The 61,901-nt window shown below is 48.9% G+C and overlaps 2 non-coding genes and 1 pseudogene across 2 annotated transcripts; all 3 read right to left on the reverse strand.

The window, feature by feature from the left end:
- Positions 1-1,644: 1,644 nt before the first annotated feature.
- LOC117870067 lies at positions 1,645-49,979 on the reverse strand (annotated as a pseudogene).
- Positions 49,980-55,356: 5,377 nt separating this feature from the next.
- TRNAM-CAU lies at positions 55,357-55,428 on the reverse strand. The gene has a single exon. It is a non-coding gene; the product is annotated as a tRNA-Met (tRNA).
- Positions 55,429-58,878: 3,450 nt separating this feature from the next.
- On the reverse strand, positions 58,879-58,950 carry TRNAM-CAU. Its single transcript has one exon. It is a non-coding gene; the product is annotated as a tRNA-Met (tRNA).
- Between the last annotated feature and the right edge of the window lie 2,951 nt (positions 58,951-61,901).

Here is a 61,901-nt window from a genome sequence, read left to right on the forward strand (position 1 = left end):
ACCGGGTCCCCATGGAAGGGAGTGAGTATGCTAATACAGGAAGCTTTTATAAAATGATACCACAGTACCCCCAGAATGGTGGTATTTCCTTATGATGTTGTGGTTTGGAGCTTTGAGACCTTTTCCATTTATTTTAATAAAAGTCCCTAAGGCTCTGTTTTGTCCTCAGCGTGAGTGTTCTTGCCACAGCCCCCGAGGGTCCTTGCAAGATATTGAACTCACCACGTTTGATTCTGTGCAGCCTGATTCTGGGATGAAAACCTTCTGCTCAGATCAATTGGCAAGTCTATAACAATAATATACAGCCCTCTAAAACCCAGGCAACATTGGTAACAATAACTAAGGCTCTGTTTTAGTCACGGGTATTTTTAGTAAAAGTCATGGGCAGGTCACGGACCGTAAACAAAAATTCATGGGCCATGACCTTGTCCATGACTTTTACTAAAAATACCCACCCTGACTAAAACTTGGGTGGGGGTGCAGTGGTCTGGGGCGCCGCAGGTGCTGGGGGAGGGGGTTGAGGTGACCTGTGCTCCCCTCTGGTGCTGGGGGAGAGGGAGGCCAGGCTGCGGCGCATGGCCCGGGACCCCCACCGGTAGTAGGAAGTAGGGGCCTGGCCGCAGCGTGGGGCAGGGACCCAGCTAGTGCTGGGGGAGGGAGGGTTGGCGGGGCCCTGTATCCATCTCCACGTCCCTGCAGCTCCTAGGCAGCAGAGGCAGGGGTCAGGGCAGGAGCGCCTGCCACAAGTGCCAGCTGCTGCAGCTCCCATTGGCTAGGAACCGCAGCCAATGGGAGCAGTGGAGGTGGGGCTTGCAGGCGCATGGTGTGGAGACCTCCCCACCCCTCTCTCGCCCCCCTCAAACCCTTGCCCCTAGCCCCCTCCAACACACCCAAACTGCCCTGGGCCAGCACCAACTGCTGCAGAAGTCACGGAAAGTCACGGAATCCGTGACCTCCATGACAGATTCGCAGCCTTCACAATCACACATGTCATATAAGTCCGTTTTCTTTCAACCCTCATTGCCACCAAGTGAAACCGTCAGCCAAGTTGTGGTTTGTCACAACATAGGAGCCTCCCATGTCTGCGAGTTCAGATTTCTGGATTTTCTGCCATATGCAATGATGGAAGGGGTCTCCTATATGGGAATGTTTGCAAAAAACAAAAAAAACAAAACACCACTCTCTTACATAGGTGCCGACGTCTCCTCTTTTCCCTGGGTGCTCGATCCCTTCGCCTCTGCCCCCAGCCCTGCCCTGATTCCACCCCTCCCACGAGGCCCCGCCCCTGCCCTGCCTCTTCCCCTGAGCGTGCCACGTTCCCACTCCTCCCCTTCCCTCCCAGAGCTTGTGAACGTTGCCAAACAGCTGTTTGGCGGCAGCCGGGTGGGAAGTGCTGGGAGGTAGGTGGAGGAGCAGGGAGGTGGCATGCTCGGGGTGGGAGTAGGCAGTGAGGAGGGGTGCTTGGCTGCCGGTGGGTGCAGAGCACCCACTAATTTTTCCCCGGGGGTGCGTCAGCCCTGGAGCACCCACAGAGTCAGCGCCTATGCTCGCTTGTATTTCCACATTTTTTAATTTTTCAAAGTAGGAGGAGGTAGAGGAGAAGAGATCCAAATGCATAAAACACGAGAAAAAAACTAAGATTTGATCTACCCTACCATCCTACATCGGTATCACAACATTGGTCATGGGTGTGAAAAATCTACGACCTAGTTCTACAGAACTAACCCGCCGCATAGACAATGCCAGGTTGGTAGGAGAGCTCCTGCTGGCAGAGCTGATGCCCCTCAGGGAGGTGGATTAACAAAGCCAACAGGAGAGCTATCTTCCTTCAGCTTAGAGCGTCTTCATTGAAGCCCCACAGTGGTTATTCTTGGGGGAATTCGGCACCAAAACATTAAAAATTCTGTGCACAATATTTGAAAATTCTGCATAGTTTATTTGTCAAAATAGCACAATATAATCGTGCCAGTTACAATTAGTTTGGGAATTTATTTCAAAATATCTGTCAACAAGGATGTGTCTAACAATACAGACCAATAATAATAATAATTCTGGTCGTTATTTTTTTCAAATCGATTCCTTACTAGGCATATTAATGTGGAACTTTGTGCAAGTCATTTACATTACAATACAGAACGGTATTTCCTGCACCTGTCAGAAGCCATGAAAAGGCTTGGGTGAGTCAGGGGTAACAGAGGAGCAGAGGGAGAAGAAAGGAGCCTAGGATTGAACCTGTCCCTGCACCCCCACCATCCCCACGGGTCTCTGCGGCTCCCCTCCTCCATCCCTAGGCTCTACGTTGTCACCCCATTAGCTCCTGAGCTCATACACCAGCCTGTCCTCCCCACTAGCCCTTCTGAACCTGTCTGTGACCCCTTGGCAGCCCTGTGTGCCCCCACTCTGTCCTAACCTGGCTCCGCGAGCAGGGGGCTGTGATGAACTTCTATTCCTCGGGCAATTCTGCAAGACTGGGCATAGAATTTTTGTATTTTCCCGCATAAAATACATTGTCCCTAAGAAGTGCTGCAGTTCCATCTTTTGCCCACCAGAGGCCACGGTGGCACTAAAGCATCTGGCGCCACAGCTGCGTCTGGTGGAGAAAAGGCAGAACTGCAGCATATCTTAGGCAACATGATTTTTAGGCAGGAAAATACAAAATTATGCGAGACAGATGAATTCTGTGTCTCCGTGGAGGCGCAGAATTCCCCCAGGAATAAGCGGTGCCACTCCACCAATGCAGCATTTTAAAGCGTAGACAAGCTTTATGAGTCAAAAACAGAGAATCAGGACTCAATATTAATGCATCCTAGAGCCTGAAACTGGAGCCGGACACATTCAATCCCCTGTTTGGTTGCCATTTCCAGAGCATGAAAGTCCTTTTTACTCACTCAGGCAGCCAGTCTGGGAGCCACAGGGAAGGGATATCCTCCAAAGGACTCTCTCTCTCTTTGCCTCATGAAATTTTGAATCCAAACAGTGAAGGATGATTGTTCTCCATCTAACCATGACATCTTTTGGGCCTGTAACCCGTGATACTGAACGAAGGAGTGGTGTTCTAAAAACAATTTCCCTTGGGCCATTGGTCACCATAGCTACCTTTACAGGGTGAAAACCAAGAATTGGGTGCGTACTATTCCTACGCCAGTTCTTTCCAAATCCTTGGCCTTGGTTAGGGTAAATTTACACTTCTCTGAAGTAGAACCCTTTACCAAACCACTCAAAATCTCAGCAGTGTTAGTGAAGAATCACTTTCCTAAACATGCCCAGTGTTTCTTTCATTTGGTGGCGCAGATCTAGGCTAGGGACAAGATACAGGCCTGGATCGGGATCGCTGTAAGTTACCAGAGGTGGAGTTTGTATTAAAAAATAGCTATTTTTCCTGCTACTATTTCATTTTCAACACTGATCTCATTTTATACACCTTTGCCTCACCTACAAAGAGAAAATTCAACAACAAAAAAACCACTTCTATTTCCTCCACATTTGCATCATAAAGGGCAAATTAGGATTAGCTAGGAGATATCTTCTGTAGGGCCTGGGTTACAAATGCTTTGGGAACCAACTACATGAACATTTTGCCGAGTGCCAAGTAACTTACTGTGGAATTCTCTCCCCAGATCATCCGAACCAATAGTAAATTAAACACTAGAACTGCACTGGGATCATCTGCACTTCCTTCAGTTAGTTGCACAGTTTGGGGTCTGCTGTTGTTCACCATTTTCGAGTGGAGATTGCAAATCACCGCTCTTCCTTTGTTAGCATGTCCAGTAAATTGGAGCGTTCTCTCCTACTGACTGAACTGCGCTTGAATTTTCTCCATGTCGTCATGGAGAGGTGGGGGAAAAGCCAAACTGGAGTGAGAAATGATTTTAGCAAACAGTCATTTGTCTCAAAGTCTCCAAAAAATCTGAGCAATATCCTGTCAACCTAAACTAATCACCACTTGGGTGACCAAACAGCCTTCAGGAAACAGAGCAACCCACATCGCAGAGAAGTAGACAACATGAAAATGAAAGAGTCAAGCGAAATTCCAGAGCAGGTTACATCTGATGACTCTGAATCAGGACAAGAGATTCTCCCATCATGTTATCCACCTATCAATTCAAACCTGCTTCACTCAGAACTGTTATTATTTAGCAAAGTTTTAGCATCCGCATATAGGGGGAAAAAACAGTCAAACTTCCCAGAAGTGGCTTTACCAGTAGATGGAATTTAAACTCCAAATAATCACACGGTATGGGGAGATTTTGATGGGTCAGTACCAATAGTGTAAAATTGATGATCATACTTGTTGCTAACCGCAGTCAAAACTTGTGGTCCTTTTTGAGAAAGTGAAGCTTAGCATAGAATCATAGAATAGCAGGGTTGGAAGGGACCTCAAGTGGTCATCTAGTCCAACCCCCTGCTCAAAGCAGGACCAATCCCCAACTAAATCATCCCAGCCAGGGCTTTGTCAAGCCTGAACTTAAAAACCTCTAAGTAAGGAGATTCCACCATCTCCCTAGGGAACCCATTCCATGCATGACTAAGCCAGGAAGGAAGGGAGCCTCTGGCTCAAACTTTGCCCACACCTAGGTCCCTCCCTGATGAAATCTCTGCTTGACGTGATGGGGCCTGTGTTTTAGGAGAAAAGCAAGAAGCCTGTCTACATTTGCCCTCTCAGATGTGTCTGTCTCCTGAAGTCTTTTCCAACCCTGATCTTCTATGATTCCATAAAGAAGATAACCTCTGCATGGCTGAGACGGAAGGTTAGAGTTCTGGAGTGATGGGGAAGGAGGGGATTCCTCCTACACATCCCATATCCTTTTCTTCCCACCTCTGCTCCTGCTCTTCATTACATTAACATTTATTTGAATGAGAAAAATGGTTGGAAAAACAACTACTGTTCAGCGCAACCCCGGGCATTGTGAGAATGGGAAATGAGACAATCTGTCCTCAAAGGGGTACTTGGTGATTCAAACAACAACTTTGCAGGGATAGGAAGAGTAAAAATGTGATTCTCCAGGTTTGTTTAGACTAGGAAATGTGACAGCGGTTAGGTCAAGAGGAAATGTTCTAGATCACCCCAGCCTGTATACATGGCTTTACAGCAAGAATATTTGTGTTTTTAGATCCGAAAAGCTAAGGCAAACTAGCTAACTCCATGGAGACCATGGTGATAAAGACCGAGTAGATTTTACCTCCATGTAGCTAGCTGAGGTCATACGCATGTCCTCCACCTGAAGTGATGGACATTCCTGGTAGGAAGGACACATACTTCCATGACTCATAGGACAATGGAGTTGATAGAAAGGACCATGGGATTCAGCCCAAAGAAGGTTGAGCTGAAAGGCAGCTCGCCTGGAGGAGCTGAGGGCCTATGGTGATGCAAACGGTGCAAGCTGCATTTAAGATCACCATGTCGGAATTAGCAAAAGCCATTTTTTTTTTAAGTTGACAGTTCTAGACAAGGGTTTCATGGTGTTGTTCCCCTTTACAGTTTCTCTGATGATAGATGAGGCATCCGAGTTCTGAGTGAAGCTTTTTCCGCACTCGTAATTTTCTTGGGGTCTCTCTCATATGTGGATTCTCTAATGTGTAATGAGGGCTGAGCGGTCAGTAAAGCTTTTTCTCACACTCACTGCATTCATAGGTTCTCACCCCTGTGTGGATTCTCTGATGCGTAGTAAGGTCTGAGTGAATCTTTTTCCACACTCACAGCACCAAGAGGATCTCTCTCTGGTGTGGATTTTCTTATGATAAAAAACGGCTGATCCCTGAGTAAAACTATTTCCACACTCACCGCATTCATAAATGCTCTCCTTTGTGGGTTCGTTGATGTCTAATGAGGTATGAGCTCTGAGTGAACCTTTTCCCGCACTCACAGCATTCATAGGGTCTCTCTCCCACATGGATTCTCTGGTGCGTAATAAGGCTTGAGATTTGAGTGAAGCTTTTCCCACACTCACAGCATTCATAAGGTCTCTCCCCCGTGTGGATTCTCTCGTGTCTAATAAGGTCTGAGCTCTGAATAAAGGTTTTCCCGCACTCACAGCATTCATAGGGTCTCTCCCCTGTATGGGTTCTCTGATGTGTGACCAGTTTTGAGCTCTGAGTGAAGGTTTTCCCACACTCACAGCATTCATATGGTCTCTCCCCCGTATGGATTCTCTGATGTTTAAGAAGGGCTGAGCTGTCAATGAAGTTTGTCCCACACTCACAACATTCATAGGGTCTCTCTCCCGTGTGGATTCTCTGATGAGTAATAAGGTTTGAGCTCCGAGTGAAGCTTTTCCCACACTCGCAGCATACGTAGGGTCTCTCTCCCGTGTGGATTCTTTGGTGTTTAAGAAGGGCTGAGCTATCAGTGAAGTTTTTCCCACACTCACAACATTCGTAGGGTCTCTCCCCTGTGTGGATTCTCCGATGAGTAATAAGGTTTGAGCTCCGAGTGAAGCTTTTCCCGCACTCACAGCATACATAGGGCCTCTCCCCTGTATGGATTCTCTGATGTGTATGAAGGCTTGCTTGCTGAGTGAAGCTTTTCCCACATTCACAGCATTCATAGGGTCTCTCTTCCACGTGGATTCTTTGATGTTTAAGAAGGGCCGAGCTGTCAGTGAAGTTTGTCCCACACTCACTGCATTCATAGGGTCTTTCTCCCGTGTGGATTTTCTGATGCGTAAAAAGGTTTGATCTCCGAGTGAAGCGTTTCCCACACTCGCAGCATTCATAGGGTCTCTCTCCCGTGTGGATTCTCTGATGCGTAATAAGTTTTAAGCTCTGAGTGAAACTTTTCCCACAGTCATGGCATTTGTAGGGTCTCTCTTTCATGTGAATTATTTCATGTCTAACAAGGCCTGAGTGGTAGTTGAAATGTTTCCCGCACTCAGTGCATGTATTTTTTCCCTTTCCCCTGAGTATTTTCTGCTGGGTTACTGTTTCTTTGAGGTCCTGGTGAGTTCCCCACCCATTCGTGGGTTTACACACATTCTTCCCTTTCTGGTTTCCCCGTTCGCTCTCCGGCCTCTCCTGACTCTCCCAGGCTTTTCGCTGCTCATGAGTCCTGGACACTTTCCCTTTGGATCTTTGTGATAATCCCCCATTTGGTTCCACTTGCTCCGCATCTTCTTGCTGGGGGTTCTGCTCCTCGTTCTCACTCATCAGCCCATCCCCTGTTGGGAGACAGAGAGAAGTCTCAGGAAAAGGGAAGGGCAAACCAAAATCAGAGCTAGAGAGAGAGAAAATAAAAATCAGGATTTGAATTCATAGAAGATCAGGGTTGGAAGGGACCTCAGGAGGTCATCTAGTCCAACCCCCTGCTTAAAGCAGGGCCAACCTCCAGACAGATTTTTGCTCCAGATCTCTAAATGGCCCCCTTAGGGATTGAACTCACAACCCTGGGTTTAGGAGGCCAATGCTCAAACCACTGAGCTATCCCTCCCCAAATATGGCCCTTCTATGGGAGAGAGGAAAAGATCAATTTTGCCTCAACGTCCCACCCAAACTCTCAGTGAGAAGGGAGGGAGGTGTTGCCAGGTGGCATGAGTGATCTGTACCCTGAAGATACGACACCTGCTGAGGAGACTCCTGAACTTAGAAAGTTCTCATGGTCTTTGTGGGAAATCCCAGCTCTTTCCTCCAGACACTTACAGATTCTGAGTTTGTTTAATGTCTCCTCACCAATGTAGGGGATTGTAAGCATCTGGACTCACCCCTGTGGCGCTTCCTGCGGGTCGCTCAGGGAATTAGCTCAATTTCCAGCCCGGAGCGCCCTCTGCAGGCCAGTGATCCACCTTATTGCTGGCCCCCGTGTCCCTCCCAGGACCCCAGGTGCCCCGTTTGTCTGGGGCGCTGCCCCCTGGCAGTAACCCCTCAGTCTTAGGGTCCCCCCTCTCCGGGGACCCCCCACCCACTATCCCCACCTCACCTCAGTATACGGCTACTGCCAGTCATTGTCTAGCCCCATGCCCTGGGGCAGGCTGCAGTATCAGCCTACTCATCACTGGCAAGGTTGGGTTTGGACCTGCTGCCTTGGCCTACCGCTGGGCTGCCCTCTGCAACCCCCAGTACCCCTTGGCCTTCTGCTAGGCCACAGCCTGGGGCTTTCCAAGCAGGAGCTCCCCAGCTCCTCTGCCTGTCCCCAGCCCTGCTCCACTCAGGTCCCTGCAGCCACGTCCCTCCACCTCTCTCAATGCATTGAGAGACTGTGTCTGCCCCTGGCTTCCCTGCCTTTATAGGGCCAGCAGAGGCCTGATTAGGGCGTGGCCCAGCTGCGGCTGCTTCCCCAATCAGCCTTGTCCCAGCCCTCTCCCAGGGCTGTCTTTAAACCCCTCTGGGCAGGAGCAGGTAACCACCCCACTACAGGAACTCTAAGGATCTCTCTTTCCTTTGACCTCTGGACATCTGGGGCCCATAACTCTTCCCTTTGTTCCAGGATGGAAATCACATCAAGATTGTAAAGTGGAAAGAAAAGGGACAGAAAACAAGTGAGATCAGGTGAATTTATAGGTTTATATATTAGTTGAACCACAGTCCATTGTAGACCAGTAAAATCCCAGGCTCAGCTCCCCAGGTACTCAAAGGTACACAACACTCTGCAGGGATGGAGCTGGTAGGAAGCCCTGCCAACCCCGCCCCCCGAGTAACAGTGGCCCCCACTCCTCCAGCACCCGCAGCACCCCCAGACTGGCCCCCGGCCAAGTTTTCATCACTGCGGGTATTTTTAGTAAAAGTCATGGTCAGGTCACGGGCGCGTGAATTTTTGTTTCAGGCCCGTGACCTGTCCATGACTTTTACTAAAAATACCCATGACTAAAATGGAGCCTTAGTTATTATCAAAGAGGCTCCTAAAACATAAAGAAGATAAATCCATGTGCCAGAAAGTGAAGACTCCAGACAGAGGGCAAGTCTCCCTGGCTCTGCTTCTTGCTGACAGAGGTCCAGAGACAATGAGAGAGTCCTGGGGATGCTGGGAACAGTAAGCATGGGCTGGTGGGGTTCGGTGGAGAAAGGGAACAGGAAGGGCAGGGCTATCACTGAATGCAGGATCTCAGCAGTGTCAGGAAAGAATTAGGGAATCTAGTGAGTCGGATGTGATGGGTGGGAGTATGAAAATCCCTGGGTGTGGAGATGTGATGGGGCATACAGGCCTTTTAGTAAGACAGGCAGATATGACGGCTGTTATTTTAAAATATTTTTTTTCCATATCCCTTTTTTCCTACTCCAAAATAAACACGGCTAGGGGATGAAGATGCCTGGTCCGTCACTGTCCAGCCCTGATCCCAGACGGACAAAGGGATTTGCACTCAGCCTGATTTGCTGGGCAAGTAAAGGTTCAGACGTAAGTTCTTGTTGCCTAGGGCCTGGTGTCGGAACTGCAGAATTCCATGCCAGGAGAGGGAAAACCCTGCGGCCTGACATCTGAGGGGGGCACTCAGAGAGACCAGGAAGGGGACAGGATGCAGCTAGCCCTGTCACTCATGATGACACCCACTCCCCTTCCTCCCACTGCCCCCACCTCCTGGGACCCCAGAAGCAATTGCTCCCCTCCGCTTTCATTGTCTGCAGGCCTCTTTGCTACCTGTTCTCCAAAATCTCCCATTTCGCAACCACTTTCCACCTGATGCTCCCACTGTCCGGAGTGTTCTTTGCTTTGGACTCCCACCGCGCAGAAGTAAGAGTGGCAATACACCATATACCAGACCATTCTACGCTGCTGCTGATGGCGGCGTTGCCTTCAGAGCTGGGCTCCCGGCCAGCAGCCGCCGTTCTCCGGCCGCCCGGATCTGAAGGCAAAAACCGGAGAGAACCGCTAAGTTACAAGAAATTTGTCACATCCTGTGATTTGGGCAAAAAAAATTAACTTGAAAATGCTCTAAAGAACAACAGATCTGTCTGTACATTGTAAAAAATGCCCCTTGATAGAGCAGATAAGTTCTATCGGGCTGGTTTAATACAATGCCATGAGAAACGATCATTTATAGACCAGCTTTCCTTCGGGCTGGTCTGTTATTGCTTTCAAATAACTCTGCAAACGAACAGAATCAAAATGTCGTTCACCCATTTAGCCAATAATAACCCACCTTAATTGATTAGTCTCGTTAGAGTTGGTATGGCAACCTCCATTTTTTCATGTTCTCTGTGTATCATAGAATCATAGACTTTAAGGTCAGAAGGAATCATTATGATCGTCTAGTCTGACCTCCTGCACAACGCAGGCCACAGAATCTCACCCACCCACCCACTCCTGTATCAAACCTGTGTCTGAGGCCATTGAAGTCCTCAAATTGTGATTTAAAGAGTTCAAGGTGCAGAGAATCCTCCAGCAAGTGACCCGTGCCCCATGCTGCAGAGGAAGGTGAAACCCCCCCAGGGCCTCTGCCAATCTGCCCTGGAGGAAAATTCCTTCCCGACCCCAAATATGGCGATCAGCTGAACCCTGAGCATGTGGGCAGGACTCACCAGCCAGACACCCAGGAAAGAATTCTCTGTAGTAACTCAGATCCCACCCATCTAACATCCCATCACAGGCCATTGGGCATATTTACCGCTCATAGTCAAACACCAATTAATTGCCAAAATCAGGCTATCCCATCATACCATCCCCTCCATAAACTTATCAAGCTCAGTCTTGAAGCCGGATGTGTCTTTTGCCCCCACTGCTCCCCTTGGGAGGCTGTTCCAGAACTTCACTCCTCTGATGGTTAGAAACCTTCATCTAATTTCAAGTCTATGAAGTGGGCTGTAGCCCACGAAAGCTTATGCCCAAATACATTTGTTAGTCTCTAAGGTGCCACAAATACTCCTCGTTCTTCTTACTCCAACAGACATTCAATCCCCTGGCCCAGAGGAGGAATTAACGCCTTCACACCCAGTGGGTAACAAAGCAAAATGAGACAGGAAGTTGCGTCATACATATTGTTCATTGAAAAAATAATAGTAATTAAGAATGCCCACGTTCTCCACAGGGAGATACGGTCAAAGTGAAGGGCTAGGATCATAAATCGTAAAATCCAGGTCTGAAAAGGACATCAAGAGGGCATCTTGGCCGACAACCCTGAGGATCGAATATAAGTAGAGTATTATCCCTGACGGGTGTTTGTCTGACCTAGTCTTAAAAACCTCCAGTGACAGGAATTCCACAACCTCTCCTGCTAATCTATTCCCATACGCATCTATTCTTGCAGTTGGAAAGATTTTCCTAATATCCAACATAAACCTGTCCCTTGCTGCAGACGATGCCGAATTCCTTCTTCTCCTACCTTCAGTGGACATGAATCATAGAATATCAGGGTTGGAAGGAACCTCAGGAGGTATCTAGTCCAAACCCCTGCTCAAAACATGACCAATCNATCACACACCTACTAGCCACAGACTGATACAGGAGATGGAGCCCCCAACCCCCAAAGCCCTATGGTAGGAATCCCAACCCCCTCCTCATTGAGAGCAGCTGGATGTGAGGGGCCGGGGCATCTGATTTAGTGGGGATTGGTCCTGCTTTGAGCAGGGGGTGGTACTAGATGACCCCCTGAGGTCCCTTCCAACCCTGATCTTCTATGATCTTCCCGACGCCTCCCTGGTGGGTGCCCCCTTCATATCTCACAGGGGGTTTGTTTCCTGTTTCACAAATTGGGAATTCCCACTAAAACCCCCGGGGTCTGTCCCAGCAGGCTTGTCCCACCCCGTCCCCCTCCCTTTCTCCGCCTTGTAGGTTTCCTCCTCTTCCCGCCTCCAGACACAACTGCCCAAAAGCTCCCACCTCCTGAGTATTTACTGCCCTTCTCCTTCCAGCGGGAACCCGTCCGCATTCCCCCCCGTTGATCCCTTCCTTCGCTGGCTTCGCTGCGGCCATTTCTCTTCCCTATTTCATGGTCGCATGGAGCGAAACATGAACCGTACTCTGCACCACCGAGACATTTCTAACCCCTCCCAGAGACAGAATCAAATAGCTAGAAAAGAGCAGAATCGAAGGAGCCTCTTTGGTGGGATACCCCCGACACTGTCCCCAGGGCAGCACACACCTGCAGCAGGGGGAAACAGAGCGTGTCAGGGGCTGGTTTTTCCTCTCTCTGCTCTGCTCCTCACCTTGTGGGCAGGAACATGACTGTGCCCAGGGATGGTGCAGTAGGTGTGTCAGATGATCTAGCAATCTCCCTCACTAATTTCTCCTTCCACATCCCATTCTTGGGGGCTTGCTCTCTCCTGTGACTGGCCCCACTCCGCCTGTGCTGGGAAGGGGGATCCCAGTCAGGAAGACATAGGTTACCAGAAGCAAGTTATTGGACGCCATATGGGAGAAATTGAAGGGCCTGGGTGAAGCAGGTCAGAAGAGATGACCTAATAATCCCTTCTGGCCTTAATATATGGTCCTACAACCTCCCGACGGGCTTCCCATCGCATTTCAAATAAAGCTCCAGGCTACGGTCCTCATCTTCAAAGCCTGGGCCCATAATATCTAAAAGATCACCTGAACCCCTGGGAAGAAAATTGTCCTCTAGCACAATGGGAATCTCTATAGTTAGGGTAAAGCTCATTAATACTTTAGCCCTGCCATGAGTGCAGGGGACTGGACTAGATGACCTCTTGAGGTTTCTTCCATTCTGTCCTACGATTCTGTAAGAACACAAGAATAGAGACACTGGGTCTCTACGATTCTGTAAGAACACAAGAATAGAGACAGTGGGTCAGACCAATGGTCCATCTAGCCCAGTATCCGGTCTTCTGACAGTGGCTGGCTTCAGAGGGAATGAACAGAACAGGACAATTAATGAGTGATCCATCCCCTATCATCCAGTCCCAGCTTCTGGTAGTCAGATGTTTAGGGAGAGAACATGGCGTTGCTTCCCTGACCATCTTGGCTAATACCCATTGATGGACCTATCCTGCGTGAAAGGTTGTCATTCTTTTCTCGACCCAGTTATACGTTTGGCCTTCAGAACAACCCCCCTGTGAACCAGTTTCAAAGGTTGACCGTGCATTGTGTGAAGAAGTAATTCCTATTTTTTTTCATTTAAACTTGCTGCCTGTTAATGTCATCCAACCCCTGCTTCTTGCATTATGAGAAGGGATAAATAACACTTCCGTATTAACTTTCTCCAACCATTCATGATTTTATAGACCTCTCTCATATCTCCCCTTATAGAATCATAGAAGATTAGGGTTGGAAGAGACCTCGGGAGGTCATCTAGTCCAGTCCCCTGCTCGAAGCAGGACTGTCTCTTTTCCAAGATGAAAAGTCCCAGTCTTGTTAACCTCTCCTCATATGGAAGCCCTTCCAGACGCCTCATCCTTTCTGTGACCCTTCTCTGTTCTTTTTCCAATTCTAACTTTTTTCCAAGACGGGTCATGCAGCGTTCAAGGTATTCAAGCTCATTTCTGAGCAGTAAAATCCCAGAGACAGCTCTCCCGCTGCTTTACGCCGCAGGACACTCTGCTAACAGGGATCTTTAACTATCTCCAGCTGTGCTGGGAACACACAGCCATGCGCTCGTCACCAGAGGGGCTCCTGAAAACACAGAGAAGGCCACTCCGTGTCCCCAAAAGTGAAGAGTAACCAGAGGGGCAACTGGCCTGGATCATCTTATTGAGAGTGAAAATAAGAGGCCTAGGGAAGAGGGGAGCAGAGTATAAAAGGGGATAGCTCAGCTTAGCTCTGGTCTACTGTGACGTTATTGACATAAACTGGGACCGTATAGATCATTGTTGCAACCAAGGTCCTGTAGTGGCACCAAATCTTGTATAAAGGGGGTCAAATGGGGTGTCTAGGATAAGGTTATGGTTTACTGGTTATGATTATGCTGTCTATATGTGTGTACCAGTTTTATGGTCGAAGTTATGAATATTGGCTCTACACTGTCTGTATGGCAAACTTATGCTATGCTTCTGGGTGACATCCCAGACAAGCTGAGATTAGCTCTGCCTAGCCTGCTTGATGGCCCATTAAGGACCATCAGCTATACAATGGACCCATTGAGAGAAGGCAGATACGCCTTGTAACTCAGCAAAGTATGCAGGGACTGGCCCATGTGACTCCAGACTCCATTTTGCTGTAATTTTCCACGGTAAGAACAAAGAGGTGTTCTTACACCTGGAAAAGACTATATAAGGCTGATGCCTCATCTCCATCTTGTCTTCAATCCTGCTTCATACCTCTGGAGAAACTTTGCCACAAGCTGAAGCTTTGAACAGAGGATTGAGGACCCATCCCAGCGGGGGATGTATTCCAGAGACTTGATTTGAACCTGCAGTTTATTCCATTGCTGCTGCAAGCCTGAACCAAGAACTTTGCCATTACTGTATGTAATTGATTCCATTTAACCAATTCCAACTCTCATCTCTATCTTTTTCCTTTTATAGATAAACCTTTAGATTTTAGATTCTAAAGGATTGGCAACAGCGTGATTTGTGGGAAAGATCTGATTTGTATATTGACCTGGGTCTGGGGCTTGGTCCTTTGGGATCAGGAGAACCTTTTTCTGTTACTTGGGTACTGGTTTTCATAACGATTTGTCCCCGTACGAGTGGCACTGGTGGTTATACTGGGAAACTGGAGTGTCTAAGGAGATTGCTTGAGAGACTTGCGGTTAGCCAGTGGGGTGAGACCGAAGTTCCCTTAGTCTGGCTGGTTTGGTTTGCCTTAGAGGTGGAAAACACCCCAGCCTTGGGCTGCAACTGCCCTGTTTAAGCAATTTGTCCTGTGTTGGCACTCTCAGTTGGGTTCTGCCAGAACCGCATTATCACATCTACACTACGAGTTTAGGTCGAATTTAGCAGCGTTAGATCGATTTAACCCTGCACCCGTCCACACAACAAAGCCATTTTTGTCGACTTAAAGGGCTCTTAAAATCAATTTCTGTACTCCTCCCCGGCAAGGGGATTAGCGCTGAAATCGACATTGCCGGGTCGAATTTGGGGTAGTGTGGACGCAATTAGATGGTACTGGCCTCCGGGAGCTATCCCAGAGTGCTCCATTGTGACCACTCTGGACAGCACTTTCAACTCAGGTGCACTAGTCAGTACACAGGAAAAGCCCCGGGAAGTTTTGAATTTCATTTCCTGTTTGGCCAGCGTGGCGAGCTGATCAGCCCAGGTGACCGTGCAGAGCTCATCAGCAGAGGTGATCATGGAGTCCCAGAATCGCAAAAGAGTTCCAGCATGGACCGAACGGGAGGTACTGGATCTGATCGCTGTTTGGGGAGATGAATCTGTGCTATCTAAACTCTGTTCCAAAGGATGAAATGCCAAAATATTTGAAAAAATCTCCAAGGGCATGATGGGCAGAGGCTACAACAGGGACCCGCAGCAGTGTCGCGTGAAAATTAAGGAGCTGAGGCAAGCCTACCATAAAACCAAAGAGGCAAATGGCCATTCCAGGTCAGAGCCCCAGACATGCCACTTCTATGATGAGCTGCATGCCATTCTGAGGGGGCCCCTACAACTACCCCACCCCTGTCTATGGACACCTGCAAGGGGGAACTCTCATGCAACAGGGATGAGGATTTTGGGGACGAGGAAGATGAGGAAGTGGAGGAGGATGAGGATAGCGCACAGTACGCAAGCGGAGAAACCATTCTCCCCGACAGCCAGGAACTGTTTATCACCCTGGAGCCAATACCCCCCAACCCTCCCAAGGCGAGGCTCATGGACCATGAAGCTGGAGAAGGTACCTCTGGGCTGACCACTGATGGGGGCAGATATGTGTTGCAGGTTCCTGCTGGGAGGTGGCTGGAGCTCCAGGACATGGAAGCTAGCTGGGTTGAGACTGGGGCTGACCGCCAGTGGAGGCAAGACAATGAAAGATGTGAGACTACCAGCGCTGGAAGGGAGGGTACGAAGACAGCCAGGGAACGGGACTGGAGTATCGGGTGACCAAGACGCATTCTAGAACCATTGGTTTCTTGGGACTCGCAGCAGGGATGGGAGAGACGCCTCTCCCCCGGTCAGCACAGTATCTTGATTGACCTAGACAAATTGGAGGATTGGGCCAAAAGAAATCGGATGAGGTTCAACAAGGACAAGTGCAGAGTCCTGCACTTAGGACGGAGAAGTCCCATGCACCGCTACAGGCTGGGGATTGACTGGCTAAGCCGCAGTTCTGCAGAAAAGGACCTGAGGGTTACAGTGGACGAGAAGCTGGATATGAGTCAGCAGTGTGCCCTTGTTGCCAAGAAGGCTAATGGCATATTGGGCTGCATTAGTAGGAGCATTGACAGAAGATAGAGGGAAGTGATTATTCCCCTCTATTCGGCATTGGTGAGGCCACATCTGGAGTTTTGCATCCAGTTTTGGGCCCCCCACTACAGAAAAGATGTGGACAAATTGGAGAGAGTCCAGCAGAGGGCAACAAAAATGATCAGGGGGCTGCGGCACATGATTTATGAGGAGAGGCTGCGGGAACTGGGGTTATTTAGTCTGCAGAAGAGAAGAATGAGGGGGGATTTGATAGCAGCCTTCAACTACCTGAAGGGGGGTTCCGAAGAAGATGGAGCTCGGCTGTTCTCAGTGGTAGCAGATAACAGAACAAGGAGCAATGGTCTCAAGTTGCAGTGGGGAAGGTCTAGGTTGGATATTAGGAAACACTATTTCACTAGGAGGGTGGTGAAGCACTGGAATGGGTTACCTGGGGGGGGGCAGAAATCTCCTTCCTTAGAGGTGTTTAAGGCCCGGCTTGACAAAGCCCTGGCTGGGATGATTTAGTGGGGATTGGTCCTGCTTTGAGCAGGGGGTTGGACTAGATACCTCCTGAGGTCCCTTCCAACCCTATGATTCTATGATTAGCAGAATATGTCTTGTCACCCCCATCTGAATAGCCAGGAGATAATGCCACAATAAAACAGTCAGTTATCTGCCAGAGAAATGATTCAGGCAACCTCCACATTGGTTGATAAATTTTGACTTCATGTAAAGGTCTTGTAAACCTAATTCTTGGCCATCATCTATCAGTTCATTTTTTTCTCCATTAAGCTATCCACATTATTATTATTTTTTTGCATTCTTTTAAAAAAATTGGGGGAAAATAGTATGTCACTGTCCCTGGCTTACCACTGCAGAAGAGACTTGGATCAGCTGGCAGCAATGTTCTTACGTTCAGGTTAGTCACCGGATCAATATAACGTTGTCCCTGAACTTGAGCTGTTCTCTGAATTCAGAAGGAAGAGGAGGTGTTAAGCCTGAAGGAGTGAGCCTTTCCCATTGATCGATGCCAAAGGACCAGTCTCTAGGTAAGACAAATGAAGTTAAGACAAATTCGGATGCTAAACAAGTGTATTTTGACTTGAGCTCCACTTGGGAAAATGACGGGGTCAGATTGTTGCCGGGTGCAAGCCTCGTGAGGGTGAATGTCAACTGTGCAGTTTTGTTGAAATTCACCCAGGGACATATTTGGCCACAGAAAGTCCCACCCCCAGTGCCACAGAACCATCGTGTTTACATGACACGTGAATAGGTACTGTGTGCCAGAATCACAGGGTCTGGCACAGCAACTACAACGAGGGTATCATAGACTCATAGAAGATCAGGGTTGGAAGAGACCTCAGGAGGTATCTAGTCCAACCCCCTGCTCAAAGCAGGACCAACCCCAACTAAATCATCCCAGCCAGGGCTTTGTCAAGCCAGGCCTTAAACACCTCTAAGGAAGGAGATTCCACCACCTCCCTAGGGAACCCATTCCAGGGCTTCACCACCCTCCTAGTGAAAAAGTGTTTCCTGATATCCAACCTAAACCTCCCCCACTGCAACTTGAGACCATTGCTCCTTGTTCTGTCATCTGCCACCACTGAGAACAGTCTATATCCATCCTCTTTGGACCCCCCTTCAGGTAGTTGAAAGCAACTATCAAATCCTCCCTTCATTCTTCTCTTCTGCAGACTAAATAATCCCAGTTCCCTCAGTCTCTCCTCATAAATCATGTGCTCCAGCCCCCTAATCATTTTTGTTGCCCTCCGCTGGACTCTTTCCAATTTTTTCACATCCTTCTTGTAGTGTGGGGCCCAAAACTGGACACAGTACTCCAGATGAGGCCTCACCAATGCCGAATAGAGGGGAATGATCACAACCCTCGATCTGCTGACAATGCCCCTACTTATACAGCCCAATGTGCCGTTCGCCTTCTTGGCAACAAGAGCACACTGTTGACTCATATCCAGCTTCTCGTCCACTGTAACCCCTAGGTATTGTGATAGACCCAGGCCAGTTGGGAACAGCAGAGTAGCAGAAGGGAGATATATTGTCCACTGGATAAGTAGTTTTCTATTCCCTGAGTGACATGAGCAGGGGCTGCTCCAGGCTAATAGACCACCTGACTCCAATTAACCTGCTAAGAGTCAGGTGAGGCAGTTAAGCACCTGACTCTAATTAAGGCCTCTCTGATGCTATAAAAGGGCTCACTCCAGTCAAACCAGGGGGAGCCAGAGGAGAGGAAGTGTGTGTGAGGAGCTGGGAGCACAAGGCGTGCAAGAAGCTGAGAGTGAGTAGGCATACTGCTGGAGGACTGAGGAGTACAAGCGTTATCAGACATCAGGAGGAAGGTCCGGTGGTGAGGACAAAGAAGGTGTTGGGAGGAGGCCATGGGGAAGTAGCCCAGGGAGTTGTAGGTGTCGTGCAACTGTACCAGGAGGCACTCTAAACAGCTAGAGTCCACAGGGCCTGGGCTGGAACCCGGAGTAGAGGCCGGGCCTGGGTTCCCCCCAAACCTCCCAACTCCTGATCAAACACAGGAGGAATTGACCTGGACTATAGCTTCTACCAGAGGGGAAGATCTCTGGACTGTTTCCTGACCCACAGGGTGAATCTGTGAAGCGAGCAAATCCACCAATAAGCGCAGGACCCACCAAGGTAGAGGAGGAACTTTGTCACAGTACGTATCTGCTCTGGGCACAGGTTGGGATGTTTGTTCTTTACACCCCATCCTATACTGTGCCTCAGTTTCCCCATTTTCCAGATGGAGATAATGATCTTGACCTTCTTCTGCAAAACGCTTTGAGAGTTATGAATGAAAAGCACTAACTACGGCTGGCTTTTTGAGTTGTGTTTTAAAAGGAAGTTAGCAAAACGAGGGCTAGCGGGAAATGTTTTTCTGACTCTTTTGGGCTGACTTCCACTGGCAACGATTCCCTGCTGGGCATTTAAACCGCCCTCGCGGTGTTTGCAAAGCCTTTTGTGGGCAGGAGGACTTGTCAAGGGGCCTGATCCTGCAAAGTATTACTCAGGGAGCGGTTATGTGAGTGGTGTCCGGGAAAGAAGCGGGGGGAATGTCACAAGAAATGAAAGTTTGCCTGAGCCCATGTGTTTGTTAAGTGTTGTGCAGATTTACAGAGCTGTGTGTATTTCACTGTAATAACCGAGACATTGGGTGTCTCAAAACTGGGTGACTGGGCAGCAAAATGGCAGATGAAATTTAATGTTGATAAATGCAAAGGAATGCACATTGGAAAACATCATCCCAACTCTACGTATAAAATGACCAGGCCAAAAATAGCTGTTGTCACTCAAGAGAAAGATTTTGGAGTCATTGTGGATAGTTCTTTGCAAACATCCACTCAATGTGCAGCGGCCGTCAAAAAAGCGAACAGAATGTTGGGAATCATTAAGAAAGGGATTAGAGAATAGGACAGAAAATATCACGTTGCCTCTATATAAATTCATGGTGCGCCCACACCTTGAATACTGTGTGTAGATGTGGTCGCCCCATCTCAGAAAAGATCTATTGGAATTGGAAAAGGTTCAGAAAAGGGCAACAAATATGATTCAGGGTATGGAACGGCTGCCATATGAGGAGAGATGAATAAGACTGGGACTTTTAAGCTTGGAAAAGAGACGACTAAGGGGAGATAAGATGGAAATCTATAAAATCATGACTGGCGTAGAGAAAGTAGATAAGGAAGTGTTGTTTACTACTTCTCATAACACAAGAATGAGGGGTCACCCAATGAAATGAATAGGCAGCAGATTTAAAACAAACCAAAGGAAGTATTTCTTCACACAGCGCACAGTCAACCTGGGGAACTCCTTGCCAGGGGATGTTGTGAAGGCCAAGACTATAACAGGGTTCAAAAAAGAACTAGAGAAGTTCATGGAGGACAGGTCCATCAATGGCTATTAGCCAGGATGGGCAGGAATGGTGTCTCTAGCCTCTGTTTGGCAGAAGCTGGGAATGGGTGACAGGGGATGGATCACTTGATGATTCCCTGTTCTGTTCATTCCCTCTGGGGCACCTGGCACTGGCCGCTGTCGGAACACAGGACGCTGGGCTAGATGGACTATTGGTCTGACCCAGTAGGGCCATTCTTATGTTCTTATTGGATCACTGTATGTGTGCATGAGACTCTGACGGTGCTTTAATTATCCAAGCTGATCCAGTGTAAAAATACAAACAACACGAAGGTTGAATAATCTATCGGACTTTTAAAGTGCTTTGTCCTGTTACTACAAGACGATGGCACTAAGGGGAATTTGAGTGTTTTTTAAAATTATTTTGAGCCTGATTTAAAAAGAAACATTTACTTTGCTTTCTACATTGTGGTATTATATGTTACATTCAGATGAGACCTTTACGGATGAAGCCCTGTCTGAGTATTAAATAACTCAAGCATTTTGCATAAGAGGAAAAGATTCTTCCTATCCAAAATTCCCTTTCTCTTTCCAGACTCCTGAACTGTGCTCTCTGTGCTGTTGGCCTCGCTGACTGCTGACTTTCCCCCCCAGAGGTGGCTGCATTTCCGTGGCGCATTTCTGTGTATCGTTTGCGAAACACTTACTGCTCCTTGCGGAAGGAGGCTATGGGAATGAACAGATGGGTCCTGCAGAGCTCACCGGAAGACAGACCTTCCTTAAGACCCAGCCGTGGGACGTTGTGAGCTCTGGTGGGGATAAGGACTGCACATTACCTCGCTATCCGTGCCGCGCATCACCCAATTCATCCTGCACAGGGATGGAAACAAGGAGATCGGTGGTTCCCAAACTGTAACAACCTGTGAACCCCTTTCACTAAAATGTCAAGTCTCGCGAACCCCTCCCAAAAATGAATATTTCCCGGGGTTTTCTCCTTTACCCGAGGATCAATGACAAAAGCAGTGATCTTGGGGAAACATAAAGTTCGTTTTTCTGACATGCTTATTCCACACTATTTGTTACTTATTCTTTATTGTTACAGTATTTTTATTACATTATGAAAGCGGCAACACGCTTCCAAGGTCTCGCTTTTGTAGCTTGTATCACGTTTGATTAAGCCTGTTATAAGCCAATATCTTATATTATCTTACAATATCCACCTCCTTTTCTATTTCGTATAAGGAGTCTTGAAGTTTAAATCTCAGTCTGATAGAGATGCTGGCTTTGATCTGTGTTGCTCCTGGAAGTCCGGGGGCTCCGGGTTGCTGGACCCACACTGCCCGGGGTCCCTAGGGACAGCTCCATCTGCTATTAGGGAAGTTCCCCCCCCCCCGAGAACCCCCTGTAACATTTTGCTAACCCCCAGGGGTTCACGAACCCCAGTTTGGGAACCACCAAATTAGAGGGAACGCTGATTGCGATCCAGCCATTCGAGGGAAAAGCGGGAAAGTTAGATGGGATTGGGGAGAGAGGTTCTGCAAAGAAATGGTGATGGTTACCCCACGGCCCTGCCGTTCACATGGCCAGCCGGGCGCCCTGGGGAAGAGAAGGGCAGGCACTGAAGCCCAAAGTTACTGTGGGAGCAACAGCAGCAGGGGTGGGCAGCTGACGGGCAGCCTGGGGGAGCTGCCTTGGGCACTTGGGGGGCAGCCTAGACTGGGTAACCTGAGACTGGTCAGTCTACCTAGGGGAAACCTGTTCCTTTCCCCAGCCCATGCCCCTGCCCCTGCCCCTGCCCTGTTGCTAGCAGAGAATGGGCACACGGCCTCCCCCACCCCAGAAGCAGCTGCACCCACTGACTGCCTTGCTAGTTAGCCAATAAGTCCACGCACCGATTGGCCACCTAAACAGGGACAGATCCCTGCAAATAAAAAGTGTGTGTGTGGGGGGGGGAGGGAAACACTTGCACAATCTTTGTAGCTTGGAAAGGGCTAGTGCAGGGTAAAACCGGGGCGACCATCAGAGAAAAGGCTCGCAGGGAATAGCCATGGAGTGGATGGCTTTCATGGGGAAGAAAAAGGCCAACACTCGGGGGGAGGAGAGGGGGATTTTTTTCCCAAAGAGGCAAGATCTGCTGGAACTTGACTGCCCCCGCTCCTCTCCCTACAGGCAAATCCCCGGCTGCCATTCACACTGTCCCCCCCCACCTCCCCCGTCTCTACCTCCCCTTCCTGCCACTTCCAGACACAGATGCGGGGGGGGGAGCCCCCCTCCACACACACCCTTGTGCAGCGAGTCACGTTCCGACAGTCTCTGTCCATTACCTGGCTCCGGAGTGGATGCGGGCAGAGCCCGGGGCGGCGGGTCCCCCCCCCCCCCCCGCCCGGCCCGGGGGGGGGGAAGGCCGGGCCCCCCCCCCCCCCCGACTCGCCCCCGTGTCTGATGTTCTCCGGGCTTTGTTCTCCCGGCTCCTGCCTCCTTCCTCCCGGCACCCACCGCTCCCAGCTGCTCCAGCCCCTTCCTGTGCCTGCAACCCCCCCCCACCCCGCCCCACCGGCTGTCTGCAGTGGGGGGGACCTGCCCCCTGGGAAGGGACAGGAGTCACGTCTCCCAGCCAGAGGTGGAAGGGGATGGACTGGGAGAGAGACACTGAGAAAGGGCCTGCAGCTGCAGGAGAAATCAGGGGGGAGAGAGATTCCCAAATCTGCCCCCCCTCCATTGGCTGCCCCATCGCTGGGCTGATCCGCGCTGCGGACAAAGACCCCCAGGGCGAAGAGCTCAGAGATCCCCCCCTCCCTCGAGGACACACCTGTTGGTTTTTCCTTCAGCCTCGCTGAGTAATTGCATGAATTCATAGATTTAGCTGGGGATTGGTCCTGCTTTGAGCAGGGGGTTGGACTAGATACCTCCTGAGGTCCCTTCCAACTAAGGCAGTGGTTCCCAAACTTTAACAACCTGTGAACCCCTTTCACGAAAATGTCAAGTCTCGCGAACCCCCTCCTAAAAATGAATCTATCCAGGGATTTTCTCCTTTACCTGAGTATAAATTATAAAAGCAGTGATCTGGGAAATACACAATTTGTTTTTATGACATGCTTATTACACATTTATTAATTATTTATCATGACAGTATTATTACATTATGAAAACGGCAACGCTCTTCCAAGATCTCACTTTTGTAGCTTGTATCTCTTTGAATAAGCCTGTTATAAGACAAGGCTCCTATGTTTCATCAAGGAGTATCAGATGTGAAACAGCATAAAGGTATTTAAGAAGCCAACTCAAAGAGTTCCTCCTACACAAGCATTCAGGTCTTAAGCAGTCCAGGCAAACAACGCACATTTCAACAAAGCCTAAACTCGTTCTTCATAATAATTTTAAGAACAATACTAGCTGCTTATTTCATTTTAAAAACAGCAAAAAATATCCACCTCCCTTTCCATTTCTTATAAGGAGTCTTGAAGTTTAAATCTCCTCAGTGTGATAGATATGCTTGCTTTGATCTGCTTAGCTCTTGGAAGCCCAGGGGCTCCAGGCTGCTGACCCCATGCTGTCTGGGGTCCCTAGGGACAGCTCTGTTCACCATTAGGGAATTTTTTCCCAAGAACCCCCTGTAACATTTTGTGAACTCCCAGGGGTTCACAAACCCCAGTTTGGGAACCACTGAACTAGGGTGACCAGATGTGAAAAATCGGGACAGGAGGTGCGGGGTAATAGGAGCCTATATAAGAAAAAGACCCAAAAATTGGGACTGTCCCTATAAAATCGAGACATCTGGTCACCCTACTTCCAACCCTGATCTTCTATGATTCTATGATTAATCATAGAAGATTAGGGTCTGGAAGAGACCTCAGGAGAACATAAGAATGGCCATACTGGGTCATCCATCCATCCAGCCCAGTATCCTATCTGCCGACAGTGGCCAATGCCAGGTGCCCCAGAGGAGTGAACCTAACAGGTAATGATCAAGTGATCTCTCTCCTGCCATCCCTAGCCAGAGGCTAGGGATACCATTCCTTACCCATCCTGGCTAATAGCCGTGAATGGACTTAACCTCCATGAATTTATCCAGTTCTCTTTTAAATGCTGTTATAGTCCTAGCCTTCACAACCTCCTCAGGCAAGGAGTTCCACAGGTTGACTGCGCGCTGTGTGAAGAAGAACGTCCTTTTATTTGTTTTAAACCTGCTGCCTATTAATTTAATTTGGTGGCCCCTAGTTCTTATATTATGGGAACAAGTAAATAACTTTTCCTTATTCACTTTCTCCGAATCACTCATGATTTTATAGACCTCTATCATATCTCTTCTTAGTCTCCTCTTTTCCAAGCTGAAAAGTTCTAGCCTCTTTAATCTCTCCTCATATGGGACCCATTCCAAACCCCTAATCATTTTAGTTGCCCTTCTCTGAACCTTTTCGAATGCCAGGATATCTTTTTTGAGATGAGGAGACCACATCTGTCCGCAGTATTCAAGATGTGGGCGTACCATGGATTTATATACGGGCAATAAACTATTCTCTGTCTTATTCTCTATCCCTTTTTGAATGACTCCTAACATCCTGTTTGCTTTTTTGACTGCCGCTGCACACTGCGTGAACGTCTTCAGAGAACGATCCATGATGACTCCAAGATCTCTTTCCTGATTAGTTGTAGCTAAATTAGCCCCCATCATATTGTATGTAGAGTTGGGGTTATTTTTTTCAATGTGTATTACTTTACCTTTATCCACATTAAATTTCACTTGCCATTTTGTTGCCCAATCACTTAGTTTTGTGAGATCTTTTTCCTGCTCAAAGCAGGACCAATCCCCAACTAAATCATCCCAGTCAGGGCTTTGTCAAGCCAGGCCTTAAAAACCGCTAAGGATGGAGATCCCACCACCTCCCTAGGGAACCCATTCCAGTGTTTCACCACCCTCTGAGTGAAATAAATTCATCGCTACCCTGCTCCTTTCAGAGGGACACCTCTGTCACTAGTTTCTCTACTGCATTGGGGGATGGGGAATTCACACACTCATGCACGCTATTAAAATAATAACTCATGCTGCCATAGTTGTTATTATATTACCCTACTGAGGCCGCTCTGCTGAGCGAGAGATGTCCTGGGCCCTGTACCTTTGGAGGAGAAATAGTGAACAGACTCTAGGCTAATTCTAGATTTGTTGTTATTCAAATACACCTGCCTTGGAGCAGAGAAACAACCCAGGGGAAGCCCCCTCCTCTAGAAATCTCAGCCCACACCAACGCCTGGTTCCCAGGTCGTTGCTTTGGGCCACAAATTGCCTCTGAATTCAGAGAATAAAGTGGAGCCAACTCTGCTGTCTGCCACGGCTTCTCTCCAAGGACAACCAACTCCCTAATCTCACCGGGACACACTTGTCTCCCAAAGGCTGAATATTTGCTCGCACGCTCAGGAAAAGAACCTGGGTCAGCCTGGATAGCAAGCAGGGCCACCGGTTACCTCCCACCATAACAATTCCTGGTGGAAAGGAGCCAGAAGCAATAAGAGGGGGAGAGGTTCTTGTAGGTTCAGCCTTGTGATGTCACAGAGCTCTTGAGACCAGATGGGGTGGGGCCTTCTTCAGTGTTCTCATGAGTCTCATGACGATTATTGTTTTCCTTAAAGGCCCAGCTCCTGGAGTCAAGTGGGTAAGTGTATATGTCAAGTGGGTCAGACCAAAAGGTCCATCTAGCCCAGTATCCTGTCTTCCGACACTGGCCAATGCCAGGTGCCCCAGAGGGAATGAACAGAACAGGGAAGCATCAAGTGATCCATCCCCTGTCCCCCATTCCCAGCTTCTGGCAAACAGAGGCTAGGGACACCATTCCTGCCCATCCTGGCTAATAGCCAGGTCCATCGATGAATTTATCTAGTTCTTTTTTGAACCCAGTTATGGTCTTGGCCTTCACAACATCCTCTGGCAAGGAGTTCCACAGGTTGACTGTGTGTTGTGTGAAGAAATACTTCCTTTTATTTGTTTTAAACCTGCTGCCTATTAATTTCCTTTGGTGACCCCTCATTCTTCTGTTATGAGAAGTAGTAAACAACACTTCCTTATCTACTTTCTCTACACCAGTCATGATTTTATAGACCTCAACCCCTTTGTCGTCTCTTTTCCAAGCTGAAAAGTTCCAGTCTTATTAATCTCTCCTCATATGGAAGCCATTCCATACCCCTAATCATTTTTGTTGCCCTTTTCTTAACCTTTTCCAATTTCAATATATCTTTTTGGAGATGGGGTGACCACATCTGCACACAGTATTCAAGATGTGGCCGTATCATGGATTTATATAGAGGCAACATGATATCTTCTGTATCTTCTGTAAAAGTAAGTTTCTAGTCCTCGTGGCTATGGAGAAAGCTTCAAAATGTGACCCCAGTGCACCCTGAAGACTCAGAAAGCAGAAGGCCAATAAAAAGAAACTCCAAATTTCTTCTTTTTACACAATCTCATGATTGCAAAGACACGTTCATGAGTTTGGGTGAGCCTGCCTCAGGATTTTTGAGCACTTGGGGCTGGCAAGGATCTCAGAGTTATGAACACGTCGGGAACGGAGGATGTTTGTCCCTCTGAACAAAACGTTATGGCTGTTCTTTGCAAAGTTTACACCTGAACATGGATGTAACACAGCTCTGAAACTTTACGATGCAGAAGAAAAAGGCTGCTTTCCCTTTTGTTGTTGTTGTCATATACATTTAACGCAATACGGTATTGTATTTGAATTTGTTTAGTCTTTGCTGCTGCCGGATTACGTATGTCTGACTCCAAAGGAGGTGTGTGGTTGACTGGTCAGGTTGTAACTCTGGTGTTTGTGTGACGAAGTGGGACTGTTCTTAGTGTTTTCTCTGAATACTGTGTGGGTGCCTCAGTTTCCCCTATACATTTCTAAGTCTCTAGGTGGTGGGATCAGGGGGTGTGATTGTTGCAGAGCCCTAGAGGGCCAGTGTGATGGTGTCTGCACAGAGAATGGCCGACGCTCTATCTCCTGATGGCCTGGGCCCCTCCTCTGCAAAGGTGCCAACTGAAGAGAACAAAGAGATCAGGTGACCTCCTGGCCCGGGACAAAGACAAAGGCCAGGGGAGGGGCTGGAGAGTTTCAGTTTGGAGCTGGCTGGGGAAATGGAGGGGGGCCCAGATGGTGTCTGGCCTCCCTGGCCCCAAAATGGACCCAACTAAGGGGTCCTGTTCTCTGTACTTACAAGCTCTGTTTTAGACCATGCTCCTGTCGTCTAATAAACCTTCTGTTTTCCCGGCTGGCTGAGAGTCACGTCTGACTGCGGAGTTGGGGGGCAGGGCCCTCTGGCTGCCCCAGGACCCTGCCCAGGTGGACTCGCCGTAGGAAGCACACGGTGGGGCAGGGGATGCTGAATGCTCCGAGGTCAAACCCAGGAAGGTGAAGCCATGTGAGCTTCTTGGCCTGGAGACAGTCCGCTCCCAGAGAGGAGACTTCCCCAGAGTCCTGCCGGACTCCATAGGGAGCAGCTCCAGAGCATCGCCCGGGGACTCGGTGACAGTTCGTAACTCGGAGGTTCTCCAAATTCTCTCAATACAGGAGGATTTAGATGTGGCATCTGTAAGTGTCCTGGCAGGGAAGAGTGACATAAAATGACTTAGGGAGAAGATTTTCCCTTCGATTGAGGCCCTGGCTTGAAGTGAAACCCCACAGCGAGAACAGGGGCTGGAGAAGCTAACACCCCTGCTGTCTAGGGCGACCATGTTTCCAAAGGCTGGAGCTGGTGTCGCTACTGGTCCATGCCCTTCCTGCCTCCCCCACCACCCGCCTGGCTTGGGGCTGGCATCACCACTTAGCGACAAATGGCCACTTTGGCCAAAAAAGACGTATGGTCACCCCTACCGCTGTCTCTCTGATGCCCGGCCAGGGATCCTGGCGTTGCCGCAGTGGGATCCCTGGTCCATATACAGAACTTTCCCCACAGTGGCATGCACCAGGTTGAGTGGGGCTGGGATTAGGGGAGGAAGAGGGAAGATCCCACAAATCAGCCGGAATCCGGGTGTCACATTCAATGCTAGGAGGGTCTGGAGAACGTCCCGGAGATGGCACCACGCGGCGCTCAGACACCAAGTGTCTGTTCAGATGCGTCCCTACCCCCAACCCTCCCACCCAGAGGGATCACAGCTGGCTGAGCAGGAATCACTGGGCCTGCCGTAGGGTCACTGAGGCACGAATGAGCTTGGGTAGAGCTAACATTCCTCATCCCGCTCTCCGGCTGCAGATGCTGATCCGCTGGGTTTAAACTAATTCACACCTAGGGTGACAGTCGGGTAACGGCCCCACTAAGGGGGATCAGATCTCTCTCTGCTGTCTGAAGTGAGGGCAAAGCCGCCCCCACAAGGGGCCCATCTCCGGCTTCCTGCACCCGTAACTGTCTCTGGATGTTTCTTTCCCCAGCTCTCTGGCACTGCCCAGATTTGTCCAAAATCTCCCAGCCCGGGTCAGTGACTGTCAGGGCTGATTCCCCACTCTGGCACTTCGAGTGCAGAAGGTGGGGGCCTGCCAGGATTCTAAAAATTAATATTGGTCACTCCAGGTTGGTATTAAACTCCCAAGGTTACAGCTTCTCTCTGACCTTGGCTTGGTAAACGCTGCCACCACCCAAATGCAACCCCCCTTTTTTTGGAATGCAAACCCCCTTTTTTTGGAACCCAGGTGCACTTGGGAGTTCCTCCCTGAGGGGTACCCTCAAGCCCTTTCACCCCCCCCTCCGGGGAAGAGCTGAGAAAGAAAACAAAGGAAATCAGCTGTTGCCCCCAGCTAATGAAACATGTACACAAACCTCTTAGGACACCAAAACCCCAAATTCTGTTCTTAAAAAAGGTAAATTTTATTACACACAAAAAGAAAGAAAATGCATCTGGAACTTCGGCTTTTGCTAGATTTTAAAAGAGCAATTCCAAAAATTAAGCACCCAAAATAGCTCTCTTGAGGTCCAGCTTAAAGGTTACAAGCAAACAAAAGCACCTGGGGTTAGCACAGAGGAGTCCACAAGCCATGAGAAATAAACAGAGCTAAACCTAATCGCGTCTTTCTAAACATTCCTGATCTACTTACATATCTGGGGGTTGCAGATGAGTAGTTCTAGGCAGGATCTGATCTGTGATCGTACCCGGCTTAAAGCGTTTCACAGCACAACTGCTGGCCTGTTCCCTTCTTTCCCGGGGAACACCACCACACACAAAGGGGATGTCCCCCCCCCCATTTTAAAAAGTTCTAGCCCTCTCATTGGCTCTTTTGGTCATGTGCCCACTCCCTTTCCTTTTACCTATGTAGGGAGACTTTTTAACCCTTTACAGGTAAAGCAAGCAGAGAACAGGTACTCAGAGGGATTTTATAGCTAACGGGCTGGCTGGGCGTCCATAAAACAGAGCTCTCCCCCTTCATTTATCACAGGGACAGAAGAGAAGGGGGTCTCCCTGAACTCCGGGGGTGGGGTTAACCTGTGGAACTGAGCATGGCCTGGCTCAGGAGGGGCTGGGAGCTGGAACTGCTGTCGCCTACAGCACTCTCCTGAGTATAAATTCAACCACACCGCTTCCCGCACGCAGGACAGGAAGGGCTTACAGCAGCAGTGAAAAAAACCCCTCAGCTTCGTCAGTGCCGGGTACATCTACCATCGCTGCAGAAACGCCCGGGGAGAGGAGGCTGCAGGCGATGGGTCCGGCAGCACCTGGCCATTTACAGCGAGCTGGGGCCGGCGTTTAAAAACGATCATTCTGTTCGGTTTCAGGGTGGGTGTGTTTGGCACGGCAGCGCCTCGGGACAGCATCCCCTTTTGCTGCACTTGTAACACGCCCAGCGGGCAGAGGCGGGACGTTCTGGCGCAGCCTTCCAAGGGGAGCAGTGGGGGCAAAAAACCGAACTGGTTTCAAGCCTGAGCTCGATACCTTCATGGAGGGATTGGTTGGATGGGACTGCCCATAATGGCAAGTAGTCGATCAGCGACTGGTAGCAGCAAATATCTCCAAAGGCGGGTGATGGGACACTAGATGGGGAGGGCTCTGAGTTACTACAGAGAATTCTTTCCCAGGTGTCTGGCTGCTGGGTCTTGCCCACATGTGCGTGGTCTACTCGATTGCCATATTTGGGGATGGGAAGGAGTTTTCGCCTAGGTTAGATTGGCAGAGACCCTGGGTGGGTTTTTTTTCACCTTCCTCTGCAGCGTGGGGCATGGGTCACTTGCAGGTTTAAACTAGTGCGAATGGTGGGTTCTCTGTAACTTGGAAGTCTTTAAACCAGCCCCCACTCCTCCCTCGGCTGGAGGACCCCTGGGCTGGCAAAAGCCGTGCTCCCCGGACCCAACCCGCCCAGGGGAAAAGCATCTGTTCAAAGGCCCTTTTGATATGCCCCATGCAGGTTCCAGGGCCGCTGAAGGCTACTCCCACCCAGCTCTTAGGGGCTATATTGGATCATTTTTCTACCGCCCAGGCGAGTGGGAATATGTTTGTTCAGTCTTCTACGTCTCCCCGTCACGGGTTGGATGTCTCTGTCCATGTGTCTCTCTCTTCTCACTGGCACTTTAAGACCAAATCATCACAGGACTCAAGGCGCTGACTTTCTCATTTCCCTGGGGGTGCACGGCCCCCTGCTATGCCCCAGACCCCGCCCCCACTCCAACCCTTCCCCAAGGCCCCACCCCTGCCCGCCTCTTCCCACCCCCACTCTGCCCTCGCCCCCCACCCCTCTCCCCCAGCGCTGAACAGCTGATCTGCAGCAGGCAGGAGGCACTGGGGGGAGGGGAGATGGGAAGGGAAGGAGCTGATTGGTGGGGCCTGCTGGTGGGTGCTAAGCACCTACTATTCATTTTCCATGGGTGCTATGGATAGAAGTTACCACACGGTTCTTTCTAAGCAAACCTACTTTATTCTTAAGGTAAAAATCGTGGCAGAGAAAACATTGTTCTAATGGTTAGCTACCCTCGCTATTTAAAAACATACACATTATTAACACTCTTCAGGGTTTCTCTTCAACCCTCAGCCACTGGACCCAGTTACACCTTTCTCGGCTGGACCGAAGAGACCTTTATTAAAGATTCGTTCCCCATGATGGACTTATGGACTGTAAGCAAGTCCCCCCTTAACTTCTCTTTGTTCACCTAAATAGATTGAACTCCTTGAGTCTACCACTACAAGACCTGTTTTCTAATCCTTTAATCACTCGCGTGACTCTTCTCCGCCTCCGCTCCAATTTACCAACATCCTTCTTGAATGGTGGGCACGAGAGTATTCCAGAAGTGGTTTCACCAGTGCTAAATAAAGAAATAAAATAATCCCTCGCCTACTACTCAAGAATCCCATATTGATGCAATGCAGGTTCACGTTATACATTTTGCGGACGATGCCAAGCTGGGAGGGGTTGCAAGTGCTTTGGAGGAGAGGATTAATTCAAAATGATCTGGACAAACTGGAGAAATGGTCTGAAGTCAATAGGATGAAATTCAACACGGACAAATGCAAAGTACTCCACTGAAGAAGGAACAATCAGTTGCACACATACAAAATGGGAAATGACTGCCTAGGAAGGAGCACGGTGGAAAGGGATCTGGGGGTCACAGTGGATCACAAGCTAAATATGAGTCCACTGTGTAACACTGTTGCAAAAAAAGCAAGTATCACTCTGGGATGTATTTGCAGGAGTATTGTAAGCAAGACACGAGAAGTAATTCTGCTCTACTCCGCACTGATTAGGCCTCAACTGGAGCGGTGTGTCCAGTTCTGGGTGCCACATTTCAGGAAAGATGTGGACAAATTGGAGAAAGTCCAGAGAAGAGCAACAAAAATGATTAAAGGCCTAAAAAACATGACCCATGAGGGAAGATTGAAAAAATTGGGTTTGTTTACTCTGGAGAAGACTGAGAGGGGGCATGATCACAGTTTTTAAGTACATAAAAGGTTGCCACAAGGAAGAGGGAGAAAAATTGTTGTTCTTAACCTCTGAGAATAGGACCAGAAGCAATGGGCTTAAATTGCAGCAAGGGCGGTTTAGGTCGGACATTAGGAAAAACTTCCTAACTGTCAGAGTGGTTAAGCACTGGAATAAATCGCCTAGGGCGGTTGTGGAATCTCCATCATTGGGGATTTTTAAGAGCAGGTTGGACAAACACCTGTCAGGGATGGTCTAGATAATACTTAGTCCTGCCTTGAGTGCAGGGGACAGGACTAGATGACCTCTCGAGGTCCCGTCCAGTCCTACGATTTGATTATTAGCTTTTTTGGCCACAGCATCATACTGGGAGCTCATGGTCAGCTGATTATCCACCACGACCCCGAAATCTCTTCCAGAATCACTGCTTCCCAGGATAGTCCCTCATGCTGTACATATGGCCTCCATTCTTTGTTCCTAGAGGCATACATTCACATGTAGTTGTATTAAAACACACATTGTTTGCTTGGGCCCAGTTTACTAAGCGATCCAGATCGCGCTGAATCAGTGACTGTCCTCTTCTGTATTGACCACTCCCCCAATTCTTTGTCATCTGCAAACTTTATCAGAGATGATTTCATGTTTTCCTCCAGCTCACTAATAAAAATGTTAATTAGCGTCCGGCCAACACCACATCCATGTTGGGCCCCATTGGAAACAGACCCAATTGATGGCGATTCCCCTTTTATAATTACATGTTGGGACCTATTTGTTAGCCTGTTTTTAATCCATGTAATATGTGCCTGTGACGTTATTAACATAATCTGTAACCGTATAGATCACTGTTGCAACCACTGTTATATATTTGCAGGAAATATTGTACAAAGGTTGTCGTGTGAGGTGTCTATGGAAAGGTTATGATTTGCTGGTTATGATTATGCTAGCTGTATGCATATATCATTTTTGTAGTTGAAGTTATGAATATTGGCTCTATCCTATCTGTATTTCAAACTTGTGCTCTGCTTCTGGGTGACACCCCAGACAAGGTGGTGTTAGCTCTGCCTAGCCTGCTTGATGACCCATTAAGGACCATCAGCTATACAATAGATCCATTGAGAGAAGGCAGATATCCCTTGAGACTCAGCAAAGTATGCAAGGACTTGCCCGTGTGACTCCAGACTCCATTTTGCTGTAATTTTCCACAGTAAGAACAAAGAGGTGTTCTTACACCTGAAGCAGACTATAAAAGGCTGATGCCTCATCTCCATCTTGTCTTCAGTCCTGCTTCTTACCTCTGGAGGGACTTTGCTATAAACTGAAGCTTTGAACAAAGGACTGATGACCCATCCCAGCTGGGGATGTTCCAGAGACTTGATTTGAACCTGAACTTTATTCCACCACTGCTACAAGCCTGAACCAAGAACTTTGCCATTACTGTATGTAATTGATTCAATTTAATGAATTCTAGCTCTCATCTAGATCTTTTCCCTTTTATGAATAAACCTTTAGATTTTAGATTCTAAAGAATTGGCAACAGCGTGATTTGTGGATGAGATCTAACTTGTATCTTGACCTGGGTCTGGGGCTTGGTCCTTGGGGATCAAAAGAACCTTTTTTCTTTTACTGGGGTATTGGTTTTCATAATCATTTGTCCCCATAACGAGTGGCCCTGGTGGTGATATTGGGAAACTGGAGTGTCTAAGGGAATTGCTTGTGTGACTTGTGGTTAGCCAGTGGGGTGAGACCAAAGTCTTCTCCGTTTGGCTGGTTTGGTTTGCCTTGGTGTGCAAAGGAACCCCAGCCTTGGGCTGTAACTGCCCTGCTCTAAGCAATTGGTCCTGAATTGGCACTCTCAGTTGGGTCCCGCCAGAACCAGCATCGTTACAGTGCCATGTTCATATTATAGCATTCTAGTTTTTTAATCAAAATATCTTGTGGTGTCAAGTCAAATGCCCTATCGAAGTTACGTATTTTAGATCAATATTATTATCTTCATCAACCAAACTTGTAACCTCAACAAAAAAGTTATCAAGTTAGTTTGACAGGATCTGTTTTCCATAAACTCACACTGATTGGCGGTAATTAAGTACCCTCCTTTAGTTCTCTATTGATGGAGCAGCCCAATTGTGGGACTCAATCTTGAATGGTGGACTGAAATTGCATGTGAGCTTCCTCCATGTCATTGTGAAGGAGCAGGGAAAAGCAAAAATAAAGTAAGAAATGACCATTTTAGCACATGGTTCTTTGTCTCCAAGTCCCCAAATCTGAGCTACGTCCTGGCAACCAAAACTAACATCCAGTTATGCGACTGAATGGGCTTCAGGCAAGAGAGAAAAATCCACATCACAGACACTTTCAGTTTCATGTAAAATGAAATTCCAAAGCAGGTTACAGCTGCGAACTCAAAAATCAGGAGAACAGATTCTCACACTGCAGTCTCCTCTCATCCATTCAAACCTGCTTCAGGCAGCCCCACTTCATTATTACTGAGTCAAGTTATTTACAAAACATTTTCCCCCTTTCGAGGACACTAGAACATCCAGTCTTCTCATCTGGAAACAGCCCAGAAAAAGCTTTGCCAGGAGATAGAGGGATGAAAACCCATCACTCTGTGGTTTTGTGATCCATTCAATCCCCCCTCCGGGTCTCTGACACTTTCATCTCCAGCCCTACTGAGTCTGGTTTAAGATCGAATTGTGATTCCTCAGCATGGAGAACCGAGAAGACTGTGTCACATGACTCTTTGGGAGGTGGAAGGGTAAAATGTGGGGAGGTTACGCTCCATTGTCGTTCACACAGAAGCTAACTGCTGGGTTGAGGGGGGATTGAACGGTAATGGAAAAGGAGGGAATCCATCAAGCACACTCTATACCCTTCCGGTGTCATGGCAGCTGAAATGACACTTTAATCCTCTCCCTGCTCCAGATCTTTGTTATATTTAAGTATATTTTTAAATGAGAAAAATGGTAGGAACAAGATCTGCTGTTCAATACAACCCAGGGCAACCGGGAATGAGACAATCGGTCACCAAAGGGGGAACTCGGTGACTCTACCAATTGCTCTGCTAATGGGAGTAAAAGTCGAAATGTGATGCTCGGAGTTTTGTCTAGACTAGAAGGTGGTGTAGATTAGGACCGGTCAAGGGGAAATATCTTAGTTAACCCTGACCATTATATCTGGCCTACGTCAGCACTGCAAATATAGTTGTCTTTTTACATGAGGATAGCTACCTCAAGCTAGCTAACCCCTGGGAAAATCCCAGAGGAGCCAAGGCCCAGCTAGATTTTACTTCAATGTAGCAAGCAAAGTTGCAGTGGGGGAGGTCAGGGTTGGATATTAGGAAACACTATTTCACTAGGAGGGTGGTGAAGCACTGGAATGGGTTCCCTAGGGATGTGGTGGAATCTCCTTCCTTAGAGGTTTTTAAGGCCCAGCTTGACAAAGCCCTGCCTGGAATGATTTAGTTGGGGTTGGTCCTGCTTTGAGCAGGGGGTTGGACTAGATTAATAGATTCTAGGACTGGAAGGGACCTCGAGAGGTCATTGAGTCCAGTCCCCTGCCCTCATGGCAGGACCAAATACTGTCTAGACCATCCCGGATAGACATTTATCTAACCTACTCTTAAATATCTCCAGAGATGGAGATTCCACAACCTCCCTAGGCAATTTATTCCAATGTTTAACCACCCTACCAGTTAGGAACTTTTTCCTAATGTCCAACCTAAACCTCCCTTGTTGCAGTTTAAGCCCATTGCTTCTTGTTCTATCCTTAGAAGCTAAGGTGAACAAGTTTTCTCCCTCCTCCTTATGACACCCTTTTAGATACCTGAAAACTGCTATCATGTCCCCTCTCAGTCTCCTCTTTTCCAAACTAAACAAACCCAATTTTTTCAGCCTTCCTTCATAGGCCATGTTCTCAAGACCTTTAATCATTCTTGTTGCTCTTCTCTGGACCCTCTCCAATTTCTCCTGAGGTCTCTTCCAATCCTAATATTCTATGATTGTATAAGATGATGGCATCCCATCTCCCCTACCTGGGGCTGATGGACATTCCCGGTAGGAGGGACATACATTCTCATGACTGAGGACGAAGGAGCGGATAGAAAGGACCAAGAGATTCACTCCAACAGTGTGTTACTCTTCTGGGGGGAGCTGCGGGACCACAGTGATGCAAACACTGCAAAGAGCCTTAAAGGTCACTATGTGGGAATTAGAAAAGTATTAAAAACCTTTTTTTTTTTGGACAGCCTTAGACAAGGTTTTTATGGTGCTTATCTCCCCTGTGGAGACTCTGGTGTCTAACCAGGTGTGAGCTCTGATTGAAGCTTTTCCCACACTCCGAGCATCGATAGGGCCTTTCCCCTGTGTGGATTCTCTGATGTATGATGAGGGTTGAGCTCACACTGAAGCTTTTCCCGCACTCGGAGCATTTATAGGGTCTCTCCCCCGTGTGGAGTCTCTGATGCGCAACAAGGGCTGAGCTAACACTGAAGGTTTTCCCGCACTCGCAGCATTCGTAGGGGCGCTCTCCCGTGTGGATCCTCTGATGCGCAATAAGGGCCGAACTCTGAGTGAAGCTTTTCCCACACTCGGCGCATCTATAGGGGTTCTCTCCCATATGTATTCTCTGATGCTGAGTAAGGTTGGAACTGTCAGTGAAACTTTTCCCGCAGTCGGAACAGGTAAAGGGCCGATGCCCCGTGTGAATTCGCCAATGTGTAATAAGGTTTGAGCTCACGCTGAAGCTTTTCCCGCATTCGCAGCACTTATAGGGCGTCTCTCCCGTGTGGATCCTCTGATGCCGAATAAGGGTGGAGCTCCGACTGAAGCTTTTCCCGCACTCGCAGCATTCATAGGGTCGCTCCCCTGTGTGGGTTCGCTGGTGCCGGATAAGATCGGAGCTGTCAGTGAAGCTTTTCCCGCACTCGCAGCATTCATAGGGTCTCTCCCCGGTGTGGGTTCTCTGGTGCCTGATAAGGTTGGAGCTGTCCGTGAAGCTTTTCCCACATTCCGAGCATGTAAAGGGCTTCTTTCCCATGTGAATTCTCCAGTGTGTAATAAGGTTTGAGCGTCTGTTGAAGCTCTTCCCACACTCGGAGCACGAAAAGGGCCGATTGCCCGTGTGGATGGTCTGGTGGGCGATCAGGTTGGAGCTCACGGTGAAGCTTTTCCCACATTCCAAGCATTTAAAGGGTCGGTTTCCCGTGTGCACTCTCTGATGGCGAATCAGGTGCGCGTTCCGATGGAAGGTTTTCCCGCACTCACCGCATTGGTGGGGTGGCTCTCTGTCGCAGATTCTCTCGTGTCGAAGAACAGCCGAAGGGTTACCGACGTTTTCTCCCCACTCAGGGCGTGTGTGGTCTCTCTCACTTGTGGGGATGCTCTGCTGGGCTGTGGTTTCCTTGTGACTTCCCTGACAATTACCCTCTTTCTCCCTTGGCTCAGTTCCCTGCTCCCTTTCTGGCCTGTGCTGAGTCTCACAACCTTTTCCCTGCCCACAACTCATGGACACATTCCCTTCAGATCTTTGTGATAACGCCCCATATGCTTCCACGTGCTCAGCGTCTTCCTGCTGAGGGTTCTGCTCCTCATTCTCACTCACCATCCCATCACCTGCTGGGACAGAGAGAGAAACCTCAGAAACAGGAATGGAAAAGGGGAGAGGATGACCCTAAGCACCCGGCTCTTCACACCCTACACACGACTGCCATGATTTTTTTGGCAGACAATATGCCTTGTGGGGCATCATTTGAAAATGACCAACGCACTAACCAATAATAGTATTGCAAACTATACGTACTATAGTGAAATTATACATACTCGCAACATTTGTGCTTTGAAGTCTGTGACTAACAGGTATTTAAACTAGGCATGTCAATGTAAACAGAGCTCTCCGAGTAGGGTTATCGGGTTGTAATTTAAAATATATCCAAGGGTCATAGACTCAGAGTATCAGGGTTGGAAGGGACCTCAGGAGGTCATCTAGTCCAACCCCCTGCTCAAAGCAGGACCAACCTCAACTAAATCATCCCAGCCAGGGCTTTGTCAAGCCTGACCTTAGAATCATAGAATATCACGGTTCGAAGGGACTTCAGGAGGTCATCTATTCCAACCCCCTGCTCAAAGCAGGACCAATCACCCCCTCTCCAAGCCTCCAGCCAAGATTTATTAACGTTTCAGCCCAGCGGTGGTGTCATTTTTCTGGCGGGGATGTGTTACACAGGGATAAAATGTTATTTAAGGGTAGCTGAAATAATACAACTCATTGTCCAAAACAACATAATGGGGATTTTATCGAAACTAGAATAAATGGAACTTGATTCTACAATTACATTAAATAGATGAATATATATAATAAAAAAGGTACATATATACATATAATACACCCTATAAAACTTACTACTGAGTGTACTTAACTATAACCCTCCAAATAAAGAAATATATCTATCTCGGTATGCACAGGCGATTATCTCATAGGTTCCTCTTTTCCCCAAATATCTCACTGGGTGCGGTGTAACGCCCAAGTCAGTCTTTGAGCCTCGAGTGCCCCTCGTGACTTCCTGAAGAGATAGACTCAACTCCAGTGACGCTTGGTCATCGGGGTGAACGTTAGACCAGACCCATTGGCAGTCCTGTTCAGGCTGTCTGGGACCATGCGAATCAGTGATAAGAGACAACCGGAACCGACGGTCAGGAATAGACAGGAATGGATGCTCAGAAAGACGGCTGTCAAACATGGACTGACTTGACGAGCCAGCTTTAAACTAAAAGGACTTTTCGCTGCATGTCTGTCTGTCCTGCTCCATTTCAATCTCTCCACTTACTCTTGGAATTTCTCTGTCCCAGTTTCCCTCTAGCTGGCCTTCTTCCCTCTCCCTGTTTCTCTCAGTTTACTCACAGGCTCTCTGTTTCTCTCCATCTGTCCCTCAACCATCTGGCTGCATCTATCCCTCAACCATCCCCAGTCTTCTCCTCCAGATATCACTACCTCCCCCACACATACATCTTCTCAGAGGGAAGGGCTACCTCCTGCTCCATAGAAAAACACATTCATGAATATGTTGGTTTAGGGGGTTGTAAAAATACAAGCAGGAAGCCACCTCTTGGTAAACACCTAAGGGCTGTGAAGAGATGATGCCTGACCTGATAGTGTATTTTGCCACCTTGCACCAGTCAGCTTACAGAAAGGGTTTTGATGAACCGGGCCAAGGCCTGGGACCCAGAAGATCAAAAGGACTAGGGTGACCAGACAGCATATGTGAAAAATTGGGACGGGGGTGGGGGGTAATAGGAGCCTATATAAGAAAAAAAACCAAAAATCGGGACTGTCCCTATAAAATCGGGACATCTGGTCACCCTAAAAAGAACTTGAGCAGTTTAAAAAGTGATTCCTTTTCAGGATGGGGAAGGCAGTTCAGGTAATTGTTTGGGGGGGGAAAGACAGACGGGGGACCCCATTGAGATGTTTGAAGAAGTCAGGCCTGCCTCGCTGACCATCAGGGGATGGCAGGCCTCCGGATAAGAAAGGCAGGTGTGAAGATGGCTATTTTAAAAATCCTTTTTTCCCTCTTATCCTTTTTTCCCCACTGCAGAATAAACATTACTCTGTTTGTCACCATGCACCACTGATCCCGGACACCCGAAGGGAAGAACCGTGGGAATTTGCATTCAGCCTGAGCTGTCTGGGTAAGCACAATCGATACACAGGGTATTTAGTCCAGAGGCCAGTCGAGGAGCTGGAAACTTGCAGAATTTCATTCCCGGAGAAGGCCTGACGCGTGATGGGGAAACAGGGGGGCCACTCAGAGACATTGGAACAGACGGAGGTGAAACCAGAACTAGGACCCCCACTTCCCTTCCTCTCACCACTCTCAGGCCTCCCCACCTCCTGGGACCCCCCACGAGCACCTGCTCTTTGTGTTTTCTCAGTGACGAAACACAGAGCGCTAATAGGTGACCTGATCGCAGAAGCCTGAAGTAGACCAAGGAGTGGAGTTTTTAATTACCCACTCAGACTGCGGGGCGGGCTGATGAGCTAAGGAGCTCATGATCTCATTCGCCGAGAGGGTCGTTAGAAAGTGGAGTAAGACGAGGCCCTGAAACATAAGCCTTGTATCTAAGGTGACCAGATGTCCCAATTTTACAGGGACAGTCTTGATTTTGGGGGCTTTTTCTTATATAGGGTCTATTACCCGTCCCGATTTTTTATACTTGCTGTCTGGTTACCCTGCTTGTATCAGAGGCCTGGTATGAGGCCTGAGGCCTGAACTAAAGTAATGGTCAAGACATTGCTAACTTAAAGCAAAGTTAAGCTGTGAGCCAGAGGCAGGCCCTGCTCACAGAAGCTGGCAAGAAGGCGGCTGCTTAAAGCACGTATAAGCACTAATAAGATGAACTTGTGCCAGGATGGCACCTGAACATCCCGGTACGAACACATTCCAGAGCGATAACAAGGAACAGGCAGACCCATCCTAAAGACAGGGTCAAAAGGACAATATGATGGATAGACTTGTTTGTTCGAACCAACCTGTACCAGGGGAGAGGCAGCACCCTAATGCGTAGAGGGGCTGTACCTCAACGCGTCAGGAGTGATGTGTAACCTGTTTGTACCGGTGTATAAAAATGCATCACTGAGTGGACGTCTTTGTCCGGCCGAGGGGGCAGTGGAGAGTCCCGCCACTGACTGAGAAGGTCCATTGTCAGGGGGCAAAAATTCGTAGTATGTCCTGTAGAGTCTGTGGGGAACTATTACTGTGCTTCGTTTGACAATGGCCGGGTGCCTTCGTTCCTTATCGGAGCCTGTGGTCATTGGGGGTTCTCTCGGGGTCTGCTGTGTCAGCGATCTGCAGAGCCGGGGCAGCACACAGAGGGAAGACACACACACATGCAGCCGAATGTTCTCGACATCAGACAGAGCAGAGCACCACACCGGTGGCGTCTGACAACAGAAAGCAGTTGTGAGGAACGGCCAGGGGGTGCTAGCAGACCCCGGGAAGAAGTATGGTCTCAAGATGGTGAAAGGGCCGAGGACAAGAGCAGATGGCGTGGCTGCAGGGAACTGGGAGGGTGGGTCTGGTGGAGGGACTATAAAGAAAACGCAGGGAAGTGCCAGCAAAGAGAAAGCATCTCAGGCTGTTGGTCTGGGATCTACAGGGTCAGTGGGGAGCGTGGGAGAGCTGTGGGGGATGTTATGGTGAGGTGGGAGGGGGTGGTCTTGGGGGCTGTGGCTGGTGGAGCAGAGGTAGACAACCAGAATACAGTATTTAAGGGTTATTAGGTTAGTCCGGTAAAGTGAAACTTCACTCAAAGTTCATGTAGTCGGAAGCATATGCCCAGCTTTTCCCAAAGCCCCCTCAACTTAGGTCATGTCTACTGTCACGGAGTGTGGGGGAGTCAGGGCCCTGCATCCCCCACTTCCTGCGATTCCCCGGGACTCTCAGCCAGCCAGTGACACAGAAGGTTTATTAGCCAACAGGACACAGTCAAAACAGAGCTTGTAGGTATGGAAAGCAGGACCCCTCCGTCAGGTCCCTCTTGCGGGGTGGGGAAGCCAGACCTGGGTTCTGGGCCTCCCCCTGTGTCCCCAGCCAGCTCTAAACTGCAACCCCCTCCAGCCCCTCCTCTGGCCTTTGTCTCTTTCCTGGGCCAGGAGGCCACCTGATCTCTTTGTTCTCCAACACCTTCAGCTGGCACCTTTCAGGGGAGGGCCCCAGGCCAGGAGACAGGTTGTCGGCCATTCTCTGTGCAGACACCATCACACTGGCCCTCTCGGGCTCTGCAACAATCACACCCCCTTATCCCCCACCTAGATACTTAAGAACTGCATAGGGGAAACTGAGGTACCCACACAGTATTCAGAGAAAACATTAAGAACATTCCAACTTTGTCACATCTATGCTTATGAGCGTACAGAGGCACAGCTGGACCGCTGTAAGACCGCTCGTGTAGCCGTGTTACACCGACAGGAAAGAGCACTCCCGCCGGCGTAATAAAACCAGCTCAACGAGCGGCACTGGCTATGTCAGTGGGAGAGCGTCTCCCACTTATGCCGACCAAATGTCTGTCGCTTGGGGAGGGGTGTTTTTTTTCACACCCCGTGAGCGACAAGTTTCGTTGACATAAGTGCTCGTGAAGACATGGCCTGAGTCCCTCTATTTCCCTGTTTCCCTGTCTGAATCTCTCTGCCTTGGGAAGCAGCCAACTGAAAGCCCAGGTGGTTCGTAACCTAGTCTCTTTGTCCCAAGTTGCAGCCCCATCACGTTATCATGTTCGGATCATAGTCACTATAAGTGATACATTCCCTGTCTCCAATTCCCAGCTTCTGGCAAACAGTGGCTAGGGACACCATCCCTGCCCATCCTAGCTAGTAGCCATTGATGGACCTATCCTCCATGATCTTATCTAGTTCTTTTTTGAACCCTGTTATAGTCTTGACCTTCACACCATCCTCTGGCAAGGAGTTCCACAGGTTGACTGGGCATTGTGTGAAGAAATACTTCCATTGTCTCTCCAGCACGCTCCACTCCTACACATGGACTATCCTTGATAGTGTCTCCATGCCAACCTAGACAGGCCTATCTTACTTCAAAACAGCCATTCATTCTTTCTCTGGGACAGGGAAGCAGAGTTATGCATATTTTTTTCCATAAGACTACACTTCAATTCCCACATTCTCCACAGGCAAAGTGAAGAGGTAGGATAATGAACCAAAGAAAAGTTGTGTGGGAAGAGACCTCAGGAGGTCATCTAGTAGTAGTACATGACCAAGTATATACTGAGACCCTCCATTACCGGTGTTTGTCTAACCAATTCCAAAAAAACCTCCAGTAATTGGGATTCCACAATCCCGTGGTAACCTATTCCAGTACTTAATTATCTGCCTAGTTAGAATTTTTTTCCTAATACCCATACTAAATCTTGGTTGCTGCAGATGAAGCCAACTACTTGGGTCCGACCTCAGTGGACATAGAGAATAATTGATCACCACCCTCTTTATAACAGCCTCTAAGATTGTTATCAGGTCCCCCCCTCAGGACCCTTCAGAGGTCATGTCTGAGGATAACGAGGTAGCTCTGTGGAGGTCTACTTCTGAATGGATATGAAGCAGGGCAAGGTTGCATGTGTCCAGGCCAGAGAAAAAAGGCATTACAGTAATTCAGAGAGGAGATGATGTGAGCTTGGATAAGAGTTTTTAGCCGTGTGGATGGATAGGAGAGGCCAGATCTTGAGGACATTCCGCAGAAAGAAAATGCAAGATGTAGACAGCCTAGATATGAAGACCTAGTGAGAGGTTTGCATCAAAAATGGGCCTAGATGACATGCAATATGGTGGTGGTGTCTGAAAGCGATAGAGAAAGGAGGTGATGGGATGGCTTGGGGGGAATATTAAGAGCCATGATTTTCACTGTTGATCTTGAGCTGATGGCAAAAGATCCATGAGGAGACGTCAGAGACAAGCTGAGGTTTTCGTTGGGACAGAAGGAGATGGCTCTGGAGCAGAAGCGGCAGATCTGTGAGTCACCAGCACAGAGACGGTAGTTGAATGTGTGTGTGCGCGGAGGGAGATTACCCAGAGAGCAAATGCAGAGGAGGAAGAGAAGGGGACAGGGAATCCCCACGGAAATTGGGAGTGGGGATGAGGAGGATCCTCTGAAGGACACGCCGAAGAAGTGATTAGACAGGTAGGAGGTGAACCAGGAGAGGACCAGGGAAGACAAGATTTCAAAATGAAAGGCACGATCAGGGGTGTCAAAAGCGGCTGACAGGTCAAGGAGGAGGAGGAGGATGGAGTGCGGGCTCTGAGCTTTGCCGAGGGCGAGGTCATTAGAGACTTCGGCAATAGCAGCCCCAGGGGACTGCTCCAAATCTCTGACTCCCTGAAACCTTCCCTTCCCATTCCCAGGTAACCCAGATCTCCTACCCAATCCTCCCACCCCACTGCTGGGCTCTCCACTCCCTTTTCCCCATTCCCCATCTTCCTCTCCCGCAACCAACCCCTCTACCTGTCCCCAGGAGCTCTCCTCCCTGACTCCCTTCCTCCTGCTCCGATTCTCTCCCTCCTCTTCCTCAACCAGCCCTCCCCGATTCTCTCGAAGTCCTATTCTTCCACACAGGTGTTCCCTTCCTCTCACTGCTCTCAGCCCTCATAAGAACAGCCATACTGGATCAGACCAAAGGTCCATCTAGCCCAGTATCCTGCCTTCCAGCCACAACCAATGCCAGGTGCCCCAGGGGGAATGAACAGAGCAGGGGATCATCAAGTGATCCATCCCCTGTCACTCATTCCCAGCTTCTGGCAAACAGAGGCTAGGGACACCATCCCTGTCCATCCTGGCTAATAGCCATTGATGGAACTATCCTCCAGGAATATATCTAGCTCTTTTTTGAACCCTGTTATAGTCTTGGCCTTCACAACATCCTCTGGCAAAGAGTTCCACAGATTGACTGTGCGTTGTATGAAGAAATACTTCCTTTTTTGTTTTAAACCTGCTGCCTATTCATTTCATTGGGTGACCCCTAGTTCTTGTATTATGAGAAGGAGTAAATAGCACTTCCTTATTTGCTTTCTCTACACCAGTCATGATTTTATAGACCTTTATCATATCCCCCTTAGTCGCCTCTTTTCCAAGCTGAAAAATCCCAGTTTTATTAATCTCTCCTCATACGGCACCCGTTCCATACTCCTAATCATTTTTTTGCCCTTTTCTGAACCTTTTCCAAGTCCAATAGATCTTTTTTCGAGATAGGGTGTGCACATCTGCACGCAGTATTCAAGGTGTGGGTGTACCATGGATTTATATAGAGGCAACATGACATTTTTCTGTCTTATTATCTATCCCTTTCTTAATGATTCCCAAAATTCTGTTCGCTTTTTTGACTGCCGCTGCACCTTGAGTGGACGATTTCAGAAAACTATCCACAATGACTCCAAAATCTCTTTCTTGAGTGGTAACAGTTAATTTACACCCCACCATTGTATATGTATAATTGGGATTATGTTTTCGAATGTGCGTTACTTTGCATTTATCAACATTGAATTTCATCTGACATTTTGGAGCCCAATCACCCAGTTTTGAAAGATCCTGTTGGAGCTCTTCACAGTCTGCCTGGGACATAACTATCTGGAGTAGTTTTGTATCAAATGTTGCCACCTCACTGTTAGCCCTTTTCCCAGATTGTTTATGAATATGTTGAACAGGACTGGTCCCAGTACAGATCCTGGGGGACACTACTATTTACCTCTCTCCATTCTGAAAATGGACCATTTATTCCTACCCTTGTTTCCTCTCTTTTAACCAGTTACTGATCCATGAGAGGACCTTCCCTCTTATTCCATGACAGCTTACTTTGCTTAAGAGCCGTTGGTGCTTAAGACCTCTCCCTGTTATGTGGCACCTCATGAGCACCAGCTCCCCATCATCTTCTTCTCTCCCAATGCTTCCTGCCCTCCCTTCTCCCAAGGAATCCTGGAGAGGAACTTCACATGGTCTCCTGTCAGCAGATGGTCCCACCCTCATGCACTTGTGAAGTTGTTCTAGCAGATGGGCATATCGGTTATACTTAGGCTTGGAAAGATTAGATTTTTATTGGTACATACTGATGAACACTGATTGCACCGTACATTCACATACTGGTGGAAAAATATTTCTATCGATAAATCATCTATATTTCCAGATAGGCAAAATAAGAAAAAAAATGCTGCTTGAGAACTTATTAGGATTCGATGTAAGGCTATTTACTTGGTATAGTTTGACATGGGATATTGACTATTTGTGTTTTAACAGTCATAAAGCCTTCACTTTTTCCAATATTGACATCTGTGGTCATAAAATAATTGCCTGGCCTCTCCCCTCCCCCGCATAATTTCCTGAAACTGTGAAAATTTGACTCATAGACTATCAGGGTTGGAAGGGACCTTAGGAGGTCATCTAGTCCAACCCCCTGCTCAAAGCAGGACCAATCCCCAACTAAATCATCCCAGCCAGGGCTTTGTCAAGCCAGGCCTTAGAATCATAGAATATCAGGGTTGGAAGGGACCTCAGGAGGTCATCTAGTACAGCCTTAATAACCTCTAAGGAAGATTCCACCATCTCCCTAGATAACCATTTAAAATCATTTAAAGTCCAGGACTTCTATGGCAGTATTCTCTGAAATGGTTCCTGTTCCATGCACAAAGGGCTTGTAAGAGAGCAGAACTGAAAACTCTTGATGTGTGGATCAGACAATGGTGTAGGGAGGAGGGAATTTCAGTTTATTAGGAACTGTGGAAGAACTCCAAAGAAATCAAAATGGAACCAGATTGCTGCCACATCAAATTCAGAAAAGATAGTAGAGGATTCTTTTTTTAAAATTAAGGGGTGTGGGAAAGTCAACAGGTGTGGAGGAGCAAGACATCTCTTAGGGTTGAGTTTATTAAAGGGGGATGTTTATATGTCAGTAAAGAAGATACGAAAGAAGTTGGTAACATACAGATAGGAGCTAGCGAGGAACAGTCAAATGAAAAATAATCCCCTTTAAACAGAACATATGAAGGAAAGCAACTGAATATTGACAAAAATCTAGAAAGACTTGTATACAAATACAAGAAGTCGAAATAATACAATGGTTGAAACAAAGTGCTTGATATGTCATGAGGTATGGATATAATAGGCTAATCGGAAGGAAACGCGTTAGATTATCTTTTGGTTTAGCTTGTGAATTGTCCCTATGCTAAGGTCCCTCACCAAAGGTTCTTAAGCAAAGTAAGCTGTCATGTGATAAGAGGGAAGGTCCTCTCATGGATCAGTAACTGGTTAAAGGGCAGAAAATCAAAGGGTAGGAATAAATAGTTTTCACAATGGAGAGAGTTAAATGGTGGGGTTCCCCTAGGATCTGCACTGGGACCAGAGCTGTTCAACATATTCATAAACGATCTGGAAAAATGGGGAAACAGTGAGGCAGCAAAACAACAACAACAACCCCAAAACCTCAAGAGTTAAGTCCCAAGCAGACTGCGAAGAGTTACAAAGGGATCTCACAAAACTGGGTGACTGGGCAACAAAATAGCAGATGAAATTCAAAACTGGTAAGGGCAAAGTGATGCACATTGAAAAAATTAATCCCAGCTATACATATAAAATGACGGGGTCTAAATTAGCTGTTACCACTCAAGAGCAGGATCTTGGAGTCACTGTGGATAGTTCTCTGAAAACATCCACTCGAAGTGCAGCAACAGTCAAAACAGTGAACAGAATGCTGGGAATCATTAAGAAAGGGATAGATAATAAGACAGAAAATATCATGTTGCCTCTATATAAATCCATGGTACACCCACATCTTGAATACTGCGAGCAGATGTGGTCACCCCATCTCAAAAAAGATCTATTGGACTTGGAAAAGATTCAGAAAAGGGCAACAAAAATGAGGAGGGGTATGGAACGGCTTCCGTCTGAGGAGAGATTAAAAATATATATTTGAGCTGTTCGATTTAGGGCTGGTCTACACAAATTTAGGCTGGCTTAATGACATCACTGAAGCCTGTGAAAACGTCACACCCTGTGCAATGTAATTAAGCTGACCTAAGCCCCAGTGTAGACACTGCTGGGTCTATGGAAGAATTCTTTCAACTAAGATACCACCTCTCCATCAGTGTAGTAAGAGTCTACACTACAGTGCAAAAATAACACATACTCTTAAAAAAAAAGAGGTGACTAAGGGGGGATATGATAGAGGTCTATGCAATCATGAATGGTGTGGAGAAAGTGAACAGAGAAGTTCCATCATTGGAGATTTTTAAGAGCAGGCTGGACAAACACCGGTCAGGGATGGTCTAGATCATACCTAGTCCTGCCTTGAGTGCAAGGGATGGGACTAGATGACCTCTCGAGGTCCCTTCCAGTCCTACGAGTCTATAAGTGTTAATTACCCTTTCCTCCAATACCAAAACCAGAGGTCACCTGACAAAATTAATAGGTAGCACGTTTAATACAAACAAAAGTATTTTTTTCCCCACACAATTAACCTGTGGAGCTCATTCTCATGGGATGTTGTGTTGGCCAAAAGTATAACTGGTTTAAAAAAAGAGCTAGAGAAGTTCATGGAGGATAGATCCATCAATGGCTATTAGCCAAGATTGTCAGGGATACAACCCCATGCTAGAGGCAACCCTACACTTCTGACTGCCAGAAGCCAGGAGGGGAAGATGTGTCGATCACTCCAACTATCCTGTACCTTCCCTCTCAAGCTCTGATACGGGCCACAGTCGGAAGAGAGGATACCAGGCTAGATGGACCGTTGGTTTGACCAGTAAGGCTGTTCTTACGATAAAAACTGAAAAAATATGCTTAAAACCCACCATTTTGAGCAACCGCAAAACATTAAATTGATAAAAATTGGGGAAAAAAGCTTAAAAATAAACATTGATATTATCCAAAGTATTAAAAATAAAAATCTCATTCTGCCTAGCCTAGCTATAGTTAAGTTCAGCATTGCTTTCTGTTTAAAAGCCAAATATTCTAACGACTCTAAAATCCACATGCTTACTCGGATTGTCTTGCAATTCACTGCGCACCAGGGGAGTGCAGAGCAGGGTTGCTCGGATAATATTTTCTGTGCAGGCCTCAGGCTGAAACAACGGTTGAAATTGTCCTGACTGATCGCAGTCCCTTAGCATTTATCTCAGAGTACAGGGCACCCACCGCCTCTTTGGGAAAGCAGCACTGAAAAGTTTATAACTGTATCGTTTGCAATTTCAGATTGACGAGGAAACCGGAGGAGGCAGAAGGACATGAAATGCAGCGAGATTAAGGCTGTTAATTGCCAGAGGTTCCCGGCAATCCACTGTCACAAAGATTGGTTTGCTCCAGGGCGTATGCTGTTGAGTCTGAGCCATACCCCCGTCAACTTCCAGACAACAGGGGATAGGCAGGAGTTTCTTCTGGAAGTTTTGCCCTAATATCAACATTTCCAGATGAAAAGCAATATTTCAACGTTCTTGAAAACCCACATCCCTAACTGATGTGGGTATGCCAGCAGATTTCACCCTAGATCCCTAAATGGCCCCCTCAAGGATTGAACTCCCAACTCTAGGTTGAGCAAGCCAATGCTCAAACCACTGAGCTATCCTTCCCCCCTCTTGTATAGACACAGTTAACAGGGGCAAAAAAGTCCATTAAAAAACAAAGTGCCCCATAGCTACATTAATGCAGAGTTGAGGTTGCCGAGTAGTACCGTAACCCATACGTCTTCTGGGTGTGGTGTTCCGGCCCATGTCGTGGCACCGATACCAATTAACAAGAGAGATTAAGGAGTTTGCTTAATGGCCAGTCGGCTTTCAGCTCATGCCCTAAGTTCCAGAGGTTCCCCGGTTCGATCCTGCCCGCCGACAACTGGGTCTGAACAAAAAACCTCTGAAAACCAGGAGATGAAAAGTACGCCATGCCACCTTAACTCTGCCCCCCCGTCCGCTAGCACTGCAGCTGGTAAGAACCACTCAGAAGAGTTCAGGAAGGGCAGTGCAAAGGTTAACAAACTACCAGGGAAGAAGAGGTGGCTTCTCCAGCGATTGAAGCCTTCAGTAGGATTTAGTCATACACAAGGTATTCAGCTGAATGCAGCCGTAACTGGATGAAATTCTATGGCTGTGATGTACAGGAGACCAGACTATCTGACCTAGTCCCTTCCGGCTTTAAATTCCATGAATCTATCATGAATAAGAGGAAGGACTAAGAGAAGGTGCCATTGTTTGTGTTGTGTTCATAGACGGGAATCCCAGCATTTATCCGCATGCCCTGCAGCTGTGTGAACTGGGTCAGCTGTAGCTGTAACTGGATGGTGGAAGGATTAGTTGGAGCAGCTTGGCAGAGCTGTGGCTGTGATACAAAGGAAGGTGCATGGGAACCTCATTTCAGTGTTATAGGCCGTGCCAGTGAAGATACACAAGGGGGAGTTCTTGCCCAGGGGGATTGTCAGCGCTCTGGTGGCAGACATGCTGGTGGTCTTGAGGGTAAGTGGAGGCATTCATAGAAGATCAAGGTTGGAAGAGACCTCAGGAGGTCATCTAGTCCAACCCCCCTGCTCAAAGCAGGACCAACCCCAACTAAATCATCCCAGCCAGGGCTTTGTCAAGCCGGGCCTTAAAAACCTCTAAGAATGGAGATTCCACCACCTCCCTAGGGAATCCATTCCAGTGCTTCACCACCCTCCTAGTGAAAAAGTTTTCCTAATATCCAAAGGGTGACGGGCTTAGTAACATGTTGAAAGTCTATGATGGACTGTGTGCAGCAGACTCAGTGTTTGAGTGCAGGCCAGGGGTGCGAAGTTTCTATTCACTACCTAACCCTAAATTTTGCCTTAGCAAAGAGAAGCTGTTAGACTGTACCGCACTTGTGCTCTGTTCCCAGTGTGCTCTGTAGCAGGGTCGGGCAGAGCATTAGCGTGCGGGTCACTGGCATGTTGCTGAAACAGGGCAGAGTTAAGGTTACATTGTGGGGTGTTGCGAACCTTAACTTTTCATTTCCCCTTCTAAGAACCGAGGGGACGGGGATCCTTACCCAGCGAGGTCACATTCTCATAGTTCTCCTGCATGACGACTCTGTAGAGGGCTCTCTGAACGGGGTCCAGCAGAGGCCCCTCTTCCCTGTGAAATACACAGACACCTCCTCAAAGGTCACCGGCCCCTGAAAGAGCAAGAGTCCCACACTCAGTACCTGCTGCCCCACTATTCATGGGGGAAAGAAACCAATCAAATGGAAGCTCTGGGTGGATCGCAGTCAGAGTCCCACCCCCACTCTGCGGAGATCAGGTGTGGGGAGAAAGAGAGAGCCCCTGGTCTCCCCCAGCAAATAAACAGGGGCAGTGTCTTCATATTCCTCACAAACCCACTAGCCTCCGACAGTGGTTTAGAGCCCCCAGCAGAGTCCACGGAGAGCCCCCTGGTACGAATTCCACTGCCAGCAGCTGGATGCGAGGGGATGGGGGCATCTCCCCTTAGCCTCACTGGTGGGTGCCCCCTTCATATCTCACCGCAGCTGCTGGTTAGTCGGGTCAGCCTCCAGCACTAGGGGTCTGGGCCATTTTCTCTACCCAGTCCAGGGGTCCTGTTTCCTGTTCCACAAATTAGGGAATATTAATCCCAGAGCCCGCAAAGCCTTTCCTAGAAGCTAGGCCCCAATTTAAACAAGTCCCAGATGGTTTCTCGCACCTTGTTCCTCTCCCTTTCTCCACCCTGGGCATTTCCTGCCCCCTCCCATCTCCAGAAGCTGCGTCGTCCTATGTATTTACTGCCCTTCTTCCTCCAGCAGGAACCCGCCAACAATCTCCTGATAATCCTGACCTCAGCTGGCTCTGGGACACCCATGGCCCCTCCCACCCCACCGTTTCGCCGATTCCGGGCTGAGAAAACATGTGGTCGCTTTGTTACAATACGGACCTGGCCTCTCCCACCCAGAGGTTTTTAACCCGTGACCTCTGAACCAACCATTAGAAAAGTACAGAAGTCACATTGGGGGGGATTCCCCCTGACACGGTCCCCAGGGAGAACCAGGAACTGGCTTTTCCTCTCTCTCTCTGCTCACCTTGTTCACAGAAGGTGAATCCACCCAGGGATTCTGCAAGAAATGTGTCTGGGCAGGCCAGAGACCGGCCAACTGCTCCCCCCACTTATTTCTCCCACCGCCCCCCTTCAGTCTCTCCCCCTCTGGCTGGGAAAGTCCCATTTGGGAGTTGGTGGCTCTCCCGTGGCCGGATCGGCTCCTGCAATCGCTAATGGGAGGAGAGACGAGGGGCTGAGGGAGCAGAGTCACTTTCGTGCCCAGACCCAGCACCTTCCCGGAGGTCTCTCTGGCTCACGATTTAGTTGCAACGGGGCTGGAGAACGTCCTCCCCTTAGCTGGCCCAGAGGGAACTTTAGTGAAGGCCTCGCTCTCCTTAGCAGAGCCCCTGCTGGCGAAGCAGCAGCTGCTAAGCCAGGTCTCCCAGATCACAACGGAGGCTGCAGCGTGTGACCCAAGAAGCCGAACCCCGATATCCTGAGCATAGGGGGACAGAGCGTTTGAGCAGCTTCCCTCCTTTAGCTCTCTGGGAGCAGCTAATGAAACCACCTCCGCACAGGGACAGTTGCTGATCTCATTTATCCCGTGTTAATCGGGAGTCACTCCTTGTCCTTTCTAGCAGCACCTCTGGATTAACACAGGTCCGAAGGTTCGTCTGCATCCCGCCAATGTACGTAGGTTAATGTAGCCTGGGCGGGGGCTAATTCATCCAACAGGCCGCAGCTCAGAGGAATCGGCTGGCCAAGGGCCTGAGTGAGGGGGAAGAGCTGGCTTGGGGCTATAAAGCCAGGAAACAGGCAACAGAGAGGGCTGCTCGGGAAAGTCTGCGCCCGGCCAGGGGGCGGAGTCATGAAGCAGCAGCAGCAGCCGCCCGTGGCGCGAGAAAGGGGCTGCAGACCCAGAGGGAGAGACGCCATAGACGAGACCAGAAACGTGGAGGGATGACGTCAGAATCCTTTAACACTTCCATGTCGGGGGAGGGGGGGCATGACCCTCTTCCCACCTCCCCCCTGATATCTAGGATAAGGATTCCAGGCACCCATTTGCCTTCCAAACATGTGACGTTCTTACAGTTTTGAAGTGGGAAGAGAAGCAAAACCGGTGGTGATTTCATATCCGACTTTGTAAGTGGATAGAAAGTTATCCCCACCCGTTGCTGGCCAATCACACAGGCAGAGGGAGGATGCTGCGTGAACAGGAGAACAGAGGAACCAAAAATATTTATGGTGTTTCCATGCCCGTCACTGGCCAGTAATGGCCACCAGGCACCCACCCCAGAAGCGGCTGCATCTCGGTGTTGGGGAAAGGAGCCCCTGATGGGAGACCATTCATCACATGGAGGGTGGGGGTACGTCCGGTGAAAATGGTGAGGAGAACGTGAGGGTAACATGGAGATGCTCGGGCACTGCAAGGTACCAGTTCCACACAGGGCAGCCCACTGAGGCGAGAACGCCTTGGATTGTGCCATCTGGGGAAAAGCAAAGAGTCCAGCTGACTGTCTGCTTAGCAGCTGGCAGACACTGATCCCCCTATCGAAAAGGGCAGGCCTCTGGCTGTAATGCATATTAAATAGGGGGCAAGTCTATTTCATCGACCATTTTAAACGATTCTCAAATGAGAAGCAAGTTGATCAGGGGACAATTTAACCCCCCGAATCTGGAGACCGTCTCGGGGCAACAGGTTCCGTCCGAAAAAGCAGATGTTGTCACAATTAACCACCTCCACGCCTGAGGATTTTTAAGTGACAGCTGGGAATTAGGTGGAACGAGGCAAACCCTGAGATTTCAGACGCATGTTCTGTAATGGAAGAGAAAGGGGTGGAAATCTGAACCACAAGTCACTTTTCACACATTAAATGGAAGTGGCAAACTGTCTGAGCGCTTACAGGAACAGTTAATAGCTAACGAGCTAATAGCGTGAATTTCACATCCGTACTTGATCACGGGAAAGGGGCCACATTTGCAAGGACTTTAGGTCCAGATTAAAGAACATGAAGGGGAAAGCTGAGATTTTATGTTCCTATTTTATACACCTCTATCCTGATATAATGCGACCCGATAGAACACGAATTCGGATATAACGCGGTAAAGCAGCGCTCCGGGGGGGCGGGGCTGCACACTCCGGTGGATCAAAGCAAGTTTAAATAACGCGGTTTCACCTATAACGTGGTAAGATTTTTTGGCTCCCGAGGACAGCGTTATATAGAGGTAGAGGTGTAGTTAGAGATGGAAAAGCGTCAACATCTTAAAGTAGTAAGAGAAATAAGAGTATGTTTTTAGGGCATTTTAGAGCACTCTTTGAGATGTGCAGACAAAACAGGTCAAAAATTGGGATGTATTTTGATAAAATGCTGATGATACGAGAGGGAAAAACACCGAGATGGGAGGGGATTTTATATCCAAATTAAAGAAAGAGTGGAGGGGAGAAGTGGGCTCTTTGGAAGGGATTTTAAGATGAATGTTCATTAAACACCCCCCATAGGCAGCAAGATGCCCTTTGAAAAGCTGCTTTGAGAGGGGAAGCAGAGGGCTTGGCGCAGGAAGGGCTACGTGAGAGCAGGGATGGGGCCGCAGAGGGTGACTGGCAGCGGGAGGGAGGCGAGGGGGGGAGTTGTTTGGGGCGGGTGAGAATACAGCGGCTGTGACTGGGTCACCTGGGGCTGGACACATGGGAGACCCTTGCTCCTCCCTTCCCCTCCTGTGCCCCTTCCATGCCCTGTTGCTGGCAGAAAATCACCCCTTTGTCTCCACCCCAGAGCCAGCCGCAAGCTGCACCCAACTAATCCCCTTTTCCTTTGGGGAATGACTCAGGGCAAGAGTCTCCCACCTAAGCCAGGTCCACGAGCCGCATATTGAGAAGGTGGAGGGGACAAAAACAACACATTTGAGACGTTACATTGATATTTGAGAACTAGGGGACCTCGTTCCCCACCAAGAGCAGATCCTGCCCTGGGCACCTGCTTTAATGCAGCTCCGGTCCTGCCCACGGGTGCATTAGCAGCAAGGGGGCCGATTCCGGGCGGGGGGGCTGGGAGATATAATGCCCCCAGGTTCCCTTGGGCAGAGAGTCACTTTCCTGCCCCCCAGCACGTTCCCACGGGCTCTGTCCATTACCTGGCTCCGGAGTGGATGCTGGCAGAGTCCGGGGGGGCTTGTCCCCCCCCGCGGCCGGGCAGGGAGGGGNACCCCTTCCCCCAAACCCCTGCCTCTTCCCACCCTGCTCTGCTCCCCCAGCCCCGTCCCCTGCCTCTTCCTGTCCCCAGTCCACCCCTTCCCCCAATCCCCCACCTCTTCCTGCTCCGCCCCCAGGTCTGCCCTTCTTCCCCCAAGCCCCCACCCCCATGCCACCTCCTCCCACCCCCGCTCCAGGCCACACCCCCACCTCTTCCAACCCAATTCTGCCCCCTTCCCCGAGCGTGCCCTCTTCCCCCCCCCAGCACTTCTGCATGCCGCAAAACAGCTCATTGCAGTGGGTGGGAGGCACTGGGAGGGAGGGGAGGAGTTGATCAGGGGGTCCACCAGTGGACTGGAGGTGCTGGGGGGGGCCCACTGGCTAGGGCCGCCGAGAGCGGGTTCGGGCCCTGGTGAAAAAAAATTTTCGGGCCCCCCAGCAAGGGTGGACCGGCTATACAGAGCCAACAAAGCCAGGCCCCGGGCCCCCTTCCAGACCGCTGGGCCCCAGTAATTTGTACCGGCTTCCCCCCCAGTTGGCCCTGCCACTGGCTGCCATTTTCCTCTTGAGATCCCTTCCAGGCCTGTGGTTGTATGTGATTAGAGTCCTAGCACATCTGTCTGGGGCTTTATCCCTTTGTTTAATTGCTGTGAAAGAGGCAATAGCAAGAGAATTGGTTCCTCTTTTCTATGTGGATAAAATAAAGGGTGCATTAATTATTTCCAGGGCTACAAGTAATAAAATGCAAACTAGCAGAGGATGGTTTCGATCCATCGACCTCTGGGTTATGGGCCCAGCACGCTTCCGCTGCGCCACTCTGCTGTGTGTTGGTTTTTTTTTTTTTTTAATCTGATATGTTCAGAAGGCCGCTCTTTGTCCTGCTGCACATGTGGGCTCTGCACTGGAGAGAGAAAGAGACATCAGAAGGGAATTTTACTATCTTTTTAAGCAGGTAATTTTGCATGTATTCTTTTCAACTATAAAATAACTGAAATCTGAGAGGTGCATTCTTATCTGCTGGCTAATAATTTGGCAAAAACATCCCATCCCCCCTTGCTTTTCTGTGGGCAAGATACATTCAGTTTGCTGAAAACCTCGTGCTTAACGCGAACAAATTGTTAATAGTTTTTTTATGAAACATTTAAAATTTGTTCTTCATCTCATATGTATTAGAACCAACTCTAGTTTCTGAAAATGAATTCCAAAATCAACTCTGTCCTAAAAAGTTTGGGGCCAACTTTCGATACATCTCTCAGCAAGAGAGATCGGAGCATTTTACATACGCCCGTATGTTTTTTCAAAGCCAGTTTTGTTCAGTGAAATGCAAACCCAGAGCGTCTATTGAAAAATAACGGGCCTATGTAAAATGCTCCGATCTCTCTTGCTGAGAGGTATTGAAGTTTGGCCACAAACTTTTTAGGACAGAGTTGATTTTGGAATTCATTTTTAGAAGATAAATTTGGTTCTAATACATATGAGCTGAAATATTTTAAGCTTGTGAATAATTTAGGGTTCCCTGGAATTTAGGTCAAGATGTGACCTTAGCTAACCCGTGGAATCTGCAGTGTTTCTACCACAATCCGCTACTGCCGTGTGGTCCCTGGGCGTTCAGGGTTGTATTTATTAACCTCCCTTTTAAGAATGGGTGGGAGGACGAGTGGTGAGGCACAGATACTTCTTGCTCCCCCCTATGGGGTGCGGAGGAACGTGGGGGGACAGGACGGACGGGGAAGTGAGTCCCAGGTCAGTTTCCCCATGTGGGCATAGGAGGGAGGGTGCAGGACTTAGGATCACAGGATCTGCAGCACCAAATAAGTGTGGCAATACACCTCTTTCACTACAAATTAAACACTAGTGGGACGCAGTGGGGCCCTGGGGGGTGGGGAACCTGTGGAGATGGGGAAGTGGGGACCCTGCGGGGGTCAGGGGCAATGGGGGCGGCAGGGGCACCAAAATACAAGTTTTCCCAGGGCTCTATTTCCCCTAAGACTGGCCCTGGTTGAGCTGGTGGCAGAGGGCAAAATCCCGGGTACCCCTTTGGGTACCCAAAGTGACCCGTGATGGGCTGAGCCTTGGTTGCCAAAATTGGGTGGGGGCAAAGGGGCCTTTTCTATTCCCCCCCCTCGCAGGACTGGATGTCTCAACCCCCGCGACCCAGGACCATGTCCCGAAAGGCACCAGGCATCCCCGTGCCTAGGCCAGTTTTAATTTGCGGACCTCTAAAAATTTTTTTGAATGGAGGTGCAGACCCCTTTGGAAACCTTAGACTTCATCGGCAGATCCCCTGCAGATCACAGTTTGAAAGCCATGGTAATGACAACCTTTCCTGGACCCCTTGAAGGACCTTCCTGGACCCTTAGTCTTCAGACCTCCAGGACAAGGCAGCTGTTCCCTATCTAAGGCCGGGTCTACTCGTCAAAACATCTTCACTAAAGGGTTGTGTCCGTGTCTACTCCAGAAGGCCGCTTCTGGTGAAGGAAGCCGCTGGCTCCAAGAACATAATGATTCCACCTCCACAAGAGACGCCCAAACTCTCAAAACCGATTTAACCCTCCCCCCGCTTTTTTTTGAGAAACCGTACCAAAACAATCACAAGAGTCTTTAATCCGAAAATGCATCCTGAAGGAAATATCTATGCCTAAAAAAGAACATCCTAATGGCTGAGATGTATGAACCAGGACTGTTACAGAGCCTTTCATGATAGCAGCCCTGTTACGCGAGGGAGTTGAAATAATACATCTTTCCGTAAACTCACTCTTTCAGAAGAGGAGATGTGAGATATATCGATGAATAGCTATTGCACGAGTTTAATGCTAAATTAAAAATTGTTACTGACGTTGCAACACTTGCAGGCTGTGGTGTTAACAACCTGTCTAGTTAAAGTTCTTAAACGTTTACATAAGAGACATTTTTTAAAATGTGTAAATGTGTGTTTACGTGCTACAGTGTAACTGTTCAGTGTATAACATGCTCTTCTATCCATTCTTTACGTGGATTTTCCTCTATAAAAAAATAGAGAAAATAACATGTTTAAGACATCGTAAAACTCACGACAATCCTTAACTCTTGGTTTTGCAGAGGTCTCAGGTCAGGGTGGGACAAGCCCTATCATACGTGCTGCAAAAGTTAAGGATAATAGGTCCAGTTTAAGAGAAGAGTGCGGATAAGGGAAGAAGGGTGAATGTTGATTTTAAATTGTGCGTTTCCATTCTAGATGTTGATTGTAATGCTGAAATTGGAGAAAGGCCAGAGAAGAGAAACAAAAATGATTAAAGATGTAGAAAACATGACCTGTGAGGGCAGGTTGGAAAAAAAAAAGTTGGGTTTGTTTAGTCTGGAGAAGAGAAGACTGGTGGGTGCAGGGCCGGCTCCAGGCACCAGCCGACCAAGCACATGCTTGGGGCGGCACCTTAGAAGGGGCGGCCAATGTTGGGGTGGTGGGGGGCACTCACGGTGTTTTTGTTTTTGGTTTTTTTGTTCGGCCGGGCGGCGCTCGAGGTTTTTTTTTTGTTTTTTGTTTTTGTTTGTTTCGGCTGGGCAGCGCGGGGGGTGTTTTGGCAGGGCGGCGCTGGGGGGGGGGGGGTTGGCGGGGGGGGTCGGGCGCTCCGGGGGGTTGGGGGGGGGGGGGGGCGGGGGGGAGGGGGGGCGGGGGGGGGGGGGCCGGAACATGATGACAATATACAAGTACATAAAAGGTTGTTAAAAGAAGGGGGGAGGAAAATTGTCCTCAGCCTCTGAGGATAGGACAAGAAGCAATGGGCTTAAATTGCAGCAAGGGCGGTTTAGGTTGGATATTAGGAAAAACTTCCTAACTCTCAGAGCGGTTAAGCACTGGAATAAATTGCCCAGGGAGGTTGTGGAATCTCCATCATTGGGGATTTTTAAGAGCAGGTTGGACAAACACCTGTCAGGGATGGTCTAGATAGTACTTAGTCCTGCTTTGAGTGCAGGGGACTGGACTAGCTGACCTCTGGAGGTCCCTTCCAGTCCTGTGGTTGTGTGTGATTGGAGTCCTAGCACATCTCTCTCCTTACAGGAGGGGACTCTCTGGGGCTTTAATCACTGTGAAAAAGTAAATAGCAAGCGAATAAAAAACAGGAGTACTTGTGGCACCTTAGAGACTAACAAATTTATTAGAGCATAAGCTTTCGTGGGCTACTGCCCACTTCTTCGGATGCATATCAAGCAAGCGAAGGTGTTCCTCTTTTCTATGTGGATTAAATGAAGGCAGCCTGAATTCTTTCCCAGGCTGTAAGTAATAAAAATACCAACTAGCAGAGGATGGTTTCGATCCATCGACCTCTGGGTTATGGGCCCAGCACGCTTCCGCTGCGCCACTCTGCTGGGTGGCTTTTTTTCCCTCTCTGACATGTCCAGAAGGCTGTGCATGTGAGCTGTGCACTGGAGAGCGAGATCAGAAGGGCATTTTACAATCTTTTTAAGCAGGTAATTTTCATGTATTCTTTTCAACTCTAAACGAATGAACTGATCTCTGATAAGAATGCAGCCAGCTGCTGTTGGCTTTAGGCTAATCATTCGGCAAAAACATCCTGACAGGGGAATGGAGCTCACTGCGTATTTTATTTTTCCAATGGGCAATTCCAGTTTTCTAAAGCAGCTGAACTATTTTAAGCTTGTGATTTTCGGGTCTTTTTCTTATATAGGTGCCTATTACACACACACACACACACCGATTTTTCACATTTGCTGTCTGGTCACCCTAGGGGCCTCGCTGCGGAAAATGTCACTTTATACAGCAGTAGACCTTGAAAATAAAATCTGGATCATTCAAAGACTCCCAGTCAGGGGAAAAGTGCCTGCCAGGTCCTCTGCCGGACAAGGGCCTTGAAGTTTGGAGTGGGGTGAGTGGAAGCAAGCCAGCCCCCCCCATTGCTCCTCACCCTCCTCCCCAGCTGCCCCCCAACTCCCCCCTGCAGCTCCCTGCCTGCCTGACCCCCCCCGAGGCCACCCCCAGTTTCTGCAAGCAGCCTCCACCCCCCACATTGCATCCCGGCCTGATCCTGCTGGCGGGGGGAGAGGAGGATCAGGTGTATCAGCACAAAGTGCTCTCGCTCCCGTTTTGCTACTTTGCACACCTGCCCAGCCCCCCCCTCATGAGGCCCGGCTGCTGGCTCGGACCAGCTGTCCAAGGCCGGGGAAACGTGGGGCAGGAACTAGCTAGTGGCTGCTCAAGACAATCCCCTGCCCTTGCCCAGGTCACGGGACATGTTCATAAGCGGTGGGTTATTTGAAAAACTGGATACAAAATAAAGGGGCAGGAATGTATCACTCCTTGATTGATCTGTTCGCTCAGGAGCGGTTCTTTGAGGTCTGCTGGGAGGAGATGGGGGCTGCAGCAGGGGAGAAATCCCCAGTAGAAGCAGCTGCCGAAGCAGTTCACTGGTACCTCCAAGTGCTCCCCTTCCTAGAGTGCGGGGCCCACAGGGAAGGGGAAGCACCTGCAGTAAAAGGGGATCCTCGGTTTGTTCCTGGGGAAAAGGAGGGGGCAGAGGGGACTAAACCCACAGAGGGCCCAAGGAAGTGTTACTTATGTGACAAAGTGATGTTCTATGTCTGGGGGGATCCAAATACCCTCCCTGAGCTGTCCAGATGAAAACAGCTCCCTTCCAATCAAAGACTTCAGTGGTGGCAGCCAGAGTTCTAGTTAATTTTGGCAGGTCTGACCTCATGGACCCAGACCAAGAGTTTATAAAAAAGGCCAAGGTAAATGGTAGCGTGTGTCAGGGCTGGCGAGACACTGGGGCACATATTAGGAAACACTATTTCACTAGGAGGGTGGTGAAGCACTGAAATGGGTTACCTAGAGTTGGACTAGATCAGTGGTCTCCAAACTTTTTTGATCGTGCACCCCTATTAGTAAAAAATTTTTGAGCACGCACCCCTTGCCGCGCCGAAGCAAAAAAACCCCAAAACAAACAAAACTTGGATTCCCACCCGAACTGCCTAAGCAAAAAAAAAAAAAGCACTCCTCCTGCCTCGCACCCCCAAGGATCCTCTTGTGCACCCCACTTTGGAGACCACTGGACTAGATGGCCTCCTGAGGTCTCTTCCAGCTCTAATCTTCTGTGATTCTATGTGCAGGGTAAAGCAATTGAAATCTGCCCCATACCATCCAGAGATCAGCAGTTTAGTTGAGAGGTTCATCAGGAACAGATGCAAACAAGAGGGTGTGTGACTGGGATGTAATGTTCCCCTGTCTATTTGCTTACCCTGGAGTGCCCCATTTCATCTCCTATGATGAGAAAAGTCAGAGGGCCCCTGGATCTCACTGGAGAGTCCCTGGAGGGTGGCTCTGAGGCAGAGGAGGAGTTTATGACTGAACTTGTGCAAAAGTTTGGGGCAGGGCCGGCTTTAGGCCTATTGCCCCAAATCAGGCCCCGCGCCCTAAAGAAGAGCGCCTAACGTAGGCGCCTTTTTAATTTTTACTCACTCGGCGGTGCTCCGGGTCTTCGGCGGCACGTCCTTCACTCGCTCCGGGTCTTCGGCGGCACTTTGGCAGCGGGTCCTTCAGTGCCACCGAAGACCCGCAGCAAGTGAAGGACCCGCTGCCGAAGTGCCACCGAAGACCTGGAGCGCCGCCGGGTGAGGAATCCCTGCCGGGGCCCCGTCTAAACTATCTGAATCGGACTCCGCACTTCCTAAAGCCGGCCCTGGTTTGGGGAAGCTTTAAAGACTATGATGGGAATAGTTCAGGAAATTCTCACAAAGAGCCAAGCTGCTCAGATAGCCTGGTGTGTGAACGATCACTTGATGCGGGAAGGGGACTGGACTCGATGACCTCTCGAGGTCCCTTCCAGTCCTAGAATCTATGAATCTATGCAGGCGGCTTGGAGCTGTTGTTACTCCCTGTCAGGGCCGGCTCCAGGGTTTTAGCAGGGGGGGGTGGAAGCCGCAATCGCGCTCAGCGGCACTTCGGTGGCAGCTCCACTGCGCCGCTTCATTCTTCGGTAGCAATTCGGCGGCAGGTCCTTCCCTCCAAGAGGGACTGAGGGACTCGCCGCCGAATAGCTGAATGTGCCGCCCCTCTTCATCGGACGCCCCAGGCACCTGCTTGCTGTGCTGGTGCCTGGAGCAGGCCCTGCTCCCTGTAGAAAGGTACAAAACGCAGAACCCAGGCAGGAAGGTTGTGGAAGGGGTTACCCGATCTTAGAATGCACAAAGGTCCCGCATCAAGGTTGCTCCACAGACTGCTGATAAGCAGGTTAAAAGCAGATGACAATGGAGAAGCCATTATAAACATGCCAGGCCGTGCAGAGGAGGATTCTCGGACTGCC

This window comes from Trachemys scripta, chromosome 25 (genome assembly GCF_013100865.1).
Source record: "Trachemys scripta elegans isolate TJP31775 chromosome 25, CAS_Tse_1.0, whole genome shotgun sequence".
In the NCBI taxonomy this organism is placed as follows: Eukaryota; Metazoa; Chordata; order Testudines; family Emydidae; genus Trachemys; species Trachemys scripta.